The 63,227-nt window shown below is 39.1% G+C and overlaps 1 protein-coding gene across 1 annotated transcript; it reads left to right on the top strand.

Annotated features, from left to right (window-relative positions):
• The first annotated feature begins 3,067 nt into the window (after positions 1-3,067).
• LOC122796452 (ADP/ATP translocase 1) lies at positions 3,068-38,761 on the top strand. The gene is made up of 4 exons (XM_044064929.1): positions 3,068-3,330; positions 5,133-5,619; positions 31,582-31,722; positions 38,046-38,761. The coding sequence occupies exons 1-4, from the start codon at positions 3,220-3,222 to the stop codon at positions 38,201-38,203; spliced, it is 897 nt and encodes a 298-aa protein (XP_043920864.1). The 5' UTR covers positions 3,068-3,219; the 3' UTR covers positions 38,204-38,761.
• The last annotated feature ends 24,466 nt before the right edge of the window (positions 38,762-63,227 follow it).

Below are 63,227 nucleotides of genomic sequence, written 5' to 3'. Positions count from 1 at the left end.
AAACATTTTATATATATATATATATATATATATATATATATATATATGCATCGTTTTTTTTAATTGGACTTTATTCTTGTATTATTTGCGCAGTGATTTTCTAGTATGACCATTCCGTTTTCAGGATTTTTAATTACTATTTTCTAACCATAGTTCAACAGGTGGGGCCTTTAGTTTGCAACATGTTATTTAACACTACCATTCATCCACTTCCCAGTATTCACCTTATAATTTAGGTGATCAGGATTGCCTTCTGACAGCAAAAAAGAAAACATTCAGGTGGATCATGTGGAAAGGTAATCTACTCTAATGGCCACTCTGAAGCTGAAAATTAGGGTTACTTTCCTGTACCCCATTGAGAGGTATGTGCAAGGTAGTGAGAGAGGATGAATTGCTTCTGTTGTGTTCTTTATCTTATACTAATTGCTTTAAGCCTTAGAAAGCAGTGAGTGATAGCATGAGTAGGAAGGGAAGCATCTGAAAAGATATGAAATTGTCAATAAAGGCAGATAGATACGTAAAAATGCATGAAATCATCACAGTTATTGTTCTAATGTTTTTATAAATACTTTTTAATCCATGACCAAACAGGTAGAAGCAAGAAGAGAGATTACATCCTTCATTTATTTAGGTCTAAACAGTTAACAGGTCATCCTTTGCTCCTATTCTGCCCTACTGTAATCATGAAATGGTGGGCACACTGAGGATAACAGCACCTTAAATAGTACGTACTCCCTGTTCAGTGTTGATTTCAGAACAGAGGATGTGTAGTATCAGCATAGCATAGCGCATAATGTCATACATTTTCTCTCCAGTAAAGCATCATTGATTTATGGTAACATGCCTGCAGTCCCTATAGCAAAAATAGGTGACATTTTAGCAGGTAGTAATACCAGATAGTGTGGCTATTGTAGGGAAATAAACAACTTGCTCAGGGTGGTATCAAACCTTATCACACCTTGAAGGCATGTTATTTCTTTTTAATGCCCACCTTGAAGGGTATTGTTGCACTTGCAAAATAATTTAACAGATGGCCCTTTTCCTATTTGCTTCATTATTAGTATTTATTTTACATTTTTGGTGTAAAATAGCTCCTTCACCCAATGTTTAACAGTTGGTGCTGAATATGTGATTGTTTCTGACGCAAGTATTTTACATCCAAAATATAACTTACTTAGCAGATGAGCAGATAATGACAATAATATATGAAACACCCATGCACACACACACACACACACACACACACACACACACACACACACACATATATATATATATATATATATATATATATATATATATATATATATATATAGATAGATAGATATACGTACTCCAACACAGATATAAGCACATAAATATACTCTCACATATATCCCAGAACACACAACTATACAACTTGACAGGAAATGTTTTTGAGTCCAGAGTGAATCAGAACAGCAGCAGATTGATTGTTTTTCTTATTCTACCTGTACTTACTGACATATTTTGATGAAATGACAAATCTGTGACAGTAAGTCTCTTTGAAACATGTGTCTGCATATAGTGTACTATAGCTCTGTGAAATGAAGTTTTTGTTCAGAGTCAAATTCTAATGCAAAATCCTGAAGAAAGATATTGGAATTGCAGTTCTTGCTTAATACGTCAGCACCACATAGTCTGAAAAGTAAATCTGTTTGTATAAAGTGCAGCATATCTCACTATCAAGCCTTCTAACTAAATCAACTGGTAGCTATCATTAACAAGCAGAAAGCATTCAAAATTTTTAGTCATATGTGGAGTTGCTGTCATAAGCAGGTATGTGATCTTAACTTGTTTTTTGACTGGAATCTCCTTGTACAGCAATTGTCTCTTATGGAATGTCAACCATCCAGTGGGGATTTGTTGTTGTCCAAGTCCATTTACTAAGTGTTAATGTATCATACTTGAAAGGCCCTTTTCCAAATCTATAGACTTCAGTTTGGTCAATTAGCATCTATAGTAGCATTCCACTGTGTCACAGGCAATTGGCTTTTTTATAGACAGCCATATTCTCCACTCAGTATAACTACAAGGAATACGTTACAGTTCATGGGTAAACACTCACAGTATTCAGGATCTCAGAAAAAGACAATGGTTACTGTGAAGGTTTTCCATTCTTCTTATACAACTTGTGAATCATTCAGTGAGATTATGTGTAGGCAAAAGCATGTACATAGCATTTTGTGTATATAAATTAAGGTATCAGTGGAATGTAGATTTCAGTACAAGCACTGCCTGACCTCAGGAAAGTACTCACCTGCATCTCATTTCTAACAGTAAGGACAAGATACACACACACACACACACACACACACACACACACACACATATATAATGTGGATATATGCATATATATATATATATATATATATATATATATATATATATATATATATATATATATATATATATATATATATATATATATATATATATATATATATATATATATATATATATATATATATATATATATATATATATATATATATATATATATATATATATAGTGTCGATAGACAGATAGATACATATTTATATGTGTGTGTGTGTGTGTGTGTGTGTGTGTGTGTGTGTGTGTGTGTGTGTGTGTGTGTGTGTGTGTGTGTGTGTGTGTGTTTGTCTAAGAGTGACGTCTTCAGAAGTATCAAACTTTGTAAGAGGGTACCCAGATAAGTTCTTGAGTTTTTGAGGTACAATCCACCTTGTTTTCACACTGTTCTTAACAGTTGGTGTTCATCTCTTAAAAAAGATACGATTTGTGGGGCTACTGCAAAGGGGGGTCATAAAGCAGTCAAACATACAGTCACGGAACAGAAGCAGTTGTGATGTCACAGAGATGAAGCCTGATTATTCTGGAGTATACCCAGTAATCTAATCCAGGATTTTACGTCTGTGACCTCTCTGTCTCTCCTTCTCTCTTTCTCTCCCTCCCTCTGTCACTATCTCTCTCTTTCTAATGGAGGAGTGGGTTACTGCTGATGCTCCACCCCCCACTCCATGGCACAGACATCCATATATAAATGTGAGAGCAAAGTGACTTTCATTTGGAGTCCTTAAGAAGCTGCTTGGGGTATTTGGGGGGATAAGTATTAAGTCTTGAACTTTCAGGATTTCTTTTTCACTCATAGTGCTGCCTTTTGTTTTAAGTCATCCTTCTTTACTGATACTAGAAGGGAAGATTTAATTCTGAAAAAAATGTCTGACCAAGCCATCAGTTTCCTGAAGGATTTCCTTGCTGGTGGAGTTGCTGCAGCTATTTCTAAGACAGCAGTGGCCCCCATTGAAAGGGTCAAATTATTGTTGCAGGTAAGACCATACAGACTTTTTAGTTTTTCGTCCAGTTACGATAACGTTGTAAATAACACATCAGTTACATGCTGCCTGCTCAGCTGTTACAGGAGTGCATTCACTTTTCTTTATGGTGAATACTTAAAAATAAGAGCTTAAGAAGAGCTCACTCCATAACATCTGTAAATTAAAAGCTGTTTCTGTCTGTAGCTCAGTTCCCTAGTCTTTTACTTGTGAAGTGTCTGTTAGCTGGCAGTGACCTGTGATTATGGCAGATAAAACAGCTTCCTAAATGAATGTTTGGAACTTCAGTGTTTGGTATACCATTTTAGTGTTAAGCAGCATGAAGCAGATTTATTTCTTAAATGCAAACAGAAGGGCAGAAATGCAATCTCTCTTTTAAACACTGCCTTTCAATTTTATTTACTTGTTTGGAGTACTGAATATAGCATGACAGTCCAAGCATTTACTAGGGAATTCTGTCATGGATCTGTTATTAGAACAACTTTTGTGCAAATGACAGCGAAAGACAAAGAGTTTGTTTTCAAACTCTGGAAATCCTGCTGAATGTCAGGGCCTTAGCTGTCAGGTGGTCATGTGACACATGGAACAGGTGCAAGTGAATGACTCTATACAAAAACCAGCAAAGGGCAACTCTGTTACATTTATGTAATCTCTGAGGAGAATAAGAGAAAATAATATCTGGAATTGTTTGAACATTTCAAATAATAATTATTTAATAAATTTGACATTCTAGTTCAGAAACACACTTGGGTATACCATTTACATTTAGACTAAGTATGGCGTTAGTAGGCCAATATGTGACCTTGAACAAATTGGTTAACCTTCCTATAAAGCATTCTTGCCATTGGTATTATTATGTCTGGACAAGATTTTCAGTAAATTACATGCTCTATTCCTGCTGGGAAATACAGGGGAAGACAGCTATTACCAAACGGCAGCACAATTTATTTATGATGGAATCCTAATGATAATTTTGTTGATTTGCCTAGGAAGAGATTGCTGCTTTGTGGCAAATCAGCAGCATAGAATACTTAATATACTAGAATAAGTAGAATATTGGCTTCTGCAATCAAATACATCAGAAAAATACTGAAACATAATAACATATAGGTATAAATGATTGCCTTTAATCTACTGTGCTCTCTGTGTGTATTCACAGGATTTTATTTGTTTTGCTGTTAATAATTTGTCTCACAGATTAACTATCTGTAGCAGTTTTTGCTTCTTGTTATAATTTTCAAGGGGTACTATATATGTTAGCTTACACGTGTATTCTTCCAATAAAGTATATCTGAAATGCCGCTTCCAAATGACAGTGGAGTGACCTGCTTTAAACCCAGTATGGCTGCCATTACTGAAGCAGGAAGTGGTCTAGTGCTGTCCTCAAGGTCACAGAAAGATCCCGTGACAGTGAAGGGATTTAAAATGAATTCAAATGTCAATGGCATATTTAGAAAATATGTCTTGGACTACATTTTCATGCTACAAATTTCAAATCATTGTTAACATTAATATGACTGAATCTGCCGCAAAAATGTACAATGATGCAAAAAAATTCACGTTGCGTAAATAAGTTATTCTGTTCTAACTTTCCTTTGCTGAAGGGCAGAATTCACTATGTTTCTTTTACAAAATTCTTTTTGTTCCTAAAATCAAGGTCAAAAGTCTAATAATAGTTGTTAACCACCTGTTAGCCTCCAATCAGAAGCCCAAGAATACTTTTATTTCTTTATAACCTTGGTTAAAACTAAAATAATGATATGCTTCATGTCATTTTTTTTTCTTTGGAACTTTAGGTCCAGCATGCCAGCAAACAGATCACAGCAGACAAGCAGTACAAAGGAATTATTGACTGTGTGGTGAGAATCCCCAAAGAACAGGGCTTCCTTTCATTCTGGAGGGGTAACCTTGCAAATGTGATCCGATATTTTCCCACCCAAGCCCTTAACTTTGCCTTCAAAGACAAATACAAGCAGATCTTCCTTGGTGGAGTGAACAAGCATACTCAGTTCTGGCGTTATTTTGCTGGAAATCTGGCATCAGGAGGAGCAGCTGGAGCTACGTCCCTCTGCTTTGTATACCCACTGGACTTTGCCAGAACCCGGCTGGCAGCTGATGTGGGAAAAGCTCTCAATGAGAGAGAGTTTACGGGTCTAGGCAACTGCATTGTCAAGATCTGGAAGTCAGATGGCTTCAGAGGGCTGTACCAGGGGTTCAACGTATCCGTCCAGGGAATCATCATATACAGAGCGGCCTACTTTGGAGTCTATGATACAGCTAAAGGTAAGCCCTTACAACAAAACCTGAAATATTTTTTTACATTGTTTCCCCTAGTTAAAAAACAACATGGGAATTTAAGCATGCTCCTAAACTCTACTGCTACTTTATTGATAAGGTATATTGATCTGTCCTCCCGTGTTTGTGTGGGTTTCCTCCGGGTGCTTCAGTTTACTCCCACATTCCGAAGAAATGCAATAGGTGAAAATGCTCTAACTATAAACTGGCCATAGATGCATGTGTGTGGTTGGAAGAACAACAGCGGCAGGACTAGCCACCTGGCAGTGTGAACCTTAGCTCCAGAATTGTCTACCCAACCCCATGTGCAAAAATGGTTAAAAGGGGTTATAACTGATGGATGCTGATCTGTATAAGAAGCAACTACTGCATGCTGTGCCTTGTTATGGGTATTTGTTTTCCCCAAGAAAATAATAATAGAGCAGTGAAAAAAATGATTAAGGGGTACAGTGCAAAGCACGTGTAGCTTTAGTTTCACTTTTTGGTTTTTAACTTTTGCAAATAAACATTTTATTAAAAGTATGCCCTCTAAGTAAGAATGACTAGAAGTACATGCAGACCTACCTTTTCCGGTTATTTCAGCATGTTTTCCCAAAACTGTATTATAATCCACGTAATCTGTACGGTACATTCTATACCCTTATTGTGTGAGTTTCATTATAATCCTGTATATTATCTTCACATATTATAATAAAGTAATGTTTGTGTAAAATTAAGTGAAGGCTGTATGTTTCCTTCATTTTGACTTATTTTTTTATTTTGTTTAAACGAAAGCATTTTAGTTGTAGGTAGCACACATCATATTGCTTGAATGACAATACAAGCCTGCATACTTACCATCAAAATAGAGTGCTGTCCCCATACAGCTCAAATATCGAATATTATGAGGTATGTTACTCATTTTATCTCTCACAGACACTCTTGTGTTTCAGGAAGAAAGCGATTTGAACACTCAGCTCACTTATGTTTTAGAGCATATAGCGTTTAATAATTTGTTATGCTATACTATCCACCAAAGTCTATAAACTGCAGTGCATTTGATTCCATTGTGCTAAATACCCTCAGTCTCATATTTTATTGTGTCATGAGAGTTAACAACTTTTCCTCTTTCAGCAGGACAGACCCTATTTTGACAGTTGTGTCCTAAAAAAAAAACATGAAAAGTAACAAATGTCATAAGACTTTAGGATGAGAAATATTTTCTAACTTTCCTCTAAAACAATTATCCTGTATCTGAAATTCTTTAATATGATATCAAACAATGCAAACAACTCATCTTCTGGAAAAGTGAGCTTTTATTCTGGCAAAAATGTGAAGACCAAATTTTGCACTGGTTGTCAGTATGGGTTGGCCTGCAAAATCATGTTACTGTAAAAATGTCCCACTTTCAGCACCTGAAAAGGTGGCAATACTATGTGCCACACATTTTGCCCACTTATCACACATCCTGAGATGAAAGGTTAACAAGGACAGCTGTCCCAGACAGTATGTATGTGCTAAGTACACACAGCAAGTGAAATCCAACAACCATCACTGTTATTCATGTGAATGGCAGCTGAAAAAAATGGTTATAAATCACTGAATGACAATGTACAAGAGCTGGTCTAACAACATAACACATTCTACCTCAAACTAGGATAGAGGGAATGTAAGAGTATTTTATTCTATATTACAAGGAGTCTTCTGTTTACACTGCAGTTTTATATCAGTAATGTAGCAGAAAGAACATATTGAAATGGCCTAATAACCCATGAGCAGTGCACTGAGGTTGTTTTCTATAAAACCTAGATTCATGGTCTTCCTTCTACAAGATTATTAACCCATTCATTTCAGAACTGTGCATCAGCGGTCATGACAAGCACTGTAGTACCTTGAACTACCAGTAGGAGCTGGGACCAGAGGGTTCATTAAGTTCAAAGCTCTTGACTAGTCAGAGGAAGAGCAGTTCACATGATGTAATGGAACACAATGAGTGTATCATGGCTTCCCTACACATGATCAACAACTAACTTCTTGGTTTCTAACTGCAAGAAAACAACTTTCTGAATTAACATTTTGTCATAGGACATAGACTTGACAAGAAGTCAATACAAGATCACTGCTTATGTGAGAATGCATTATGGTACTTTAAGTAGTTTCTTCTTTGTCCTTTGTTGTGTGACCATGGAGTGTGGGAGGGGTTACAAATAGGCTAATGGGGGCTTGCTCCTCACAAAAAATGCTTATTGTGATATATTCAGTTGGGATTTAGTCGTGCTGCATTAGATTTTTTTTAAAACAATCGTGAATTATTTATAGAAGAAACATATGTAATGTATACATATATAGACAGAGATATAGATATAAGCACAGATGCACAGATACACACACACACACACACACACACACACACACACACACACACACACACACACACACACGTATACATTCTGCAAATGGATTAGATCACTTCTGATTTACATAGCTCTCAACCTTGATTTAATTGATAGGGAAGGAATGGTCTACAATGTCATTGCCTCTTCCTCTATTAGAAGATATATTTGCTGACTTTCATTTCAGTGTAAACACAAATAATGGCAACTGCATTTCCAGAAAGGAGATATTTACATGTGTGTGGGCTGGGGAGAGGTAAATGGAACAAAACTCCATTTATAAACATTCTAGATTATATTAGTCAAGTCCAGGCTTGTAACATTAACTGAAATACATTTTTGATGTTGTGACCTTTATTCAAGTTTATTTCAAAGAGATTTGATTCCTATGACTCAAGAGTTCTGACTTCTTAAAATTCATACTAGTAAGTTACTAGAAACATCTTACAAAACCCTTCAGTATGCTGGCACATGTATGTTTTATACATATTGTCAACCGTTTTGCCTCAAAAGATGTAATTTTGTTTTATTGTAGTTTGTCGCCAATTAATTGCCCTTTGATAATTTATTTATTTTACATTTGTTAACTGGGAAAGTACAACTTAGAACAAGCCATTTTTCAGCAGAGGTCCAGGGAGAAATGCTCGGAAACCCACACGAATGCAGGGAGAACATGCAGACTCCACACAGAAGGCACCTTAGCCAAGAATCAAACCAGAGACCCTCTTGCTGTGAGGCGACAAGACTACTGCTGCACCACTGCGCCGTCCATAAGACAAGGTAACGATATTATCCAGTGTAAATTACAATACATGAATGTGCTGTGTCTTAAGCTGAACTTCATTTAAAAATGTCTTCCTCGCTCTGAATCATAGTAGGAACCTTTGGATATGCCATCCAAAATATTTTCATCTTCTTAGATGGAAGCATTCAAAAGAAATGCAATTTTTCTGGTTCATCTTCACTTTTTGTCTTGAATCGAGTAATAACACCTCTTTTTATATACGTCAGTGAGTCCTTGACTGTTTTCTAGCATCCTACTGTTGGTCAAGATGCCTAATCAGATAGTGTAAAGGAGCCCACAGTTATTTCTCCTTCAATCTCACAGAGTCTAAGTTTCTTCTTGACACTGCTGTTAGATGAAGCTTAATAGTCAAAGCTTCAACTCAAAATGTACAACAAACGTATTTTTGCAGGAAGTCAAGTCCTACTGCTCTCCTTGTGAGGGGTTTACCCCTATATCTCCCTCACTTATATATGCTAACTCCACAATTGCATACCCATGTAGAAAGAAGTAAAAGTCCACACACACAGCGAATCCCAGATGACACGGAAATAGAGGCATCACCAGCAATGATCTCCAATAGGCTCATAGACTAATACTAGGCTAACTGTCCTTATAGACCATTTTAAGCCTAGCCAATTACCCCATGTGAGACTCAAACCCTGCACCTTGGGTCTGTAAGGTAAACACCTTAAACATTATGCCAACCTCCCACGGAAAAGCAACTGGGGGGTTAAACTCAACAAGTTTAAACTTGATCCACTTTACAATTGTTGAAGTCTACTGTAACTAATTATGAATCAGTTTCTTCAGCTGTAAGTCTTTCCTTTATTTATTTTGTTCATTCATGATTGGTCCTATCTGCAATGAGCTATAGACCTTAATAAATAGATTTAGTCAGACTAATGTTCTATTTTTTTTTTTTTTAAAAATTAAAAAAACGTTGTCGCGTTCGATTCGCAGCTAGAGCGTCTTCTATGTGGAGGCATGCGTGAATGGACGTGCCTTCATTGAAGGTTGTGCATCAGGGCTGGTAACTCGGCATGTAAAAATCCACTACCAAACATTAGCTTACCGAGGTTCCACTGTGGCGACCCCTAACCGGGATAAGCCGAAAGACACAACAAATGTTCTATTTTTTTTTATTTGTTTTGATATTCAGAAAGTTGTAAGATGTGAATGGTCACAAAAAGGCTAATAGTTTTCTTTTAATTTTGGCTGTGCTTTTTATTTATTTATTTTTTATTTATCCATAGTTGACCAGGTTGATCCCAGTAGGCTAGTGGCTTCGTTTCAAGAGAGACCCACAGTGGTATGTATATCACTAGGAGAAATTTGGCCAGGGCATCAGAAACTTTCCCTGCACTTTTTAATAGGTGCTATGGGATCTTTCACACCCACCTGAGCTACCACCAACTCAAGCCTCGGTTTACCATGTCATCCAAAAGACGGTACACTCAGGGGTGCAGCACCCCCTCTTATGCTGCACTGCAGTGTCAGCTACTGATCTCCCTGGTGTGAGTTCTAAACCCACAGTCCTCTGCACCAATTGTGTGAAATTAGGGAAAACTCCCCAAGAAACTGAAAATTAGATTCAGGCCATAGTTCACTCATTATGCTTAATATCTGTGTAAATTTCTCAAACACAAATGCAATATCAACTTTAGCATTCACTGAACTGCTGTTTTTATATTTGCAGGAAAATGGTATATGCAGTTTGGAAATTGTATCTCCCTAAACATGAACACCCAAAGGTCAACACATCCACTAAAGTGCCCTGAAGGATTACTAACACTTTTCCCATTTCATAGCATATGCACACACACACACATATGCACACACACACACACACACACACACACACACACACGCACACACACACACACACACACACACACACATATGCACACACACACACACACACACACACACACACACACACACACACACACACACACACACACACACACACACACACATGCACATTGGTAGTTTAGTTATATTAGTAGTAAGCAAATGTAAATGTTTTTGCAGAAGGTGTTGAAGGAGCCTAAATTAACACAGATGTATTTGGATAAACTTGCCATAATTTCTGAAGTATCTTTGGTTTCATATCAGACAGAATCATGATATAAAAAGTTAGTGGTTACTGCAGTCTGATGGCATGTGGCTGTTCAGTGGCCCATAACTCATGATAAACACCCACTTTTGACTCCACCAGTACCACAAACTACTAGGCATCTAGGGGAGTTGAGTATAAGTTGTGGGTTATCGACTTCATATAATCATATTGAGCCTAAAGCATCTATCAGAAGCATCTGACTTGAAATACTGGCCATTAAAGGTAATGCTTCCACTGCAATAGGCGGTTTTTAATGCAGGATCACCTGTGTTCCCACTGGTTTCCTCCGGGTGCTCCAGTTTCCTCCCACATTCCAAAGACATGCAATAGGTGGACTGGACACTAAATTTGCCATAGGTGTGACTATACATGCAAGTGTGTGGTGTGGAAGAACTACAGCAGCAGGGCTAGCCAGCAGGTGGTGTAAACCTTGGCTCTAGATGACCGTAAGTTTTGAAGTGACACCGTGACGCCATGTGCAAAAATGGGAAAAGGGGTTATGGATGGATGGATGGGTTTAAGTGGAATTTCTTCATTTCATTTTTGGAGCCATAACAAGCACATATCACCCACCCCCAAAAAAAAAAAAATCACACCGCTACTTTCCTTCGCCATCATAAGGGTATATTCTTTATGGCCCCTAAGTAGGCTTATTAATATATGAGATGATGTGAAAACATTGCCTACAGTAAACAAATTCTATGACCACTATAGAACCCATCACTGAACAATCTGCTTTGTTGGATGGAATGCATCTAGTATAAAACTAAGGAAATCTAGACCAGATCAAGTTAGCACTGAATGGTGACATCTGATTGGCTATGTCTTTGCAACTGAGTGGATTCTATTAGAAAAGCCAGAGTCAATGAAATAAAGCAAAGGTCTGTGCCAGCCAAAAGGTTAAGCATGGTGCAGTCTCTGTAATTGCATTACTTTGTTGACTAGGTTTTTCCCACTGGGCCACATTTCTTTTCTAAGGAGATTAGAATCACACTGCAAACAAAAGAAACATATACCAAAGTGGCCTTCCAATCAACCTAACCAGTGTGACCTTCAGACATAGGAAGAAGCCAAACTACTCTTACAAAGAAAAAGAGAGAACACGCATACTCCAACCAAAAGCATTTGGAGGCAAGGACTGAATTCCAGAACATGGTGCCTGAGAGGCAGAAACTTCAACCACTGTATCAGTGTTTACCAGTGAACACTCAAGCTCATATAAGTGTTACATGTAAAACAAGAAACCTGCCATTTGTTACCTCATCAGGAAATGATCTGGATGAAGTCCCATTTTGTCCCCTGTTAAATTTGTTTTCATGGCTGAGTTCAATATATAAACCTATTTGTTTATTAAGGCCCCATGTACATGATTGAGAACACAGCTGTTTGAATATATTCAGCTGTTGGATCTATGTCAGTTGATTGAGTTTTCAGAAACTCGAAATTCATATCAGTGAGATGATATAATCGAATTTCTAAAAACTCGAGCATTAAAAAAAAACACAAAAATCTGTCTTTATGTTTTTGCAGGGTGGCAAGCCCCCTGCACCCCCCACATCCCTGATAATTATATATACCAATGCCGAGATTGCACTACATTGAGAAAAATGGTAAATTTCCTGATCCTCACTGTAGTGCGATCTCCATTCAAAAGCTTCGGGTTATCAAATTCCATCATATCGTCTCGCCGATATGAATTGCAAGGGTTCCTATTACGTGATCGAATAGTATAAAACTTTGAACACCACAAGATCAAACTTGTATGTTCGAAGTTTTATAATTTCGAACACAAAAAAAAAAAAACAACGGACAGAAAGTAACTGTCATAAGCAGGGGGCAAGTACCCCTGCACCCCCCACACCCCCTGTTCTTTAAATATACCAACTCCAAGATCTCACTATAGTGCAGAAAGGGAATATTTCCCTTTACTGCACTGCAGTGCGATCTCGGAGTTGGTATATTTAAAGAGCGGGGGGTGTGGGGTGTGCAGGGGGGCTTGCCCCCCCCCTGCTTACAACAGTTATTGAGCTGGTTTTGTTTTTTTTTGTTTTTTTAATTCGAATTGCTGAAACTTCGAACACTTGTGTTCGATGTTTTCAGGTTCAAAGTTTCAGCAATTCGATAATGTAATAGGAACCCGAATTGCAAGTTTCTGAAAACTTGATCAACAGATAGGGATTCCAGCTGTCTCCTGATCTGTTGAAAGGTATAGTATTCAAAATATTGTATTTTTGAAAGTATTGTATATTGAAAGGTGTGGGCACTGCTTGTATGATTTGTTCATGTGCCAGCCCACTTATTAATTAGTAAAGTACTGGAGGGATCGGTAGGTAATATGTTGTTTTCTTAGTGAGACTGCAATATAGGGAGGACAGGGAATATACCCTTTTCCCACTGTTCTGCAATCTCCATGTTGATATATATAATTAGCGGAGGGACTCCCACATTAGGAGTGCAGGAGACTTGCTGCCTGCAAAAAAAATCTGATTTGAGAGATTTTGTTGTTGCTGTTTGTGTGTGGTGTGTGAGTGCATATACATACATATATATATATATATATATATATATATATATATATATATATATATATTTGTTTATGTTCAACTGAACATGCTGTGTGCTGGTGTGTATGGACATGCATGGCAGTGTGCGAGTCTTTGGATGTTTGATTGCTTCTGCTGTAATCATTAGCATAGTAGATATGGTGAAACACCCATTTGTTAATATTGCTTATGATTTGCGGGATATATATTTAACTTTAATGCATGTTTCTGGAGTCCTCTAAACATGGATAAATCATAGTTTGATGAAAAAGATTTGAATTATATCTAGCCAGCTCAACTACTGACCACTTGTTGTGCTCCTTAGTTCTGCTTTAATCCATAGCAGATACCTCAAAGAGTTAAATTCTTCATTGCCCTCAACTGCTGCATCATATTGTCTACCAGTCACTTTATCCCACTGAAATCACTCTTTCTTAAGTCAAGAAACTGTGCCCCTCAGAGAGTTTTCTGGTAGCAGGGAATTATTTGAATTAAAGAATACCAATATCGCCGAATCTTAGGGGTCTCTTACCCAACTAACATCTCACCATCTGTGAGATGTCTAGAGTCATATAGTTAATGGTATCTGGTTTCTCTGTTTTTTTTTTTCTCTTAATCAGATAACCACTAAAGTTGTTGCATATATAATCAGATAAGACAGATACCCATTATTCTGGCAATTAAAATGCACAGTCACTGTCAGCCATGCTAAAATTACCTCATTCTATGATTAATTTGTCCTTATCAGATCCCTTCCTAATTTTCCTTAAGGCAGGAAGCCTGTCTCTTTTCTATTACCAATTCCCCAGAAAGCTTTTGTATCACCAGTATCCATAGATTTTTCACTAGGAATTGTCCCAAACTATACCCAGATCTGAAGTCTCTCTTTCTAATGCATTCTTTCATGAGTCCCCATTCCACTTTCTCAGACTTGTAGAGTCCCAGTAGACTGTAGTTATATATGTGCTTACTTCATTTTATGTGAGTATTTTGTGACAGATACCTACTATTTTCCAGTTAACAAGTTTCTAGTAGAATGATTAAATCAATTTTATGAGTGAGTTTTAAAGGAGCTGGTCATGTTCAATCAATAGACCAGAGCACTGTAGACAAACATGAATTCCAGCACACCATAAAACATAATGTAAGTATATCACAAAATGCAGTGTTACAAGCATTGCACTAGTAGTAACTGTAAACATTATGTGTACAAAGACTTCCTACATAGGTGGCAAATTGGAGAATGCAGTACGGAGAAGTTATAAGTAATAAAGTGAAGAACAAGTGTTATTCATGTTTGTTCAACGCTGAAGTCAGAAAAGGCTTGTGAAGTGATAGGTAAGCAGAGAGGAAAAAGCATGTGGAATTATTAAAGAAAAGAAGGAGAACAGAAAAACGAATAGCAAACATGAATGTTTTTACATTTATTTCTTTCTATAGCCATGGATATGCTTTGTTTTACTTTTGTAAAATATGCAGTACTTTCATCCTTAGACATGTTATGTAGTGCTTGGCTTGCTCTTCAACTATGTATATATATATATATATATATATATATATATATATATATATATATATATATATATTATTTTGGGCAACCACAGGATGTACTGTCAAAAAATCAAAAAGCTTCTGGGCAGCAAAAATACGTATATCTCCCATATTATCAACTTTACTCTTGTTGCTATCATCAGAGTGTCATTTCAGAAGAATTTAATGCCTTCTTCAGCAGTCTGTTCTCACCAGCCTTACCTCTTAACCCCCACAACACCCAGCTAGTCATTACCAAATATACACCAAGTTCCAAACCTGAACTGTCAAACTTTTGAATTCAACTGCATCTCAAGCAGCTACTTCTGTAAATTCCTCATTAAAATACCAACTGATTCTGCCTTTTCATTCATACTACTAAACCTTGAATGTCTGAAAATAAAAGCAGCTAGCTATGTATGCTGTCCACTCACACATAGTCAATCTTGCCTCATTTATCAGAATTCTACCTAATGAATGGAAAAGTACAATGATTATTCCACTATCGAAAAGTCCTGCCCCACTCAGCCTGAACACCTCTGCCACCATGTTGTTCCAGGTTCTGTAGCAACAACTCTGTAACGTAGTCTTAATAAGCAGGTCATTCATTTCCTGCAAGAGAGAGACACATTCTTTCACCTAAGCAACATGGTACCTGCAGCTTGTTCTTTTCCCATTATTTATTGTGTCATTTCCACTCGGTCTGCATCATAATAGGATACTTTATGCAGAGGATCTGCTTCTACTCATAACAATCCCACCACTGCAAAAACTATTTCAAAAAAACTTCATCAGTACTGTCGTTGTTTCAAAACTAACACCCTAATTATTAATGCATCTAAAAAAACAAGCTATGATCTTCGGTTGGCACACCTCAAAGACTTCTCAGATTCATTTTATTAACTTTGCCTGACCCCCTTGGTAACCAACATGAAACTGTAAATTACTACAAATATCTAGGTGTAACTCTTGACCCCAGCATGATTTTTATCCTACACATACAATACATCACCACAAATATACCCCGACAGCTCAAACTGCCATATGGACTTACTAACCTGCTCACCCCTAACACCAGATATGCAAGTGCAAAAAATATACTCATCCCTAAGCTTGAATACTCTGTCCTATTAATTTTTTAGGTAACTCAAAAAAAAAAAAAAACATTATGCAGAAATATAAATCTTGCTGATTACAAATGGTTACAACCTACTTCTCTCTGTAAACACACTCCCAATTAATCTAACAGCAGCCCTTCTCTTTTTTTAACCACTATCTATACATTTTGTTCTTAAATTTCTGTATTCTGCTTACCTGATTTGTCTCGTATCAACAATAACTCCCAGACAATCAAAGTATAGACTATGCCATTACCATATAATGCTCACCCTTGTCTGTCAGCTCCACTGATAGAGCCTTTCATAGATTACTAGCACCTGCCATCTACAACATTCCAGTACAAAATGTACATAATAGGCCCAGTGTAAACTCTTTCTAGATGTCTCAGAAATCATGCTTATTTCACATGATGCAATGCACTACCACTGTAGCACTTTTCCCTCAATAACTCCCAAACTGGTTACTCCAGAGTTGCCATTCATGCTGAAAGTTATTCTGCTCTCAACATCTTGCTCTCAGCTCTCTATGTACATTAAGTTCTGTACTAGATGTAATGGGTAGCCCTACTGTTGTATTTCTCTATAAATCTTAATGCTATATGCCTGTGGTCCAGGTAATAACTGGAAAGGGTCATGTGATCAGCCCAGCCACTGACCCAGTTAACAAATCTATACAGAAAATAAATAAAACATTATTGCTAGATGCTCTAGACATGGGGTGTGTAATGTTGCCTCTCATTATTTATTATCATGAGTCTTACAAATTCAGATTCATTGCAGTCTTTTTACTTATCCAGTGATGATACCAGATTTCTGGCCAAGTGTACTTCCTCCTTTTTCATTATGTGATCATGATTATTGTGATGCAATCTATTGTTACAGATATAGCTCCAGCCCCCTCCCCCCACACACCACGGTATGATAGTTTGTAACACTGTACTATAAAATATCTGTTAAATGTCTTGTTCTTAATCATTCCTGTTCTGAGTTTGATTTTCTTTCTTCACTTTGGGAAAGTCTAGAGGAGATAACCATGCCTTCATTTCTAAACTTCACTTCTGCAAAAGGTCTCCAATGTTGTCTCCAGACACTAATTTATAAGACCATTCATGTTCAAGTGAACAGCTGCTTCAAAACCTTTCTTTCTCTCTCCTTTTCTGTCTAGTCTGTTATTATCATAGATGGCTAATGAACAAGAAGGAGAATTACACCATCCAGCAGTCAGACTTCTCCCCAGTGACTCTGTCTCCCATACCATTAATCACTAAGATTCTGTGCACCAGAGCTATTCTGCTACCGCCCTCGTTTATGCTGTCTGTTTCTGCATATGTATATCAGAAATCCCCCATCTGGCATCCTGTATAGGAGTGAGTTTCAGGTTTGTAAAGTAATTTGCCATCCGGATGGTACAGAATCAGTCAAATTCACTAGAAAAGTACTGGCATATTTATACTTTCTGTTGCCCATCATGCCTCAGTCCTGCCCTTTTAGCTAGTGGGCCTCTGATGAGTAAAGGCATTGCAAGTGTACCACAGATGAATCAATGGCACAGATGATATCTCTTCTAGAACTACTACTATTATATCATAGAGATGGGTAAAGGCCTCTTTCACCTCCTTCTCCACTAAAAAAAACCTGAATAGCAGGTACTATACATTGTCCCTAGTGGAGACTGGTCTCTGCCACCATTTCCGCTTAGTGAACTTTTGAAGGCCTAGACTATGTTGGAGGACCTGCATTTTAAGCAAGCGCCATTGGCATATGGGAATAAAGTCCTGACCTTGATCCAGGTGGACTCTTTCTGATTAGCAGCCCTGGCACCTGCAGGAACTATGGTGGAGAAAGGACTGTTGTGGCTTAGTCTGCTCAGCTCTCATGAAGAGCAAGGAATACATGATGGCAGGCAGACCCTTTGTGTAAGCCCAGGTGGAAACTAAAATTATAGCTGGTTTAGGTGAACAGATGGAACTTGGATATTGTTGCTACCTGGAGGGGGCATGCCTAGGAACAATGCTTCAATTCTCACAGAGGTCTATCAATGAAATACTAACATGTAATGGATAGGGCCACTCTAACATGTCAAGCCAGCCCCTTCAAGTAAATCTCAGGTTCTTCTACCTTCCACACCTTTTCATTGTCAGTGTAACCCAGCTGGTAACCCTGACCTGGAGTGGGTTAATTCTCAGGTGACACTGCATGCCTCTCACATTAGGAAAAGGAGGGAGAGACATAAAAGAAGCCACATTGCTATAGTAGTTCAACTTCAACTTAAACAAAGAGTTCAACCCTATGATGAAAAAAATGCATTTTACTCACTGATAAGTGCATTTCAAACAGACATAGATAAGTGTCTTCCATTTCTGATTTGCTGCATGTTTGACCTTTGTGAATTATTGCCACATGCATCTACTGCATACACATACTACATTTTCAGCAAGCATGTCACCCACGGTATGTAGTACTCCCTTCTGTTATCACTGTGGACTAAACACACTTTCTCTTACTCAGGTTGAGCCATTTTCATTTTGTAGCCACAGAATCCCTAATTATCAAGATTTGAAGCAATGGAGGGCGCAGCATCCCCTGCATTATGTTGCTCTGATCTCATTAGCTAAGGTGGCATCATTGCATAGTCATTGACTTCTATGTGGAAAAACAAAAGTTTAACCTTTTAAAGTTCAAACATGATAAATTGCCTAACTATAGTAAATGTTGAAAGCTGATATAAAAATGGCTGTATTTAGTGTGTTAGATATGCCCTAACAAAGGTCTTACTGGCTGTTACTGTTTCTGTTTCATATGCATATTATGACTTATCATTCACCCCACCTTCTTGCGCCAAGCACAGGCATTTCAGATACTAACAAACCTGCTAACAGCAAACATACATAGTTTGTCGTTCTGCTTTACCTTTATTGTGATTTGTGATTCATTGGTGTAATGTCTTCTTTCATTCCACTTGATAAAGTGATTTGTTGGAAGCACCTTTAGCCCCTACCTTACCTCCTCCACAAGATTCTTGTGCCAGGCTTCTTTTCTGCATATGCCTACATTTTCTCCATGGCTGAGGTGTCATGTCAGTCAGCTAAACTGGTCAAGTACTTGCAAAATACAATATGCATTCACAAGAAACTATGTTATCTTGTCCAGCCCTGTGCTACACTGCTGCTCCTTAATTTTTTATTGCATTTTGGTCACTGGAGTAGGGGGCAAATGCTGAGGAACCTATTTAAAGCACTACCTTGGTGGGGGGGGGGGATGTACCCAGCATTACAATAATGCAATTATATAAGAGGCACTCATTGGCTACCTCAAGGCAATGTTCATAGGTAACATCAAGTGAAGCAACAAAAGTTCTGCCAACTTACCAGGTTATGTAGACCAGTTAATAGAACATGCTGCTAGACATTGTAATTTAGCATTATCAGTTCACAGAACTAAAGCAACTGCATAGGACAATGTTTAGGTTGATAGTAAGTGATTTGACTGACAAAGAAAATGAATGGAAGGCAAATAATCGGTATAGGTTATAGTACAGTCATGTGAGGGGGACTCATTCACTAATACATGTAACTAACTACGCCACACATATCAGATGACAGGGGAAAGTATTTATAACACAAGCACATATGTTCCTCACTACAAATAGGTAGACAGGCATCTGTTTAATACACAAGTTAACTAAGCTTTATATGCCAGATTTACTTTAGAAGTCAATGTATTATTTATATAAACAGAATTCTATTATCTATCGGTTCATAGGTGATTACTAGCCGAATGATCGCAGGTGGTTTTTTTTTTTTTTTGCCTAGCCATGCTTCCCAAGAATTAAACCCTGCACCTTGTGTCTTTGAGGCAAACATCTTAACCATTGTGCCAACCCCCAATCCCTTGTAAACCGATAGGGTATAAGAGTGTATAATTTAATTTGGTGGAGAAAAGCTGAAATCCAAAACAGGAAACTCTTTCTTTAAGGTGTTATTAGAGTTTGGCTCTGAATTCTGAAATTGAATGACTGTTCCTACTACTGAAAGTTATGCAGCCCCATACTTTGAGACCTAGAATTGAGAATGTGTGATCTGAAGTTGCTAGGGAATTGGCAGTTCTTTGCAGGACTTGGAGTTGTTTGAATGAGAGTGAAGCTCATATGTTGTAGATGATACTGCAATTTGAGGAAAAGTAGGGAGGTGTGAGATTATTAAAGGATTTATAAAGTTGCAGGAGTACGCAGAGGTCGGACATTTCAAAAAAAAAAAAGATCCAGTTAGCATGAGCTAAAGATGTGCAATGTTGTCCAAATGAGACTTGAGAGGGTTGTAGATATAGTAGCTCAGAGGAATAAGCTAGGGGAGGGAGTCCATATTCAAGCAGAGGATATAGGAAGTTTTTACCAGTATCAACCATAATCATAAGCAGGAATCTAGAGATTTTCTGGTAACCATTTGTTTTATTAATTTTTCATTTTAGTAGATTAATGTGAATAGTCATTGTGAGAGGAAATATAGAGTAAATCCATCCATCCATTTAAAAATGTTAAGTTTCTATGTTGTTGATTTTGTTATTGTAGGAAATGTCATAGATTGGATTACATAGTAGTTTTAGCACCAAAGAACTTTTTTTCTGCAGTTCAGTAAGAGTTATTCCTCCTAAAATTAGTGAAATAACCTGTTAAGATCTAACTTGAGACAATGCAAGATGGATCTTTGTTGTCTCCATAACAAAATAATTACCCTTTTGTGATCAGCATACATAAATGCAATCACAAAAGAATGATATCTTGTTTGATTGTGGATGGCACAGTGGTGCAGCAGTAGCATTGTTGCCTCACAACAAGAGTTTCTCTGGTTTGATTATCGGCTGGAGTGTCTTCTGTGCGGAGTCTGCATGTCCTCCCTGCGTTCATGTGAGTTTCCTCCGGATGCTCCGGTTTCCTCCTACATTACAAAGCTATGTGTCTGGAGTATTTCTCCCCGAGCCTCCGCTGAAAATTTTCTTTGTTCCAAGTCAGACTTTCCTGCTTAACAAATGTTAAATAAATATCACTCACATCTTTAGCTCATGCTAACTGGATCATGTTTTTGAAATGTCCCACCTCTGTGTATTCCTGCTACTTTATACGCATCATCATGGACCTAATAAACAAAGATATAGGGAACCTCCAAACTCTGGATCCCACAGTTTGATTTTGCCTGCTCAACCTGGTTGACTTCTTTGAGTCAGTCACCAGAGCTGTTGATGAAGGCAAGGTGGTTCATACAGCCTACCTTGATCTGGCCAAGGCTTTTGATACCATTCCCCACTCAGGAATCATAGAAAACCTCACTAAGCTAGGCATCAACCCCTATATCACTAGGTGGGTTGCAAACTGGCTCACAGATAGAACCCACAGTGTGAAAGTAGCTGACTCCAAGTCAGACTGTTGACCAGTCATGAGTGGAGTCCCACAGGGTTCGGTCCTGGGTCCTCTCCTCTTTGTATCTACTTCTCTGAAGTTCAAGCCAACACTCAGGGGCTGTGGCTGACAAAGTTCGCAGACAATTGCAAGTTGGGAGCCATAATTAACTCCCCAAGTGATGCTGACATTCTACAGAAAGGTGTCAGAACCATGGCCTTAAGTTCAATGCCAAAAAATGTGTCATCATCCCCTTTGGGGAAAAACCTGGTTCCCATGAATTACCACATCAATGGTACTCCACTGAACACAGAAGGCATCATAAGAGATCTGAGAACACAGATTGACAGCAACCTCTCTTTTGACTACCACATTGTCACTGTGGTCAAAGTCCTTCTATGTGACACATCTCATTACTAAGGGTTTTGCATCCAGGAAGAAAGAGGTCATTGTCTCCCTCTATGCTTCCCTCATTAGGTCAATCATCAAGTACAATGCCCCATTTGGCATGTACCTCACTAGACACCTACAACAACTAGAGAGGCCACAAAAATACCTCAGAAAGAGGATCTTCGGCCTTAAACACTTGTCCTATATGGACAGACTAAAAAAAACTCCAACTATTGTCTCTCTCATATCGCCTACTTAGAGGCGATCTCTGCTTGACTTACAAAGCCATGTCTGACCCAGCTCTGTTATAAATGCTACATCTAAAGAAATCCCAATCCCTCCGCACTACATGTTCCAGAGACCTCAACCTCATTACCACAATCAACAGAACAAGCTGGAAGGACAGGTTCAGAACCTAGAGACTGCCCATGCTATGGAATAATCTTCCCATACATGTCAAGCAGAGCACCTCACTGTCCATCTTCAAGAGAAATCTTGATGAGTGGATGGGAAATAGAAAATTCACAACGGGGATCACTCCAGTGGCTCTACTTGACAGAGGCACTGGGAATTAAGGTCGGGTTGCACAATGCCAGGGTAATCCTATAGGCTAGACTAGTAAAGGCTCCAGGTCCATTAGCCTAGTACATATCTATGAACCTATGAACCTATACGAATAGTACTTTCTGGTGAAAAATAAGAAAAAAGTGTGTTTGCAGGGAGAAAATTCCCCTGCAACTCCCCCCCCCACACACACACACACACACAGAAACACACATCCCTGCTGTATATACAAGCTCTGGGGTTGCTGTGTCTGGATAAAGAAGAAATACTTAGGTATCACAACCTTGATCTTCTACCACAAAGCCTGCTAGTCACACACTAGTGATCACACACATAGAAGCTTGATCACTTGAGTCTCACAAACAAGCCTGGCACTCATCTGTGTCACGAGGAGGATCTGTAGAGGACAAAATAATCATCACAGAGAAAATGTTAAATGTATGGGTTGGAAGGGTGTTTTCTTATGAAAGTGTGAATAAGAGGGCCTAAGGACTTTGAAAACTCCAGAAGGTGTACAGGCATTGGTGAGAGATCCTTTACTACTTTAACTTTAAAAATAATTGACTAGGTAGCTTTCAAGCCAAGTGATGGTGGATGAGCCAAAGCTTTACTATCAACGGGTTTTAAGCAGGAGACAGATGATTATGCCCAAAAACTTTAGTTAAGTTGATAAAAAGAGCTCTAGTGAGGTGATTTTTGTTGACAGAGATAAGACTGGACTAAATTAGAGAGAAGAGATAGTGTTTAAGCAATTAGTAAAGCCAGGCTGGTCTTTGGGCAGAAGTTTTCATTAGTTCAAAAATAAAATCCCACTTTCAAACACTTTCAGTTTCCAAAGTGTGATAGTAAGGAGATGCTCCTGAAGACAAAGGTGTTAGCAAGAATGCCTAGGGGCTACAATAATGGATGCTACTTTCCCTTAAAGAGAGAGAGTGAGAAGACCGATGAGATACATAGAGGTTAAAATAACAGCAGCCTTCTTTATAATAAAATACTTACAGATCTGTATGATCCAAGGGTAGATGCTATCACCCCAGGTCCACCATGGGTAGTTTCTGTATTTATTTGTCTTTCTGCTTCTTCACATGATAGAAAAGTTTCAAGTGGTTGAGCAGGGTTCACGTTACAATGTTGAGCGGGGTGCTCTTTTGTCAGTTAGCTTAGAAGATTAAGGCTATAATCTGCCAATCAGCTATATGTTGTAGCTCATGGTTCGTATCCTTTAGTCAGCACTTATAAACTATGTAACTCCAAGTATGTTATTTAAGCAGACAATGTTTTGTGGCAGCAGTGGAAAAATTAACTTGTGCTTACTTGACTTACCTGGTTAACAAATAAAAAAATCCATCTTCAAAACTTTTAACTATGTCACTAAGCACTCCCTCCAGCATACTGAACTCCAGGTATGATACTAATTTCTCAATATCCTAAAGTTGTGATAATCATACCATAACCCACCTCATATTTTTGGAAATCCACAGGTTAGTAACCTACATATGACTTCCTGAACTCACCCACTGCCTCGTTTAGTATTACTTGATAAATCATGTTATATGCACCACAATTCAGTGTAAAATACTAATTTTGTTTGTGTTATTTAATGTACACTATTAATCAGCTGCCAGTATGAGTGACATAATATTATTATTTATTTATGTATGTATTTATTTTTACATTTGTAAACGGGGTTAGTCCAAATGGGCCCAGAGAGCCCTTTTTCAGTGGAGACCTTCATTCTTCATCAGAGAACACCTGCAAATTCATTACTGTGAAAAGGAAAAAATGAAAGAGGATAATCCTGATTTGTAATCATCCCAAGCTCTGCTTAAAGAGAATATTTGCGACATCTTTATGCTAGGACAGACATGTAAGGGCACTGCCTTTACTTATAAGGATTGCTGGAAAGAGAAAAAGGTAGAGAATGATTTCACATATAACTGTTTGTTGGTACATTGCCTTTCCATTGTAAGGCCTGAGAAGTCAGGAGACAGATGTAGTATGAAGGAGAAGTGCAATATTTGTACCTTAATGAGCGATGGAACATTCAGTAACATGCTAATGGGGGTGACTTCCAAAATAAAGGCACTTCAAGTTATGACAAGGTCGACAGATATTTAGTTCAGAGATTAAATATACACCAAAGTTTTTAGATCTACACACATCCATTCTTTACAAGAACTAGCATACTTAGACCATATTATAGTTGCATATTTAATGTTTGTTTGCAGGGAATAAAATCCTGACACTACAGTTGAAGGTCTTCAAGGGAATGAGAATAATAATAATTGTTCTTAAAGCGCTTCCATTGGTATAAAATATGTATTATATGTATCTAGCACTTTTTGAATTCTTTGGTTTAAATAGAACCAGTGGTAAATCAAACACACACTGTGGAGACCTAAACCTATGCTACCAAACTTTAACAACACCAGATGGCATGACAGATACCTAATCCAATGTATCCTCCCATTTTTAAATTAGGCTACCCTTACCTATAAGCAGAATAGGTTCATAGGTTCAGAAGTTCATAGATAAGTACTAGGCTATCAGCCCAAGGGCCTAAGTAAGCCTAGCCAACAAGGTTCCCTGGCTTATGCCACCTAAGAAAGTTAATTTCCTGTGCCCCTGTCAAGCAGAGCCACATAAATTATCCCTGGGGTGCATTTCCTATTTCCCATCCACTCATCAAGATTTTTCTTGAAGAGTGCTAATGAGGAACTTTGCTTCACTTAGATGGGTAGCTTGTTCCAGAGTATAGGAAGTATCTGGGACAGGAATCTATTCCTCCAGCATGTCCTGTTTATTGTGGTGACAAGGTTTAGGTCCCTAGAGCATGTAGCTTGGAGGGATTGGGATTTCTTTAGGTGTAGCATGTCCAACAGATCTGGGTTTGACATAACTATATATGTTAGGCAGAGATCTCCTTTGAGTAGGTGATATGCTACAGAGTAAAGCTGGAGGTTTTTAAGATGGTCAGTGTAGGGCATCTGTTTGAGGCCAGTAATCCTCTTTGTGAGGTACTTCTGTGGCGATTCCAGCTGCTGCAGATGTCTAGTGAGGTACATTCCTAAAAGGGTGTTGTACTCTATAATGGGTCTAATGAGTGCCGAGTAGAGGGGAACAATAACCTCTTTTTTCCTGGATGAGAACCCTTTTGTGATGAGGTGTGCCACATAAAAGGATTTCCTGACAACTGTGGCAATGTGATTATCAAAAGAGAGACTACCGTCCACCTGGGTCCCAAGGTCTATTATCACACATTCGGTGTTATGTAGACTGCCATTTATATGGCAGTTCATGGGTACAGAGTTTTTACTAAAGGGGGTGACAATGCACTTTTTGGCACTGAGCTTGAGGCCATGCCTCTGACACCAGGCATCTGTCTTAGTGAGGCCCTTCTGTAGGATGTCCACATCATTTGGGGACTCGACTATGGCTCCTAGTTTGTAGTCATCTGCATTCTTCTGTGTTAGCCTGTACTTCAGAGAAGTAGATACCAAACAGGAGAGGTCCCAGGACTGAACCCTGTGGTACTCCACTTGTCACTGGTTTGAAGTCAGATTTGGAGCCTGCAACTTTTACAGTGTGGGTTCTGTCAGTGAGCCAGTTGGCAACCCATCTTGTGATGTAGGGATTTATACCTAGTTTAGTGAGTTTAGCTATAATTCCAGAATGAGGTATGGTGTTGAAAGCCTTGGCAAGGTCAAAATAGGCTGTGTGAACCACCTTACCCTCATCTACGGCTTTGGTGACTGCCTCAAAGAAGTCAATCAGGTAAAGAAGGCATGATCTGCCTTTCACAAACCCGAACTGGGTGGAGTCCAGAATTTGGAGGTTAACACTGTCTTTGTTTGAATTTCATGATGATACGTTCCATGGCCTTGCAGACCAGGCTCGTCAGGCTAATAGGGCGATAGTTCCCAGGATCAGTGTTGGCTCCCCCTTTGTGGAGGTGGATAACTGTTGCTGTGCACCATTCAGTGGGCACAAAGTGTGATGTGAGACTGATTGAACATGGTGCTTAGGTGGGGAGCCAGTTCATTCTGAAGTCCGTGTAAAATGCAGCCTGGGATGTTGCCCAGTCCCATGGATGCTGTGTTTTTGGTTTTAGAGAGTGCAGCTTTTACCTGCATATATGTGATTACAGGGACTCTACATTCTTCCTGTATAGATATGGGCCCTTTAGTGGGGTGAGAGGGGAATAAAGTTAGCACTGAACCTATCTGCCCGGATGTTGGCAATATCAGTTGGTTCTGTAATTTTCATGCTGTTGTGCTGTAACTCGGAGCAGATCTGGTTGTTGCCATTGAGATTCTTGACAAGAATGCTTTGGGGTTGCCCTTAAAATCAGTGGTGATTTTGTTTTCATTGCTAGCTTTGGAGGATCTTATAAGGGATCTCAGCTTCTTACTGAGGCTGACCAGGGAGCTCCTCGACTCATGCAATTTTACACTCTTTTGTAACCATTTCTTCCTTCTGTTATAGAGTTTGTTTATGGCAGGGGACCACCAGATTGGCTTCCTTTTTTTTTGAGGATAGCGCCTTGGTTCTATTTGGGATAGCATAATCCATGTAGTCGTGTAAGTGTTTATAGAGTGCATTTGTGTAGGATTCAGCAGTTGTACTTCCACAGTAACCTTTAAAGCCAGTCTGGATGACTTGATGGGGAATCACAAAGTTTCACCAAGGATATGTGGAGAAAGTCTACTTAATGGGAGGCACTGTTAGTCCTCCAAGCAGTACTGGGTGATGTGACTGTGTTTCTCCATGGTCTCTTTGGATGTACACTTAATAAGAGCCTATGACCATATGAACCTTTGGCAATATAATGCATGTTCTCCTACATTTCTCCTGCATTACAGATCTAGAATCAGACCTCTGACATCCATTAGTACATGTATGTAGTTGTGAGCTTATCCTCACAACCACATGGGGTTTCTCTAACTGACATTCATTAGTACATGTATGTAGTTGTGATCGTATCCTCATAAGCACATGGGGTTTCTCTACGTAGTTTAGACATAGTACATAAATTGATTTTCTCACTAAAATTGCACCTAGGTGTCTATGTCATTTATAAATTTCTTTAATGAGCACTTGTGGCAAAATATATATATCAAAAATAAAAAGAAAACACATAATTAAAAAAAATCAAACATTGGTCTATATATTAAAGAGCAAAATTAAAACCATTCATTTCCATTCTGTTAAGTATTAACATAGTCTCATAACTCTGTCACCACTCCAACATTAACCACTTTAACATCTTGTCAACAAGATATAAATACTGTTATATTTAAACTCAATAGTTTGTATATCTGTAAAAACATAGGTAACTATGTCATTGTCAGTAGTATGCTGGGATGGACTGGTTGTGAACAAGTGAGAACTTAATGTGCCCTGCATTCACTGTTTTTAAACTGGCTATGATTCATAATAACACTGAAATGAGTTAACTGATGTCTAGTAATGAATGGATGGATGGAAAGGTATGCATTTGAAACCACCCATATCCATAAGCTATGTAGTATATGACTATTAAAAAAAAATAAAAAGGTAAGGAACACTTAAAAGGTGAGTAATACTTGTTACAAATATATGATTATCAAAAACGTACTTCACTATTAAAAATCCTGTTGTTGGAAACATTTTATGAAAAGAAGTACACCTGCCATAAATGTTCAAATTCAAATGTAAACTCTTTCATAATTTCATAGGTTCATACTAGGCTATCTGCCCTAGGGCATTTATATGCCTAGCCAGAATGTGTTTGGCTTTCACCACCCATTTTAAATTTATTTTGCTATGCCCTTTTTCGAGGTTAGTATACTGTGCCTCTGTCTAACAGTGACACAGAAGTGATACCCGGGATAAACCTACGATCTCCCATCCACTCATCAAGATTCCTCTTGAAGAGAGTCAATGAGAGACTCTGCCTAACCTGGACTGGGATTTTATTCCGGAGTGAAGGGAGCCTCTGGGTTATGAATCTGTCCCTCCAGCATGTCCTATTTATTTCAGTGCTGAGGTTCAAGTCTCTCGAGCGTAGCTCGATGGAATTTGGATTTTCTGAGGTGCAGCATGTCCATTAATTCCGGGTTGGACATGGCTTTATACGTCAGGCACAGATCGCCTCTGAACAGGCGGTATGCCACTGAGTAGAGCTGGAGTTTCTTTAACCGGGCAGCATATGGCATCTGTTTGAGCCCTTTGATCCTCTTGGTGAGGTACTTTTGGGGTCTTTCCAGTTGCTGCAGGTGTCTGGTAAGGTACATCCCAAAGGGGCATTGTACTCAATTATGGGCCTGATGAGGGATGAGTAAAGAGGCACAATGACCTCCCCTGATCTAGATGTGAATCCTTCATGATTAGGTGGGCTATATAAAATGTTTTTCTAACCACTTTGGCCATGTGGTTGTCAAATGAGAGATTGCTATCAACTTGGGTCCCCAGGTCCCTAATTACTTCTTCTGTACTTAATGGATTACCACCTATGTGGTAATTTGTGGGCACTTTGTTTTTGCCAAAGGGATGACTATACACTTTTGGCATTTAGCTTGAGGCCATGGCTCTGGCACCAGTTGTCTGTTTCTATGAGGCCCTTTTGGAGGATGCTTGTGTCGGCTGGAGAGTCGATTATGGCGCCCAGTTTGCAGTCATCTGAGAACTTGGTCAGCCACAGTCCTTCCGTGTTGGCCTGTACCTCCGAGAAATATATACCGAACAAGAGAGGTCCCAGGACTGAGCCTTGTGGGACACCACTTGTAACTGGTTTGGAGTCTGACATGGCTCCAGCAATTCTAACCATGTGGGTTCTTTCCTTGAGCCAGTTTGCAATCCATCTAGTGATATAGGGGTTTATATTTAAGCTGGTGAGCTTATCTATAATGCCCGAGTGGGGTATTATATCGAAGGCTTTTGTGAGGTCCAGGTAGGCTGTGTGGACCACCTTCCCCTCGCCAATGGCCTTGGTGACTGTTTCAAAGAAATCAACCAGGTTTAAGAGGCAGGATCTGCCCTTAACAAAGCCGAACTGGGTAGGATCCAGTGTCTGTAGGTCCCCAATATCTTTATTTATGAGGTCCATGATGATCCTTTCCATAGCTTTGCAGACCAAGCTAGTCAGGCTTATGGGGCGATAGTTTCCAGGATCCATTGAGGCACCACCTTTATGGAGAGGGACCACTGTTGCTGTATGCCACTCTTTGGGCACATATCCTGTAGTAAGGCTGAGATTGAACAGTAGTTTTATGTTTGGGTTTAGCTCTTCTTGGAGTTCATGTAGGACGCAGCCCGGGACACCGCCTGGTCCCATTGATGCTGTGTTTTTTGCTTTGGAGAGGGCGGCTCTTACCTGAGCATCTGAGATGACAGGGGGGCAGCACTCTGCTGGGATAGATATTTGCCCTTTTGGTGTGTGGGGGGGAGAAGTTTGCACTGAACCTGTCAGCTAGGATGTTGGCAATGTCTGTGGGTTCGGTGTATTTTTTGTCATTTTGGACTAATTCTGAGCATATCTGGGAATTACAACCCAGGTTCCTAACATAACTAAAGAAAGCCTTGTGATTATCCTTAGTGTCCTGTGCAATTTTTCTCTCGAAGCTGGCCTTAGACAATTTTATGAGTGCCCGTAGTTTTTTGCTAATACTGATCAGTGATGCCTTCCCTTTTGGGATTTTGCTCTATCATTTAGTAGCTTCCTCCTTCTATTGTATAGTTTGTTTATGGCTGGGGTCCACCAGACAGGACGTCTGCCTTTGGAGGATTGGGTCTTGGTTTTATTTGGGATCGCATGATCCATGCATTCCTGAAGGTGTTCATAGAATGTGTTTATAAAGGATTCTGCGGTCTGGGCGTATTTTCCACAGGCCGGGGCTTTGAAGGATTCCACCTCAGTTTTGAGGAGTGTGAAATTTGCTTTAGAGAAGTTTTTCACTGTGGTTTTCTGGGCAGGGGGTGGGGTCAGAATGTGAATATCCAGTGAGATTAGTTTATGGTCTGATCTTACCAGTGAGGGATACACTTCTGGTCTGGAGCATAGAGTCCCCATGTTGGTGATGATCAGGTCCAGTATGTTTTCCCCTCTTGTGGGAATGGTAACAAGTTGTTCCATAGCATTTGAGTTTATAAATTCTAGGAACCTTTGGGCTAGGGTATTGGAGCTAGAGTAATGCTCCCAGTCTATGTTTGGGTAGTTGAAGTCGCCCAATATAATGGTGTTTGGCGAGACCTTCATATTTTCCAGTGTTCTCAGGAAGGCCGAGTGGGGTTCCTGGGTTTGGGAGGGTGGTCTGTAGCAGGCTATAAACTGGAAGGCAGTTTTACCCACTGTTAGTTGCACATGGATAGTCTCTGATGCTTCGTGCTTTACCACCAACCTGGAGGTGTGGGTATCTTTGATGAATATCGATACTCCCCCTCCTTTTGTGGTTCGGTCCAAGTTTTGGGGGCGAAAAGCATGGTATGAGGTATAACCTGGTAGTGCTGGGGTGCTCTTGGGAGCCCTGAACCAGGTTTCTGTTACTGCACAGATATCGATGTTCTCCATGCTAAGGAGAGTTTCGAAAAGTGCATCTTGAGGTTTAGCCTTCTGGCGTTGAGTAGCATTACTCTTAGTTTCTTATCCCTTGTGATACCTATGGAGGTGGGTTTGTCTTTTGAGCCTTGCCTAAACAAGGCACTATGGGGGTAGCAAGAGCCTTTGCCAATATCCGAAAGCCCAGAGGTGACAGGTGCAAGCCGTCCCTAGCGAAGCATCGTGGCTTGTCGAGCATATATCATCCCAAGCTGACAGGCATTGGATCCCCTTTGAATGACACCAGTACTTAAGCCAATTGTTAAAATTGATCATCTTGTCTTCATATTGTGGCATCATTCTTGGTGAGGGTAAGATGCTACTCAAGGTCAGGGTCATACCGGCCTGGGTTTCCTTAAATTAGTTTTTTATATTTTGCAATTTTATGAATCATATCTATTAATTTTTATTTTTTTTATTTTATTTAGTTGTAAGGGGCATGGTTTTTTACAAGTGTGTAAATGTTTATTTGAATAACTCCAGTAAATAAATGTATACTTTCCTTCAGCTTTATTTTGTTTACAGTCCAATATCTCCTTATACTTTTGTCTTTTTTCTAGGTATGATGCCAGATCCCAAAAATGTTCATATTGTCGTGAGCTGGATGATTGCACAGACAGTGACAGCAGTAGCAGGACTTGTGTCTTATCCTTTTGATACAGTCCGACGTCGTATGATGATGCAATCAGGTCGCAAAGGAGGTAAGTTTTATATCTTTTGAGATCTTAAAGCAGAGAAAAGTACAAATTATTTTAAAGAGGTCAGTTATTTCTATGAAATGAACCTTAAAATGTAAAGGAGTACCAACTTTTAGCTATGTGATGATATTGCTGCACACAGAGCTAACAAGATGTTATAGTCCTTGTAAAAAGATGCCATATCAGTACCTATATAAAGTGACAGCATTTTACTTGGGTTATTTCATCACTACATTGTCAATATGAGGAAATCATGGAAGCAGTGTAATTTAACATAATACTTAGATTTTAATGAACTATGTATTATTTTAGGGGCAATGTTACAGGTAATCACTGTACCATTGGCTGAGCAGCTTAAGTGTGACAATTTAAAAGAGAACCACACCCAAAGACTAAAAAAACGTATTTCATCATATTTTGATGTTTCCTACATTTTAACACCACTTTTGGACTCCATATACTTTTTTATATTTTTAAATGTAATTCCAGAGTCTGTCCACATGGGGTCTGGCATCTTGATTTTCTTAATCTACCTCTACCTCTATGGTAAGATATGGCCTAAGATATAGCTATATATATATATATATATATATATATATATATATATATACTTTTATATATATATATATATATATAGATATAGTCTATGGTATAAGGGCTATGATGTAATATTTTAAAGCCAAACACTGCACTGTGGGATACCTTGAGGTAGACTAAAAAATCAAGATGCTGGACCCCATGTGGGTAGACTCTGGAATTACATTAAAAATTTTTAAGAAAGTATATAGAGTGCAAAAGTAGTGCTAAAATGTAGGAAACATCCATACTTGATGAAATAAACATGTCTTTTCAGTCTGTGGATGCTGTTCGCCTTTAATGTCACAGTGAGTATCACCACAATTTATCGTATTGTGCGAACTGGTGCATTTTCGGGGCTCATCGTTTTTGCTGTGTAATTTGAGATGAATGGTAAGCTGAAAAATTTAGTTTTACAATCACATAGGGAAACTTTATTTCAGATATGTCTAATATGTTTCATTTTAATTAGACAAATACTTCAGAAAAGATAACAAATATCAATTAACTAAACGTTAAAAATATTGTGCAAACTTCCAATTGCAAGAAAACCATCTTCAAACACTAAAACTTTCAGTTACCAGCACAAAATGATGATCTGTTTAAAACTCCATCAAATGAGATTATTTTCTTATCACACAGTATTTTCTCATGAGCTCCTGAGTTGTACTTAGGTTCATAGGTAGGTACTAGGCTATCGGCCCTAGGGCCCATAGAAGCCTAGCCAAAAAATGTACCCTGGCTTTCGCCAGCCAAGAAAATTATTTTCCTGTGCCCCTGTCGAGCAGAGCCACAGAAGTGATCCCCAGGGTGAATTTTTCATTTCCCATCCAATCATCAAGATTTTTCTTGAAGAGTGCTAATGAGGAGCTCTGTTTGACATAGATAGGTAGTCTGTTCCAGAGTATGGGAAGTCTCTGGGACAGGAATCTGTCCCTCCAGCATGTTCTGTTTATTGTGGTGACAAGGTTTAGGTCCCTAGAGCGTGCAGCTCGGAGGGATTAGGATTTCTTTAAGTGGAGCATGTCCAACAGCTCTGGGTTTGACATAGCTTTGTATGTTAGGCAGAGATCGCCCCTGAGTAGGCGATATGCGATGGAGTAAAGCTATAGTTTTTTGAGACGGTCTGCGTAGGGCATCTGTTTGAGGCCAGTAATCCTCTTTGTGAGGTATTTCTGTGGTCTTTCCAGTTGTTGTAGATGTCTTGTGAGGTACATACCAAAAGGGGCATTGTACTCTATAATGGGTCTAATGAGTGGTGAGTAGAGGGGAACAATGACCTCTTTTTTTCTGGATGAGAATCCTTTTGTGATGAAATGAGCTACGTAGAAGGATTTCCTGACCACTGTGGCGATATGATTATCAAAGGAGAGACTACTGTCCACCTGTGTCCCAAGGTCTCTTATCACATTTTTGGCATTAAGTAGACTACCAGCTATGTGGTAGTTCATGGGTACAGAGTTTTTAACAAAGGGGATGACAATACACTTTTTGGCATTGAGCTTCAGGCCATGGCTTTGACACCAGGTATCTGTCTCAGTGAGGCCCTTTTGTAGTTTGTCCATATCGTTAGGAGTTTTGATTATGGCTCCTAGTTTGCAGTCATCTGCAAACTTTGTTAATAAAGACCTTCTGTGTTAGCCTGCACTTCAGAGAAGTAGATACCAAACAGGAGAGGACCCAGGACTGAACCCTGTGGTACTCCACTTGTCTTCCAACAATTTTTCTGTTGTCTATCATTCTGTCTCCCCTGGCTTTGTTATTCCTTTCATATCTTGTTTCCCCTTCTCTCTGTTTTACCTCACCTTTTATATACAACATTCTGTTCTGCTTTACATTCAGCTCTACCCCATTATTATTGCAGTTACCTTTAAAGTAATAATCACAACTCCATTTTGCACATTTTTCAGTGTTTGCATTTTCACTCCCATGTTAAACTATTAATTTTTAGCACATTTATAATAAAGCACATTAAACTTAGCATGGAATAGACTGTGTTTAGCAAATGCTTATTTTGACAGTAGTCAAATACTTTGATATACTTTTTTGTATTAATGGCATAATTTCTGCTTTGTGTGGATAATATGGCTAAGTTAACATTAGCACTTAAATATCTGTTTCGGTTTGTGACAGACTAACTGCTACCTGTTCCTAAGCTGGCATATTCTTACACCGCTGCATATGCCTTTTGTGATTCCATAAATTGTACATTCTTATCTTGTCTACTATGCCTTGATATATCCATATTTCATTTCTTCTGTATCTTTGAATCTTTTCAGCCTGGATACCCTCTGTAAATGAGGATTGTCTAGTAATGACTCACAAAGTTAATAAAATATAACAAATAAATAAATGCATTTTAAATATGCTAGATTGTCTTTCTTTCTTTCTTTTATAGTAAAGTTGCAGTCTTTGATTACTGAAATAATTTCTTGTATTATTCATCCATATGTGGATCATGCACTGAGATTATCCCTGTCCATAACCTATGACTTGTAACATAGCCTAAGGACTTGTGCTTCAAATTATCTAGTATTATTTGGAGATAGTGCAGTTGTGTAGACAGTCATTATAACACTAGATAACTGACTGCACTTTGGGCTTTCTGGTAAATCAATATAAATGATACTGGACCTGTAAATCTACAACTGGATACCTAAAAATGTGCGGCATTGCATACTTCCTCTCTGAAAAAGTCATCCACTGACTATGTGACCTGCTAGTTACTGCCTATAGAGTCCTTACCACCCACTTATGGACTGCAGATGAGAGAAAGGAATTTTTTAAAAATTAGACAGATCCTCCTGTAAATACGATCTGCCAATTCAACATATAGAAATCATACTTGAACTTCAACCTTCAGTTAATCCGCTGTGGTGCAGCGGTAGCGTTGTTGCCTCACAGCAAGAGGTTCTCCCGTTCGATTCTCAGCTGGAGCGCCTTCTGTGTGGAGTCTGCATGTCCTCCCCACAGTCGAGTGGCATTTGAAAGACATGCGTGAATGGGCGTGCCTTCATTGAAGGTTGGGCATCGAGCTGGCACCTTGGCACAGTGAAAATCTACTACCAATCATTAGCGGACCAGAGTTCCGTTGTGGTGACCCCTAACCAGGAAAAGCTGAAAGAAGAACAACAACAACTTGAACTCCAACCTTTAGTCAGCAGCATATACAATATGGCTCTCCCTGCCACTAGTCCTAGCATATGTCTGCATATGTAGAAATTGCTCCTTTCAGGAGAACTGTGATGGGAATATAAATAAAACATATGCCAAGCTGCAGCAAATGTGCATCCTTAAAGTACAAACAATTCAAGATACCAGAAAGGTTTTTACATAAGTTTTAACAACCACCCCTGAGCTTTAAAAAAGGCCCCCTAGGCGGTATCATCATCTAGCTACCCATGTGACAAGCATGCCACTATTTAGTCTCACTACCCATGAGACAAGCATGCCACTATTTAGCTGGAACAAAGCACTGGTATAATGACACACTAAATTGACTAAGTGAAGAAAAGGGATGGACGGAGAAAACAGAAAAAAGAGGTGGTTATTGAGAATGCCTCATACAAATGTACTTAAATTTTATCCCCCATTTTCCGTATTATGAGAAATCCATTGAATTAAATAGAACATCAAGCCATCCATTGTTAATGTGAGTGAAAACTCCAACAAACACCCGCCTAGCTCACTGTTTTAGAGAAATAGTGTGAATGGATATTAAAAATATAATGCACTTGAAGTAATTTGTGTCCATAACCTAGCCCTAGACTGACAGTGAAGCCAAGGACAGATGACCAGGTTACAGCCTCACAAATACTTGCTACTGAGGCAGTCCTGCAGAAGAAATGTGAGGTAGCCTTTACTCCGGCTGACTGGATTATGGCAAATTTGAAATATGCTTGACAGGTGAACCATAATAAAATTCAGTGCTGTTGGCAAATCAATCAGAGTCTGAATCCCTGCAATAGAAGAAGAATTTGATAAAACCAGTGAAACTGTTAGCAATAGCCTGAGCAGATATGGCACTTTTAAATGCTTTAACTAAAATATAGCTATTTTAGTGAGGGGAAATTTTTCTACAACTGAATGACTAGTAAGACATAAAATGGCAAGTCATATTATGTGCAATTCTATGCATATAACTCTCAAGCCTTCCACTATCACATTCAAGTCCATTCTTTCCATAGCAGTGGGGAGGCCTCACATCCACTAAAACAAGAAATAACCAGAGGGGCCATCATTCAGACAGACACTGGGGAGAATTTGCTCTCATTGGCATCTTGGCAATAAAGACATGTATGTAAGTCTCTAACACTGCCCTTTGGTGGGAGGACAGGTTATCTGCATTGCAGCAGGAACTCACAATGGCCTCCCACTATGAATGCATACTCTCATGCACTATCACTAGGTGGTGTTTTGGTAAGTCATAAGTCTGCCCCATGATACCCACTGCAACATCACTCATCCTCCAAGAGACTGAGGCTGTGCATGTCCTTCTCCACCATGCACTCTCCCCCAGGATGGACATACCCATTATTTCTTGTCTGGGAAATCCTGCATCCAAGCAACTAATCAAACTTGGGGTCACCTAGGCCATGGTCAGGGCTTTATCCCTATACTCCAGTAGCACTGGCACAGGTCTGTCAAGTATCATCTATATAGGTGGGTTTATATGAACTTTAGATAAATGGCTTAGCATAATTCAAGGCACACAGGCTTTTGTAACTTCAAGTCTGAATCCTGCTAGCACACTGTATCTTAGAGAATTATATTATTCAGTACTTAGTGTTGTATATTTTGATGCGATGTTTGCTTTCCTGCCAATCTAAAATTGAATATTTTGAATTTTCAAGACCTTTAGACTGAAACTCTTAAATTAAACTTAAAATGTGGTGTGTGTGTGAGACTGAGAAAGAGGGAGAGATGAGGGTATGCATTAATTTTCACCAGAGTAGAACACTGATAGTAAGTGTAACTGTGCAAGTATCACAGTTATGCAGACTAAATGGAGACTTCCCATTCTAGATATACTCGGCTGTTTTTCATCTTGTCGTCTTACAATGAAGTAAGATCAGACTTGGTATTTGTATTGTTAGCTCATACCTTTACTGGTATTTTTTCATGATCCCTTCCCATCTGTGTGATTCCCTGTCTTCTCATTCTGATCCCATTACATATTCCTAAACTAAAAGTACCACCATTAAATGGAGCGGTAGTGATGTCACATTCGGCAGCTGAGGTGTTGTTAATTCACCTTTGTGTAGGAGGGTATCGTGAGAAGATGAAAGAAATGATTACTACTTTATTATGAGACAATTAAAAAAAACAACTGGAATTCAGCAATCCATGTAACTGAGAACAGTGATGATTTTAACAGGTAAGATGGTTTACAGAGTATAAACAGTCATACAAAGAAAATTAGTGATGCATCATTCATCTTGCAATACATTATGTGTTCATGAAACTCAGTAATTAGTCATTACTAAGTACCTTGGAGTCATCATGTGAACAAGCAGTAATTATTTTTTAGTACAAGCTTTTATAATTGCTTGAATAGGTTATACTGCGCATTTGGTTATGTTAAACTAAGTTTTTGGAGCTCTGTGGTATAGAAAATTAATTTATAATTCATTAACTCTGCAGTCAATGTAAAAGAAGGTGAAATGCATTGTGTTTCACTTTTGTTAAACATTTATGCAGGAGCAAATTTAAGAAGTCTCACATTTCCCTGCTTGTCTTTACCTCTACAGCTGATATCATGTACAAAGGGACAATCGACTGCTGGAAGAAGATTGCAAAGGATGAAGGTGGCAGAGCTTTCTTCAAGGGTGCCTGGTCCAATGTAATCAGAGGTGCTGGAGGAGCATTTGTATTAGTTCTGTATGATGAGATCAAGAGATTTGTCTAAATGCAAAAATGTACTCTTTTTTTCACATCTCATTTATTTTTATAATATTTTAAACTGGCATTTAATGGGCAGCAATTATCAGAAGCTAGCACTTGAGGGATGTCAGATATTACAGGCTGGTATCTGAGCACATTTCACCTTGAAAAAAATAACATAAATCTTATTTTATGCCATGACCAGTGTGAAGTGCTGTCCTCTGTACCCACTCATGAATCATTCTGTTCGAAAAATTGGACAAGCATATTGTAAATGTTTTATATGTTTTGTCATGTAAACAAGTAGGTCTTGTATTTTAACTGCAGTTTATTGCATTATGTATTTAAGTGACTAAAAGGTTAAAGCCAAAAGGAATATAACATTTTAAATAAAAATGCATTCTGACTATTTCTCTTATAAAATATCATCTGACAAATTTATGTTTGCTGATAACAAATCCCAAACAAGGTTACTAAGAAACTTATGCTCAGCTCCACTAATCAGTACAACTGATCATGTGTTTAAGGTTTCACCATTCATTTCTGACCATAAAAATATAATTAAATTATGTGATACACACAATATGTAATGTTGCAGTGTTCATTGTTGTAGCATCATATTTTCTTCCCGCTGTGAATTTTATATGTATCGTGTTACCGTTATCTACATTCGGGAAGTGGATTTCTTGAGCAATTATTGTCTTCATTTTTATCTTGGTTTTCATATGAATGCAGTATAAGCTAACATGAACATGCGCTTTTCAGTGACACTTGCAAAACAGCTACAAAACAGTTAATTTAAATAGTGTTTGTTAACTAAATGTAATAAGGCTTTTTCTACACAGTGCCCTTAATTGGTCATAGGTCTTTACAAAACAAGAACAACAATGAACCTAATATTGTATTAACAACTCAGCAGGTAAGGAAACATTGCCCTTTGTCTATGGATCACTAAGCACTCTCCCACATTCCTTACAATTGTCACTGCTACTGGACCAACAAGGAGTCTTTGGACAGCTATGTACCTGTTTCCCCCCAAGAACAGTTTCTCCTTTCAACTAGGAAACTGGCCTAATTGTAATTGCCATTCTGCATTGGATACTTATGTGTTCAAAAAATTACCATTATGGTAGTTTCCTAGTTGAAGACAGAAACTACTCTAAGACAAAAACAGGTACATAACTGTCCAGCGACTCCTTGTTGGTCCCGTGGCAGTGGCATGCAGGGAAAGTCGGGGAGGTCCTGGGTTCAACCCCCCCCCTCCCCTTTTACATAGTAAGAAGTATAGATACTGAAGGTGAGTCTCCAGAAACTCCCAGTAAACCCACTCCTTAATTAAGAAAGGATTTTCTCAAATGAGTCCCATGATGGGGGGGGGGGTTTATCAAATAGGTTCATAGGTGTTTACTATGCTGATGACCACAAGGACCTTTTTAAGCCTAGCCATGCATCCCAAATCTCTGACAAATTTTGATACCCTTGATAAGTGTAAGCATCATAGCTCTCAACCTTCCATCTCCAAAATGTGGAACACTAGCCCTCACAATGTGGAACAAATGGGCAAAATGTGGAACACATACTAATTGCTTACCAACAACTTCAACTAGGAAGGTCATAGGATGGTTAAAATATGCTAGTTTTACTTATAAAGAAGATCTTTTAATGAATTAATATGATTCATTTCTATTTACCATGGATTTCACTTAAAAAAATTCCTAACACTGAATGTGTGACAGGGTCTTTCAATGTGGAACACCGAGGAACCTTGAGGAACATGAACTTTTTAAGACCCCAAATGACGTACGTTCCTCGTAATGAGGTACACTTGAGAGGTATGGTAAGCATGGGCCTGGGAGATGAACCATTTGCAGGTTGCTTGTGTCCATTAGAGCCATAGGTGCCTAACCAGGGATGAATGTCAAATGTGTGACTGAAGAAGACAGAAGAAGATGTCAAGTAGTGTTACCACCTATCCATTTTTTTTTCCGGACTATCCAGAAATCAAACTGATTATCCAGTAGTCCAGAAAACACTGTACAAACTCCGGTATTCTGTTTAAAAAAAGAGACAGACTATTAGAGTTTGTTAAATCAGAGGATTTACTATGCTTTTTAATAGAAAAGTATAGTAAATTGGCAAAAAAAAAAAAATCATCTTAAATGGGATAAAAAAGGTGTTCCTCCTAAATGACATGATGATAGCATCATGGAATGGAGGGGAAGTGGATGGGGAGAGAGGAGGAGATGGGCAGGGTTATGGGAAGTGCTACAGATGTGACTTTGGTCCAATTTTTGCCACAACAAAAGGTGGCAACCCTTATATCAAGTGCTAAAAGAGTAAATGAGTTAGAAATGCTGGCAAGCACACTGCATTACCAAAGAGTCAGTACAGTAAATAGACCATATATTGGACTAGTGTATTACGTAAAACAAAAGAAGCTGAGACCTCTGGTATGGTGCTGTAGTGTTCAACAGCCCATCCCACATTGGTACCTCACAAAATAGCAGAAAGTAGCATGGAAATGGTATTTTAAGGTAACAAATGTTGGGATACATTGCTGCTCTAAAATGTAAAGGATTACAGAGATTTCCTCTACATGTAGGGATGCCACCTTTCGTTGTAGCGAAAACCAGACCAAGGCCACATCTCTAGCACCTCCCATAACCTCACCCCACCCATTTTTTGACATCATCATCCCATCAATTAGGAGGAATGCCTTTCTTATGCCATTTCAGATGCTTTTTTTGTCAATTTACTATGCTTTTCTGTTAAAAGCATAGTAATTACACTGATTTAACAAACTCCTGGAGTCTATTTCTTATTTTTAATAGAATACTGAAGTTTGTACAGTGTTTTCTGGATTATTGGGCATCAGTTTGATTTCTGGATGGTCCAGAAAAAATACGGATAGGTGGCAATGCTATCTGCATGTCTCAATAAGTGGCATGTTGGGACTCTAAATCCTCTAAGGGTCAGTAAAGTACCAGAAGCAGTAACCAAGAAGAGTGGAGCCATGACTGAAAATAACTCAGACAAACCTATAACACTAAAACATGTATTGGAAGAGACTGAAAAATGAATACTGCTATAAAGCAGTTTATGAAAGATGTGTTAAGCAGAATGAAGGAAACAGAAATGGCACTCTGTGGTCAAGCAGACATACTTCAAGATACCCTGCATGAGACAGAACAATTACAATTGAAGTCTGAGGTAAGACTGGATATAATGAAGGAAGCAAAGAGCCCAACAACACAGAGCAAGGAGGAAGAACTTGGATTTAAGTGTAATACCACAGGGCCAAAAGGGAACAGACTGTGAGTGGTATGCAACTTATCTGCTAGCCAAATGGACTTCTACACCAACTGATCAGATCCGAGCAGAGAGATTGCACAGAACTCTGGTCGCTGGGTAATCTCAAGCAATTGTACAATCTGAATCCTAAAATCAGAAAGAATAAAAACATTTGTTTATGTTGTGGAAGGCTGGAGCTAAGTATATGTGCAGGTCTGTGAATATCTTTACACAAAAGGACTTCACACCAGAAACATGGAGGAAACATCCTGCATTTTTACCAGCAATTATACTTGCTGGGCACAAAGGCATTCATCTAAAAATCATGTACCCTGTCAGCTATAAGATGTTCCTGCCAAGGGGACCAAAAACTACTGAAGATCCAAAGGAGGTGCTTCACTGACTTGAGAAGAGGAAACTACAGGCATCAGCAGGTGAGGGCACAACACAATCCTCGCAGCAAGAAGAGACAATGGCAACAGAGTGAAGTGAGACAGGGAACTATGGCTCATGATCTGGAGGGCTAGTCCCATTATTCAGGAGATCCCAAGTACTAAAAGAAAAGGTTGAGATAACTCAACAGCATCAGCAAGATCAGGTGGATGCAGGGGCCAACATGGAAGTAGCTGAGATTTTTTTTATAAGTGGCAGAGCTGGTAGTAGAATAATTTGCCATCTGTAAAGCAGGAAACATTGTGTGACTTTAAACTATTTGCAGGGTTCAGAGTGAAGAAAGGAGAACATGAGGTGAGCACATAAAATAGTAATGTGAGGACTAAAGACTAAAACAGCAGGGAGACAAAGCTGTAAATTTCTAAACAGCAGTCAGTGAAAGGCTGGCTTACTGCAGGACAATACCAACTGGAGCCTTGTGATGGGGAGGGGAACAGGGAACAACTAAGGTAGCTAGAAGCTGGGATTTCAGCTACATGTATGGTCAACCTTGGGCTGTAACTTCAGGGCCTATATCAGGTATACTTCGCCTAGGCCATGGAAGCACTTAAACAGCACTGTATATATATATATATATATATATATATATATATATATATATATATATATATATATATATATATATATATATATATATATATATACTTGTTTTTCTTGCATTGTTTAAATTTGTTTCTTCACAGTTTATTGTTTTTTTCATGCAGTGTATTTTGTTACAGGGATAATGAGATATCTTTGTATTTGATAAACAGGAAGCAGTTAAGGGGAATAAATAGTGAAATGGAAGGGGGAGACAGGATGAGACTGTACAAAGACAAGATAATGTGCATGGGGGATCAAAGCACTGTTTGCAGTATGGATAGTATGAGAACTTATAATGGAGGATATCAGGCTTCTAAATTAGAATGCTAATGGGTAAATCAATCCCATATAGAGAGAAAGGATAACAGCAGTTTTGAAGAAGAAAACGTCAAATATTGCTGACTTAATAGTTACACACTTAACAAATGAAAAACACCTTAAACTGGAAACAAAAGTTTTCATCCTACGAGCATAATCAGTTTACAAGGGAGCTAAATGAAGAGGTACAATCTTAATAATTGTAGAGCACCTCCCCCTATAGATAGCTAGGCAGTTAGAAGATCAACATGGGAGATTTGTGAGGGTTAAAGGTTGTATCTATGGGCAAATTATATCTATTTTTTTCATATACATCTCTCCTAGGGCAATGCACAAAGAGGTGAGGGAAATTAAAGCAGATGTACTATATTTTTCTGATGGAACATTTCTAATAATAGGAGAGTGGAACCAAATACAGAAAGTAGAAGATATACAAGGGGGAATACGAAAAAGGATGATGTGAAGGCTGAGAAAAGATCAATGAAATATTGCAACAAACAGGCACCACAGATATTTGCAAGTGAAATAACAGAAAAAGGAAGGATGAATGATTTTCCTTTTTCTCAAATAGATATAACAGCTGTTTACAGATAGACAAGGACTTGATCTCAGTAGAGTACATAATTCAAGGGAAAAAGTCTAGGCAGGGCTGCTAATTTTCTCATACAGCTCCTTTTTGAAAGTAGTGCTTCATGGATCAGTATCTGCCCAAAAAGACTAAGCAGTGGAGGTTTCTGTCATAAGTAAATGACATGGTTGGTAAGGGAACTGCAAAATCATATTAACTGAGTAGGTGGGATAGCAGAAGATCAAATCAGTAATAAGACAAAAGATGCAGAGTACTGAAACACAGACATCAATAAGGGAAAGGACTAATAAACAGTGGTATGAGTCAACCAGGCAAATAAACGTAGGGGGAGAAAGAGGTTGCAGGAATACTGAGACTAAGGGAACTGTTATAAGGAATGAAAGATATGGAGGAGAAAATATTAATAAGAAGGAATATAGCTCAAGGTAACTTTTTCTCTAAAAATACAAAAAGTATTAGAGCACTTGTAAAGAGAGTAAAGCAACAGGGCCATAACAGGGCAAAAAGTATTAGAGCACTTGTAAAGAGAGTAAAGCAACAGGGCCATAACAGGGCAATCTATTCCCTGAGAAACCACCATATTGGAGAAGAGGCAAAACAAACATCAGAAATCCTACAGATGGTAGTAAAATATTGTGCAGAATTATACAACACATGGCAGCAAAGTAGCAGGAAGGCTGAGGCTCAGTGATTCTTTAGTTAAATGAATTTTATAAAGTTGGCAGAGGAAGATGGCACAGGGATTGGTATGAAAAATAACAAAGCAGGAAGTGGTAAAAAAGTTATATATAGGGAAATTGCTTGGAATGAATGATTCACCTGTGACATCCCTCCTCTCGGCCAGTAAAAAAGGAGCCTCAGTCTTCACCACCTACACCAGTTAGGGATTTTCACTTAGAGAGAAATAGATGCACACAGTATTTCCAGATGCAGCTCTCTGCACCAAGCACAATTTCCTTTAAGAGCATACAAGAAACACAGTACCATCCTGGGGCTGGATTTCCTTCTCTCTCCATGCCCCAAATAAGACTCCACACTGACACAGCTATAGAGTTAAGTCCTTAGCCAGGTGTTCCAGACCAAGTCATCTACCACCCTCTCTGCGAAATCAGTGCTCTCAGTGTCCCTGTTCAAAGAATCTGACACACACACACTCTCTTTGAACTTTGGTTTTCACGCATGCACACACATACACACACACACACACACACACACACACACACACACACACACACACACATATATGGGAAAGGCTGGCACACCTTTACTAGCTCTACCACCTTTGCCCAGGCTATAAAGAAAATACACTGCCACCAGAACACCAGAAAGGCCAGCTACTCTAACAAGGCTCTTACAAGGCTACCCAATTATACTGAATGAAATTAATACTAATACCAATGGTAATGATGACCAAACAGCAAGGCTTTCAGGAGTGGCCACAGTATCACCAAATAAATATAAGTACTCTCAAAGGTTAAAATATTCGCTAAAAGACCAGCCACAAGGAAAAGTTTAAATATATTTAATAACAAATAAAGAAAGAACATAAAAATAATAAATATCTATTTACAATAAACACCAGAGTATCAATCACCGGAAAAAGTTAAAAGTTAAAAGTAACACAGATGGAAAGGTTCACACAGATACAGAAAAAAACAGTACTTAACTAATCTCACTGTATTTTCTTGACTTGACTAAAGAATTACTGTTCCCTAATTCACTTAACAGAGCAAGGCAAGATAATGTGGGTGAGTGGTCTTCCTTCTTGTCAGGTTTCACAAACAGACTACAGAGTGCTAAGTGATATCTCTCACTAATATCTAAATATCATTTCAGTGCTGGCTGTAGAATGACATCACATCTGGTCACCTTACTCCGGTTCCCACACTACCTCCTTTACTGGAAACTTGAGTCAGGATCTGACACACGTGTCAAAATACACACACATAAAGCTTTGCTAAGATATGTTACAACATCTGAAATCTGTAAAACAATTTTAACACTTCCACTCTTCCTACAGAGCTACTAAGCCAGGCTTCTCACAGACATTTCATCTCTGGCTGCAGTCAGAACTGTAAGATACAATTTCTATGTCCTAAAGCAGGTATTATCATTTCTGACTATTTTTTCAAAGTTAACTGGACTAAGATTAACCTCTTCCCTTCCAGCATCTACTGTTAACATATATGCATTTCAGCTGTTACCACAGTGCAGCCTGATATACATGTATATTTCTTTTTTGTCCAGCAGGACCCACTGTTGGCACATTTTGTAACACAAGCAACTTTACAAAATACATTTTCAACACAAGCATCTGTACAAATCAGTTTGATGTACAAATGTCATAAAATTCTTTAAAAAACTCCAGCTAACGATTCTGGCATATGTTACACATGCACTGCCGTACTCCCTCTAGCATAGCTGGCACTACCTCACATTGTCACATCTCTTCCCCTTTGAAGACTCAAGCTAGTTTCTCAAGTGACCCTTAAGAAACTTTGCTTGAGAGGAGTGAGCCACTCTGGGAATACGGTAACCCATTCCTTGTCTTGAGAGTCCATCTGGATTGGCATTGCTGACCCCACTATGGTGCTGCACCATCATGTCATATGCATGCAACCCTAGGCTCCACCTTAATAACTTTGCATTTTGTTGGTTGGAGCAATGTAGCCATATTAAGGGATTGTGGTCTGTAACTACAGTGAATTTTCTTTCATACATATAGGGTTGAAGTTTCTTCAGTGCCCATACCACGGCTAGATATTCTTTTTCTACAGCTGCATAACATTCCTCCCTCAGTTGGAGTCTATGTCTGAGGTATACAACTGGGTGTGTTTCTCCCTCTGAGGAAACCTGACTGAGTACAGCCTCCACCCCATGGTTTGAAGCATCCACCTGCACAACAAATGCTTTGCTGTAATCTGGACTGGCTAACACGGGGGTCTTCCCAAAGCACCTTTAAGCTTTTGGGATGCTTGCTTTAATGCTGGAGTCCACACTACCTTATATGGCCTGTTTTTCCTGGTTAGGTCTGTGAGGGGGAACAGCTATCGCATTATAATTGAAAATGAACTTTCTATAGTACCCCACTGTCCCCAAGAATGCCCTCACCATGTTTTTGGTAATAGGGGTAGGCTACACCTGAATAGCTTCCACTTTGGCATGTTTTGGCCTCCTCTTACTACTCCCTACTCTGTGTCCCAGGTACGATACCTCTGCCATAATGACTTGACTCTTACTGGGCTTAATGGTCAACCCTAACATTTGCAGTCTGCCCATGACCTCCCTAACATGCTGAAGGTACTCTTGCCAGTAATGGCTATAGATAGCAATATTGTCCAGGTAAGCAAGGGCATAATCTCCTGCTCCTGCTAAAATACAATCTACTAACCTCTGGAAGGTTTCTGGTGCATTTTTCATCTTAAAGAGCATCTTCGTGAACTTGTATAATCTGAAAGGAGTCACAAAGGATGACCTCTCTATGCTGGTGTAGTCAAGGGCAGCTGCCAGTAGCCCTTGGTCAGATCAATAGTGGTCAGATACTTAGCACCACCTAGATGCTCTAAGGCTTCATCTGTACTAGGCATGGCATAAGCATCTGACTCTTTTACAGAACCTGGTGTTGCCATCTTTCATTGGTACTAGCACTAATGGGGAGGCCTAGGGACTGCTGGACTCCTGGTTTGCCATCAGTTCCAACATTTCCTATATCTACTCCCTCAGAGTCTGTCTGATTCACTCAGGCACCCTGTAAGGGGTCTGCTTGATAGGCCTTTGGGGTCCTATATCCACATGGTGCTGCACCAGGTAGGTGCACCCAGGTTTTCCAGTGAACATGCTTCCAAACTCCTGTAACACTGCTCAGATTTCTCAAACCTGGGTAGGGGATAGCTGCAGAAACATTGCTACCCTTTCCACTAAGATGTCAGTCTGAGCCTCACTAAGGAGATTAGTCACCAGATCCACCTCAGACTCCTCCTGCCATCCAAAGCTCTCTCTATCATGGTAAGGCTTCATCATGTTAACATGGTACAATTTGTGTCCCTGCTTCCTGCCTAGTAGGTTTACAATGTAGTTAACATCACTGACTGTCCTTACCACTTTGAAGGGTCCTTCCCTAGCTTTCTGCAGCTTGTGTCTGACAGGAATGAGCACCATAACCTGCTGTCCTACAGTATACTCTCAGGCTTGAGCATTCCTGTCATAACAGATCTTTTCCTGCTGTTGAGCTCTTGACAGGTTCTCCTGGGCCAAGACCATGAGCTCCCTAAGCCTTGTCCTGAGGTTTAGGACATATGCCACAACAGAGTCCTTGTGGGATTCACACACCCTCCCACTCAGCACGAATCAAATCTAAAGGGCCCCCCCTCACTCTATGGCCATACATCAACTCAAAGGGTGAAAAACCTATAGATTCCTGGGATACCTCTCTGTATGCAAACAGCAGATGGGGCAAATATTTCTTCCACTCTCTCTTAAACTGGTCTGCAAATGCATAGCATGGTCTTTAGTGTAGAGTTTAACCTCTGCACAAGACCATTAGTCCTGGAGTGGAAATAGGGTGGTCTTTAGGTGCTTCACCCCACAGCACCTCCCACAGACAAGCTAGCAGGTCTGATATGAAATCGGCATCTCTGTCAGTCAGTATTTCTCTCGGGAAAACTACCCTATTGAAAATCTCTAACAAAGCATTTGCCACCTTCTCTGTCTCAATGCAGGACAGACCCAATGTCTCAGGGTATCTAGTAATATAATCTACTACAACCAGGATATACTTCTACCCTGCAGAACTTGGGGTATCAGAGGCCCCACAATATCCATAGCTACCTGCTGAAATGGTTCCTCAATCACAGGCAAAGGCATCAAAGGAGCTTTGACCTTGTCTCTTGCCTTGCCAACTTTTTGGCACTGCTCACAGGTCCTACAGTACCCTGTTACCTCCCTTGCAATCCCAGGCCAATACAAGTTCTGCATAATATGTCTCCTGGTACACTTTATGCCCATATGACCTGCAAAAGGAATGTCATGGGCTATGGCTAGAAGCTCCAGATGTTAGTCTCTGGCCACTAACAACTGCTGTATTACCTCACCTTCTAGGCCTCCCTCTTCTCTATACAGTAAACCTTGTTCCAGTATACAGACTCCCCCTTTCCTTGGGAATCAGATGCCTCCCTAGCTACCCCCCTCAAGCCTTGTAATGTAGGGTCCGAGAACTGATCCTCAGTCAACTCTATCTTTGTGACCCTTCCCAGCTCCCCTTCCATAGGAAGTGTGGTTCCTTTTGATAGCAGTGGCCCACTGTCAGCCTGGGTACTACCACTCACCTCTCCCCTTGAAGTCACCCTGTCCAAGGGAACATCAGTATCTGCCAGCAGCTGTGGCTCACCTTCCAACTCACTGTTACAGCATAGCTCCCTCCCTGAAATAGCCACATCACCAGTCCCAGCTTCAAGTGTGGGGTCTGTCTGGGTCTTCCCCAGGCTACCAGACCCACATGCCTGTCTCCAAGTCTGACTGCATTTAACTGCATGCACACAGGATACTGCATTATCAAAATCATTACCTGTCAAGACAGCTGCAGGATATCCTCAAACACACCTACTTGCTTGCTTCCTTTTCCACCTTTCCAGTCAAGGTGAACCCTGGCCAAAGGTATTTGAAATGGGGTCCTTCCTAAAGCTCTGACTGGATTGGAGTGCTCTAGCAAATACTGTTCCTGTTTAACCATTACAGGCTTCACAATGGTTATGTCAGAGGCTGTGTCTGTCTTAGCAGTAGTCTGTTTTCCATCCACTAAGATAGGATACAAACTCCGGTGAGAGTTTGGTACCCCTTTTGTCTCAAGACAAATTACCACTGGCATTCTGTTATTACCACTTGCTGGCTCCCCCACCTTTTGTTCACCACCTTGCTTCCATGGACATCTGTATGCTACACAGTCCCACTCATTACATTCAAAACATCTAAACCTTGATCCTGGCCATGTACCCTATACTAGTGGCTTCCCCGGTTACTGGTGGATTCTGTTGGGGTGGTTTAGGCTGCTCACCATGGGTTCCCTTATATCCATGTACAGCACTCGGTATCTCCTTCTTGTGCAGTTATGCCCTGCTTGCTAAGTAGAGATCCCCTTTTCTCTCCAGCTCATCTGCAGAGTTACACTCCCAGTCTGCCAACCAGATTTTCATGTCCTCAGACAAAGTGCTAAGGGCTTGTTCCCTCAACAAAAGGGCTGACAGCTTTTCAAAAGTGGTGACCTAACACCCATTCACCCACCTATGAAAATAAGTGCTTAACTCAGCAATAAAATCACATACACTTTCATCTGCCTTGCGTCTATGCTCACAAAACTTTTTTTCTGTAAGCTTCAGCTGTTAAGTTAAAACATTCCAATAAATATTGTTGAACTTTATCATAGTTTAAACAATCAATATCAGACAGTTTAGAAACAGCAGTTATAACTTTACCATGGAGTAAGGGGGTAAGGAACTGTATTCAGAGTCCTTTGTCAACATTATACTGTTTACATATTCTTTCAAATATATGAATAAAACTATCAAAATTATCACCCTCTGTAAACTGTGGAAGAAATGTACTGACCTTTATTGCTTCTGGGGTTGTTATTCCTTTCCCTATTACATATCCATGATCCTGACAAAGAATCAGCATCTACCTCTCATGTTGGCACTATTTCCCATTTTCTTTGGCCTCCAAATGCCGCAGTCTCTCTGCTGATTCTAATTCCATTTGTTTGGCCTCCAGTTCAAGTCTCTTTAACTCCAGATGGGTTTTTAAGTTCTCTGAGGAAACAGTGAACTGTTCTGTTTCTGAGGGCTGCAAATCCCCATTGCCAGACTGGTTATCCTCCTGATTGCTGGTCAGTGCTGCAGCTGCGACTAAGGCTGAAATCATTTCCTCTTTAAAATATACAAACTCCACAAAGCAGACAGGCAGGGAGAAGAAGCAACATCAGTTTATGAGAAGTACACAAAGCTTTTGGGTGATAACCCTTCTTCAGTACGTTCAGACAAAATCACAAACCATCCTGACATTGAAGTACAAACATTATTACGACACAGCCCAATCAAATTTCCCAATCAATTAAGCAACAATTATCTTAAAGAAAAAATATATATAAATCTCAAATCTCAAATATTTTATAAAAATATTTTTCTAAAAGCAGGCAAACTTGACAATCCTATAAAGCAATACATAAGATATAACAAAACACCCTATTTCAAAATCATTTGCTTCTTTTTCAAAACAGGTTTAATACTAACAGATGTATTTAGACCAGGTACCCGGTCTGCATTTAAATGTACAATCCATTCATAATCATAAAGCTCAAGAGAGTTATTTATATCACCGCCTCTTTTATTTCTGTATCATGTATCTATAACTAAGCAAAAATTTATGGGTTACATCTTTATCAATTATGTGTTTAGCAAGCGCATTGCTGGTCACTTTTCTCCGTATTTCTGATTTATGTTCTACAATTCTTTCTTTCAATATTCTTGTGATTTTACCAATGTATCTTGTAGCTCCTAAAGTGTAATCTACCCCTTGGCAAGCGTTGTGACTTGTCCAAACTTTTGAGGTTTGACTGAGAAAATTAAAGGAATAATAACCACATTGATCTCAGCCCCAACACAGTATACACAGACCTTCTGTGCACAACTCTAAGCATGTCCAGTTTTAAACTACGGGGCCCAAAGCAGAAGCTGAGGATGGGGCCTCAATACTAAGCATGTGCCAAAGGCTGCTTATGCATCAAGGGGTGTGGGAGTCTCCATGCTCTGGGAGTCTAGATGTTCTGTAATGCACTGTATGCCTTGTTTTTGAAAAGTACTTAGTTGCTAACTATTATTTTTACTGCTACCCAGAAGAGTTATGTATGCAGCTGGCAATATTTTGTGTGTGTTTGTTTGTAGATAAAACTTTATGATATTTTTCACACTCACACAATCATACACGCATGCACACACAAAGACAAGCATGCGCACACATACATACTGACAGTGCCCCTAACAAATTAGGTTTATCAGACAATGTGCACACAAAACACCTATGTACAGTTGTGTTCATATACATACTCTCTCTGTTTCTCTCCCAAATTGCACACTTACATACAGATAAAATTGATGAACTCCAATTAACCTATGGCAAATCTTTGGGGTGTTGGAAGAAAGCACAGCACCTGGATTAAGCCCACACAGACACAGAAAGGATATGTAGACTCAAAATAGAAAGGGCAACAGTCAATAAAAGAACCAGACAGCCAAGCACTATGAAATGACAATGCTAATTACTCCTCCTTACTTCTGGTATTGACTGTCCGCTTGCCCAGGCGTATCTCCCGGCCGAAAGGAACCCCCCCCTACCCTGACTCAACTACCCGAGGTCCCCAAGACCCAAATAAAGCTCCTACCAGGACGACTAACCACTGTGAAAGCCCTGACCAGTAATTTACCTTACAAAAGGGGAAATTGAAGAACTTCCACGTAACCTAATTTAAGCTACAGGGTAAATTTATAGCATATTTCTGTCCTTAAAAGCTAATAAGTATATCAAGTTTCAGGAACCTGGCAGTTAACGAAACTTACCTGGAAGACTGCTCTCACTAAGACCCTGGGGAATCCTGACGGTGACGTCAGGAAGTTATCAAATAATCCCTCGGGTACACTGCGAACATTTACTCCTCCTTACTTTTGGTATTGACTGTCCGCTTGCCCAGGCGTATCTCCCGGCCGAAAGGTAACTCACAGTCAGTCAAGTAAACTCAAATCTGTGTAATACTGCATAGCCTGGTAGCTTTATGTGATCGTTTTGGCTCTTTTCAGCTTATTTCTACTCTGCAATGTACTGGGATATTTTACTTTTGGTGTGCGAGTCTACTCTGTTTGGTAATTTAATTTCCGTGTATACTGTTTGATGATTACAGCCTTATATAAGTCATATTGCCAGTGAATGTTTACTTTAAAGGCTCTGTATGGTTCTCGGACAACTAACACTGTTGTTGTTGCGTGACGACTCTGTGGCGTGTTTGCCTGCTAGTCGCAGAGGTACAAAACTAAATACCAATGCTCTCCATGTGCCGCTGACGCACTTCTAGCGTCTTTTTACTTAATTAAGTAGAAGATAGGACCGAGGATATTTATAACTACTATTAAGGTTCTGTATGCAAATAAAGGCACATACTTGGCCACAGTTGCTGTTATCTAAATAGCGACATGTTTTTAGTTGCTGCTGCCGTAATCTAAGTATCTACATTGCATGTGTCTGCTAATAGGAAGCTGGCGGCCTCCTTTCTAACCCAATGTATGACCAATTGTGTACTGCATATTCTTATGTTGTTATAGAGAGTGCTCACAATAATACTGTTAACTGCTTTGTGCTGTACTTTGGTAGCGGGAAAAACCTAAACCTCGCAAAGGTGCGTCATTCCAACTGACACACTGAATGGTTATAATCTGTTTGTGTCTGTGACACGCGCTGTTTTCACATTGATCTTTTAAAACATTTGCTTACAGACTGTACTGAGGATAAAGCTGCTTTAAACTGTGTAACCTTACTTATTCTAACATCCTATCTCTTTCCCTCTTATCACAGGAACCCCCCCTACCCTGACTCAACTACCCGAGGTCCCCAAGACCCAAATAAAGCTCCTACCGGGACAACTAACCACTGTGAAAGCCCTGACCAGTAATTTACCTTACAAAAGGGGAAATTGAAGAACTTCCACGTAACCAAATTTAAGCTACAGGGTAAATTTATAGCATATTTCACTCCTTAAAAGCTAATAAGTATATCTAGTTTTTGGAACCTGGCAGTTAACAAAACTTACCTGGAAGACTGCTCTCACTAAGACCCTGGGGAATCCTGACGGTGAAAGCCCCGCTCCGCTTCGCCCTCGCTTCGCTCGGGCTCCGCTCTGCTCCCCTCCCTGCCCCCTTATCCCACCCACCCCCAGTACCCCTACATTTATAGCCAAAGCAAGCCCCTCCCACTTTCCCCCCTTGCAAATCCAAATCTCCTCTGACTTACCCTATTACTCCTCCCACTCCTAGGCCCACCCCCACTACCAATTCTAACACTATATCTCCCCCTACCTCCATCATGGCCAAACACATCTATTCTATCACCCCCCTCACACTAATAGTACTCGTGACTCTCTATTTCTTAACAAAGTATGAAAACCAATCTCTGTTAGGAATCCCCTTCCATAAGCGCCATACTAACTCCCAATCCAATCACTATGTAGTTTCTATCCCACCTTCACTCTACCAGGGCAAAACTATAGCCCCCAAAGTAGTCCATCCCACACTTTACCACCCCAAAACTCAAACTAACAAAACCAACCTCAAATTACTATTTAAACTACAAAGATTTCTGGTTTACCTGAAAAATCAAATCAACTTAGATGGTGATATCCATCCCAACCCAGGACCCACCAATGTACCAGATTCTAACCCCACTAAACTAACCAGAAAACCTATTGACTCCCTTCTAATACTACATCAGAACCTAAGAAGCATTAACAATAAAATTCACAACCTACATGCCATGATAGAAACCCACTCTCCTGACATTATGTGTCTAACTGAAACATGGCTAAAACCTACCACTAAAGATCAAGAGATCCTCCCACCCGGATATAATATCTTCAGGGCCGATCGCATAAAGAAAAAAGGGGGCGGAATAGCTGTTATGTTCAGAAATACCCTGAGTATCCTTAGGAATCCATTACAACCCCCTATTATCTCCAACCTAGAACTTATAGCCCTAAAAATATGCCTAAACTCTCAAAAAACCATCAACCTCATAGTTACCTATATCCCACCAGGGAAGAATACAGAAAGCCTAGAGCAAACCCTAAGCTGGTTAGCCACCAACTACCCACAAGAAACCATAGTCCTTGGGGACGTCAATATTGACTGGTCTCTCTGTTCTACCAACACTACCCCGCAACCCATTAACCTACATGGTTTTTCCCAACATATTCTATCCCCAACTAGGATAGGCAATACTCTACAAAACGAAAGTACCATTGACTGGATCCTTACCAACAGAGACTCAAACAACTATACCACAGGTACCCTTCCCAGTGATCTCAGTGACCATCTAATAACTTATATTATTAAACATAAATACCTAACTTCCAACCCCCCCCCTATATAGACTTATCAGAAACAAAAAGAAATTTATCCCACAACTATTTCTTGATGACCTAAAATCCTGCAACTGGACTCTATTAAAAACTCTACCCCTCCAGGAGAGTGTGTCCCACTTCAACGACACTTTCCTTAAGATACTTGACACACATGCCCCACATAGACAAATTAGATCCAAAGTCCGTATAGCTCCCTGGCTAACTAGTGAAACAAAAAACAAAATTAAACTCCGTGACCAAGCCTGGGATACATAGAGAGCAACAAAACCCCCCCAAAATCGTACTAAATTTCAACAGCTAAGAAACACTACCAAAACAGCCATTACCCAAGACAAAAAACAATACTTCTGCCTCCTCCAGGACAAACACCAGAATAACCCAAAAAAATTCTGGGCTGGATTTAACAACCTCCTGCGCCCAGGTAAAACTACTACCCCAACCCCCGAGGTACTTATTGAGAAAAGTCAGGAAGATGTAGCTAATACCTTTAACTCCTTCTTCACCGAGACAATCCAAACTCTAGCCAATCAACTTACCTCCAATCCCCCATCGACCACAAAACCACAAGACGTTGTCCCTACCCCTTTCACTTTAAAGCCAGTCTCTTCCGCTTACATACGTACCCTCTTAAAAAAGCTCAACCCAACCACCCTTGCGCTGACCACCTCCCAGCGGAATTCTTACAAATTAGCCTGATGTAATCGCTTACCCTATATCAATCCTTATCAATAGAACCATAACTGAAGCCAACATCCCTCTATCTGGAAGATCTCTTACATCATTCCGCTTCACAAAGGAGGTAACTCCACAGAAATATCTAACTATAGACCAATAGCTATACTGTCCCCAATAACGAAAATCATGGAAAGATGCATCCACAAACAACTTCTTCACTATTTAACCTGTAATCATCTCCTGTCCAACTCCCTGCTTGGCCTTCGCCCCCACCACAGTACCACCACGGCCCTCCTTTCCTTTGTCGACTCCATTAATAACAATCGTAATAACAAACTAATATCCTCCGCCCTCTTTCTTGACCTATCGAAGCTTCGATATGGTCAATCACCAACTCCTTCTAAACAACCTTGCAACCCTACATCTGGACACCCCAGCACTAACCTGGTTCCAGGCTTACCTCACTGGTAGGCAACAAGCTGTCCGGTGGCAAAACAGACTATCAGGCCTACTCCCCAATACCACTGGCGTTCCTCAAGGCTCAATTTTGGGTCCACTTCTGTTTTCCATCTTCATAAATGACCTACACTCAGTCATCCCTAAATCCACCTGCATCCAATACGCCGATGATTCCACCTTGATCTGCTCTGATGTCTCTCTCCTAAATCTCCAAACTACCACTCAACACTGTTTTTCTCTAGTTGAAAAATGGTTCACCGACCTGAAACTCCTACTTAATCCAACTAAAACCAAACTACTACTATTTTCTCCCAACGTTTTCTCAACCCTTGGAACAGAACTCACAATTAACGACAATACAACCTTCCATGTTAAATCCAACAATGGGACTATCATAACCCCTGTCGCCAGTACCAAATTACTAGGTGTAACTATAGATCATAAACTCAAATTTGACATACACATTACACAAACTGTAAAATCCCTTAACAAAAAACTAGGATCCATGTACAGAATAAAAAACTATCTAACCCCGACTGCCAAATTAACTATTGCCCGCACACATCTTCTCTCCACCCTCCTCTATGCCTCCCCAGTCCTTTCTTTCCTCAACAAACGTGAACTTAACACGCTCTCTACTGCCTACAACCACATTGCTAGATTTATAACTGGATCCCCTTATCGCACCCACCATTGTCTCAACCTGAGGAAACTTGGCTGGTTGGAACTCCCAAATCTTCTCAAACTTAACCAACTCACTGAAGCCTGCAAACTAATCAACCAACCGGATAGAACTCCCTCACTAGCTAGCATTTTGACCCCATACACTAACCTTAATAGTCTTCGATCATCCAACAGCACCCAGATCCGAACCATCAAAGCTAAGAACTCAGGTGGTGATGCCCTCTTTGCCAACTCCATTGGCAAGCCGTGGAACTCCTGCCAAACTACCTTAGAATTACAACCTCACACCATCAGTTCAAAAACAACCTAAAAGAATATCTCAAAACACAATGGCTATGCCCATGTCGTGAACCTGACTAAATATATATTCTCAACCCCTTCCAAATGTCCAAAATCTATCAACAAATGGCAAACCTGTTTATTTTTCTTGTAATTCTCTATTTACTATTTGTTTATAAGATACCTCAGCTATGTATAACCTTCTGATTGCTCTGCTGTCACTTTAACAACTATGTAAAATTTCTCAATCATCGTGTATTTTGGAAAATGTACATTATTTTTTACTTGTTTTTTAAATTGTATTAACTACTATGTTGGAGCTTTTCTCCTCGGGCCTCTACTGAAAAAGGATATGTATCCAGCTAGACTAGGCCGGTTAACAAATGTAAAATAAAATAATAAAATAATTGTGCTAATGATCAGTTGCTTTCTCACACATACTGCCTAGATCACCAAATGTTAACACTGATTGTGTAAAATGCTGATGAGTGACTGTATTAAATTATGGACAATTTGTTACTCTTAAATATAATGTAATAGGTTAAGTACACCTCTTCAAATTCTACAAAGCTGAAACCACGTCAGCAAAAGTGCAGGTTACCAAAAACGCATTTTTTCAAAACTTACTTAAGTGAAATCCTTTTGGCCATTGCAGGATCCTTTGGAAGTAGAGGTGAGGTGTTTTTTTCTTCTTTATTACAAGGGTAATTGGAGTGTAAGGGTTGGGGCAGTTGGGGCTTTTAGCTATAGGTCGCGGTACAGTGAAGATAAGGAAATGTTCTTTTTTTCCCCACTGTAGTGAAATCTCAAAGTTGGTATATATAATTGCTAGGGGGGGTGGCTCAGCCCCACACATGGATGTGCAGGGGGGCTTGCACCCCACAAAAGTTTGTTTTTAGTGTTTATTTTAGTTTATTTTTAGATTTCGCTTAAGTAAGTTTTGCAAAAGTGCATTTTCGGTAACCTGCACTTTCGGTGAAGTGAATAAACTTTGTAGAAATCAAAGAGGTGTACTTTCAATAAACAAAAGTAGACCCAATCTAACAACCCCCAAATACATACATGCACTAACATAAGCCACATAACAATGATCATTTTATAATGGAGTTCAGTAAATACAATATATTATATTATGCTACTCCTGTAAAGCCATCTCAGTAACTGCTCAACAATGATCCTACAACAGCAAGAGTTAATCACTTTTATCCACAGGCAGCCTCTGTATCCATCAAATAGAGCCACTTTATTGACCATGTATACTCCAGATGTCTGACTGTGATTAAAAGAAAATAGCCAGAGTAAAACATTCTAATTTGTCTTATACAAATGTACACTACTCCTTTAAAGTCAGATTAATGATGGCTTCAATTAATTATGACAGCAGGATCTTTAATTTTTTTATCTACAGGCAGCCCCCATGCCCAGTGATTATAGTCAGTTTGACTGTATACATCTCAAATGTCTGACTGTGGTACACAAATATATAAATAAAATAAAATAGTCAGAGTAATGTATTTCAAATTTGTTTCACACAACCACATGGTAGTCACAGTAAAGAATACCATTTCAATTTACACAAATACATACCTTGCAAAGCCAAAATTACTGTTTATACTGACTACATCACAAAAAGAGTACTTTCATTCACAGACAGCTCAAACCCACTAAGCAATTATAACTTCTTTGTTTTCAGTGTATAATCATCAAGAAATTTGATTATACATACACACATACATATAACTATTTAATAACTATTTAAGGGCATTGATGCCTTTCTAGCCTGCCAACATACCAAAACAGTTGTTCCCCATAATAAGTGTCCAAGTTGTTCTAAAAAATATCTAAACTATTGCTTGCTTTAATGTAATTTGGTAGTCTGTCCAATGCATCAGCTGTTCTCTCAAAAAAACAATTAGTACACTTCTCATTACTATAGAATCTTCTAAATAGGTTGTTTGACAATTTTCTACTAATTTTTAATAACCTCAAACATTCCCAGAGGTGGCTTTCTCTAAATGTCTAATATACCTGAATAAATCTCCTCTTAAATATCTGTATGAGACACTGCACAAGTTCAGATATTTTAGTCTTTCATAATAACTTAAATTTTCACATCCATGCATGCGCTTGTTATTTTTCCATTGTACTCATTACAGTTTACTTATGCTTGTTTTTTTATACGGTTTCCATATTGTTATCCCATACTCAAGTTTATGTCTAATGCCTTCATCATTTCTGATTTCCTAAACTTTATAAATCTTTTTATGCAACCTATAGTTCAATAACCAATTTAACCAATTGGTTGATTTGATTAGAAAGACTCAAAGCTGGATCTATCCATATATTTAGGTTTTTAAATGAATCTACAGTTTCAATTACTGCATGCTGTATTACATGTTCACAGGTTCATAGGTAGGTAGGTAATAGGCTATCGGCCCAAGGGCCTACGTAAGCCTAGCCAACAAGGTTCCCTGCCTTACGCCACTCAAGAAAGTTATTTTCCTGTGCCACTGTCAAGCCACAGAAGTGATCCCCAGGGTGCATTTCCTATTTCCCATCCACTCATCAAGATTTTTCTTGAAGAGTGTTAATGAAGAATGTTGCTTGACATAGATGGTTAGCCTGTTCCAGAATATGGGAAGTCTCTGGGACAGGAATCTATCCCTCCTATCACATTTTAATTTGTCTCCCAAATCTCATATGCTTAGTTTTTGATGTATTTATCAGCATATTACTCTCCTGTGCCCAAATGGTCAATTTAGTTAAGTTCTTTTGCAGACATGCCCTATCAGTAATATATGTAATCAATTTACCCAATTTCAAGTCATCTGCATAAAGACTGTAGAACACCTCAGATGAAAAAGATGGATCTGAAATATACAATCTAAACCAAGTATGGGCCTGGGTCAGAGCCTTGTGGGACACTTGAATGTAACCAAGAATTTCACCTGTCCAATTGTTGTATGAAGCCCCCAGGGTGGCCTAATGGTTAAGGTGCTTGCCTTATAAACACAAGGTACAGGGTTTGAGTCTCACAAGGGATAACTGGCTAGGCTTAAAATGCCTTGCAAGGGCATTTAGCCCAGTACTAATCTATGAACCTATGAACCTATGATACTTGCCATGTTCTGTTTGTAACCCATGCAACTATCCATCTTATCAAGAGTACTTCAATACCTAGTTGTTCTAATTTATTGATCAGTGTTTTGTGTATGACATTGTCAAATGCTGAAGTTAAGTCTATATAAATTACATCACAGCACAATTTTTCATTTATAGTTGTTATTATATTGTTATAGAACATCATGTTATAGGTGATAATAGATCTATTTTCAACATATGCATTCTGACATATGGTTTCAGGTTCCAGCCTTTCTAGTTCTGACAATAACTTTTCCAATATTACCTTCTCCATTATTTTTCCACAACATGAAACTAGGCTTAAGGGTCTGCATGACTCTGGGCTTGTCCTACACCCCTTTCCCTGAAATGGGTTTATCCTACTCCCTTTTTCCTTAAAAACAGGTTTAACAAGCACATGTCTCCAATCTTGAGGAATCTCCCCATATGTATATGACCTAGTAAATAGTAGTTATTTATTTATTTATCTATCTGTCTTTGTTTACCAGGAAAGTCCAAATGAGTAATATGCATTTTCAGCTGAGGCCTGGGGAGAAAAGCTCCATTTGCTTACATTGCATTATACTAAGTTCCAGTTAAACACAGAGTAGTTACACTACTATTTACATTTATACACAAACAGCAGTTACATTTATACATTCTAAGATTTTACAGAGGTGGACGTTACTAAAGAGAAATCCCACTTGCAACTTATTGGATTGTACAGGCAGTAGTTATGTATAAAACGTGTTTTGTCATTTCAGTGAGAGGTTAAAAGTATTCTGTTTAAGGAGAGTACTTGGAGATTAACGTATGGTGAGCACAAGTCTTAACCTGGTGATCAGCATGTGTAGGACCAGGGCTGGTTAATATATTGTTTAAGTAGTGGTTTAAAACTTTTGAGTTTGATGGAGAGTTTAATTTGTGTAGGGATAGTATTCCAGAGTTTATCAATGTATTGGAAGAAGAGAGAGTCTCCTGCAATATTATTTGACTAACTTGTAAGTAATAAGAATTTGTTAATAGAGCAGGGGACCCTTGCTGGACAGTAGGGCAGTAATACATCTTGTAGTGCAAGGCATTTTTCTGGATGATGAATGAGTTTGTGTGATATATTTACTTGTGAATATGTTAGGTAGTTGTGTAATTCAAGCCCATTTAGTTGCTTTACACTATGACAATGGTGTGTACTATGAGGGAAAGTGGTGGCAAATTTATCTATTTTATTTCAGCTGGTGGCAGGTTTCTTTCTCGGAGCATTGTTTAAGTTAGTTAGGATATAAATGGCATATAAGAGAGTTGGCAATGAGAAGGTGGTGGCTAGTGTTTTTCTTGCAATATCTGTAAAGAATCCATTGATCCCATTAATGGAGAATAGTTTCTTGTGTGCAGATTTAATGGTGTGCAGTATATGCTGGTTATATTTGAGATTGCCATCTATTATAACACGTAGATGTTTACTATGAGTTACAGTTTCAATGACAGTATTATTTGCTGACTTTATGATAAAAGACTCCTTTTTGATTTTGGCAACTTTTTGAGGTAGAAAGCATTAAGTTAGTTTTCTTTGGGTTAATTAAGAGGTTTTATTCTTAGAACCTGGTTTCTACAAGTAGAAAGACTTTTGGGTAATGTTTTGAAGTTCATTTATTGTTGAGGTCACATATTAATGTTGAGTTGTCTGCACACTGAACTAAACTAGCATGGTAAGTGGAGGTGTGGAGGTCATTAATAAATATATTAAATAGGAGAGGACCCCAGATAGATCCCTGAGGGACACCTGTAGTAAGTGGTTGAAAAGGTGAATAGGTATGTTGCCCTTTTAAAGGCTTGTTCCCTTCCAGATAGGTAACTAAGAAACCACAACAAGGAGTATTGTAAAAGTCCTATTGAGGAGAGTTGAATGAGTGGTTGCTGGTGCGAGGAAGTATCAAGTATCTTTAACAAGTCTAACAACATGGTGAACACAAGCAGTCCATTATTTCTATGTTTCATATGTTTCTAATAGATATAATGGTACTATAACTTCTCAGCTCATTGTTATTAATTCCATCTCCTCCCTGTGCTTTGTTTGGATCAAGTTTGCATAGTTCTTTTTTCAATATAATATAATTTGATATCAGTATCTGAGGTTACCTGGATGTCATTAGGATAACTTATCACCCCCTTTGCGGAGCCAAACTGTTTTGCCTAACATTTTGTAAATGTATTTATAATCTGTTGTGTCTGAGAATAAATTTTAGAATCTACACAGAGTTTATCAATGTGTATGTCTTTGCACCTTCCACAGTTTACGTATCTATAAAATGGTTTCCTATTATGTTCAATATCTTTATATACATTTTCTTCAAATTTTTCTTGATCTTGTCTCATACTATGCTTAATTTGTTTGCCCAGCTTGTTTACTTCAGTTTCAAAGTTGTAGTTCAATCTCTTTTCCATTTCTTATATTTTTGCCTCTCACCTTAATCAGGTAACTTGTTCTTACGGAAATATATCCCCCTGATGTTTTATGCCTAGAGACTGATTTTAAACATTTTTTTATTTTCTGCACTCAATTTCTCTTTCAAAACTTTCTACGTTCCGTTTGCAGATTTTCCACTGAACGCATCACTCCAATTAGTTTTACATAATGACTGTTTTGCTTCCATATAATCTGTAATTAATTTTTTGTGCACTGGCTTAAATTTCAGTTTGGCAAAATTATCTAACAACAAATGGACCTTTATAACTCAAAGATCACTGCACATCAATGGTGGTAAAGCTTAACATGAAGTAACAGTAGTTTCTATAGGAACACAAACAGTGTCTAGTATATTCCGTTCCCAGGTAGTTTTTTTTACAATCTGAAGCAACTGTTTTTCCTGAACATACATTGTAAATAATTTACTTGTTAATCTTGTTGAATCAATATTGCCTGCTTCTGGCAAATGCAAGTTCCCAGCCTCTATGATTCTTCCCTCCTTTGCTTCATGTAAGAAGTGTATGAATTCCTGTATATCATCAGCACTTGACTTTGATGGCCTATACACTCCAACAATTGTTATATGTTCCACGGTTTACTTAATTGTCGCACTTATCACTGAACATGTAATAATCTCAGGTCTCATAGCTACCTTTAATCTTATACACACATATATTATTAAAATGACTAATGTGAAAAGAGGGTGCCTTAAACAGAAAACAGTGTAGACATCATTATAAGGAAAAGGTGTGAGGGGGAATACCTTAGAAAATGAACATTCATATATTAATGTCTCAGAAATGTAGAGTGGGAGGGTTATTGCCCTGGTCAACAAGTCAAGTCCACAAATGAGCAAAACATACATGTCTACAGCAACTGGAGTCTAGCTTTATTGGCTGGAATGCATTAGTAAAGACTTGTAAAACTAAGTAAGTAGTCATTGTGCATTCAAAAGCCAGTTAGCA

Source organism: Protopterus annectens, chromosome 3.part0 (assembly GCF_019279795.1).
Source record: "Protopterus annectens isolate FY-2018-M chromosome 3.part0, PAN1.0, whole genome shotgun sequence".
NCBI lineage: Eukaryota > Metazoa > Chordata > Ceratodontiformes > Protopteridae > Protopterus > Protopterus annectens.
This window is presented reverse-complemented; position numbering and strand designations above follow the sequence as displayed.

Excerpts from the sequence above, each read along its gene's own strand:
- LOC122796452 (XM_044064929.1), top strand. The coding sequence starts at position 3,220 with ATGTCTGACCAAGCCATCAGTTTCCTGAAGGATTTCCTTGCTGGTGGA. Across the intron at positions 3,331-5,132 it reads GGGTCAAATTATTGTTGCAG|GTCCAGCATGCCAGCAAACA; the intron begins GTAAGACCATAC and ends TTGGAACTTTAG. Across the intron at positions 5,620-31,581 it reads AGTCTATGATACAGCTAAAG|GTATGATGCCAGATCCCAAA; the intron begins GTAAGCCCTTAC and ends TCTTTTTTCTAG.